Raw genomic sequence first — 70,056 nt, forward strand, 5'->3', positions numbered from 1 at the left:
TGAGCCACCGCGCCCGGCCAATTTTGTATTTTTAATAGAGATGGGGCTTCACCGTGTTGACCAGGCTGGTCTCAAACTCCTGACCGTAGGTGATCTGCCCGCCTCAGCTTCCCAAAGTGCTGGCATGAGCCACCGCACCCGGCCTGATGTCCTCATGGTTATTAGCTAAGGGTCAACCATCTTTGTCCTGAGGGCTGCAGAAGCCTGTGGTGTTTGTGTCTGCTTCTGCTGCATCACGCCAGGCTGTCCAGCTGGCCTGTCGCTGGGGCCCAGTTCAGTCATTTGGTGAAGGTGGTGCCCATGAGATCTTTCCATTGTAAAGGCACCCACCTTTGTTCCTGTGTTAAATTTATCTGTAACCTGCAGGGTGATAATTTGAGACTCTGTCTCTTCTGAACCCCTTTCATTAGCGTTCATTGATGATCCTTGTCTGAATCAGTTATTGTACTTTGGTGGCTAGAAAATGGTGATTTCCTAATTGGCACTCCTTCTGTGTTTATTAGATTTTTTTTTTCCTGTAAAATTTTCTCCCCTGTTGAGTATCACTGTATGGTTTATAATGCTTTGCCACCATTTTTCTTTCTGGTGTTCAAATTATCCCACACTTGGTGAGTGGAGCCCCTTCAGGCTGGTTCCTCTGTCCCTTAGACGTATCCCCATCTGTCACTGGGCATTCCCTCGCCTCCCCACTATCTGTCACTGGGCACTCCCTCGCCTCCTGGTGGGAAAAGTTTCTACCTCATCCTGACCTTCCCGTGCTCCAGACGCGTAATCAACCATTTCTCCAAGCAGCATGGATTCCTTTGTCATAGGGAATGTTATTTGGAAATCAAGATCTGGTTGCCAAGTGTGCTCATCAGGAACTCAGATGTCATTGCTTTTCGCCCCTTCCAGTGGAAGGAGCTAGGAGCTAGGACATAGATTGATGTTTTTAATCAAATTAGAATGCTTCTGTTTTTCAGGGCCTGCTTACACACTTAGTAGAAACTTGAGTGGCTTGTAGCTCATGCTGAAAAACTCTGGTTCTGGTACCTAAGCCACCCCAGAGGTGAAAGTTGCATCTACTTTTTGCAGTCTTTTCATTTCCAGAACCCTCCACAGTTAGAATTGTATATGCTGACAGTATGCAGAATTCACTGACCTTAACATATCTCTGAAAGACGGGTCAGGGTAAGAGAGTGCAGAAACAAAAGGCGGGACTTACCTTTTTATTGAGTAAGCTTGTATTCTATGCTTCAAAACATGTTTATTGAACAATGACTTTGTTTTAGGCATTGAAGTCCTCATTCTGCTGAGGATAAAAAGTCTCTGCCCTGTAGCCTAGCACCCTGGTGGCAGAGTGACAGGCTGGGAAGAGAATGTGGAGAGAGTGAGGGAGGCGCTTGCTAACTGCCCCTGACACTGACAGAGCTCTGGAGAGGTCAGCGCAGCTTCTGAGTTAGCTGCTCTTTAGCCTGGATACCTTAAATGCCATCTGGTTGGTCATGCCAAGGTAGAGTGAATGTCTATGCAAATATGAGTCTACATAGATGGATAATTTTACAGGGAAGGGAACGTTTTTAGTGTGGTTAAAATTCAAGGTGAGGCTGCGTGGGTGACACCTTATGCTGACCACTCTATTTCAAGAATTGGAAGGATGGTGTGTGTATTTTGAAAATGGCCTAGTTCACGTGCTTAAATAGGAGAGACCCTAGCTAAGGCTACCTCTTAGTAAGTGCTTACTCTGCCCTTTATGTCACTTACAAAGATTCATTTTGTTTGAAACCTTTGTAAGTCTCAGTTTCTTGATATGTCATAGTACTGGAATGTACAAAGCCAGTTTGGTATTTTTTTAAGTAGAGTTTAGATGGTTTTCAGTGTCTGTGTAGAACAAATGGTAGCCAACCTGTTTTCCTGGATTGTTCGTGTGTTCGGTACTTAATAAATTCTTAGGCCTTTGAATGGGACTTATCTGTGGTGGGATCTGAGCAGGTGATTAAACTTCCTAAGTGTTATTTACATAAAGTGCATGAAGAGACAGATACTGAGTGATTTTTCAAGATTCTGGCAGTAACAGGATTCAGAATACGTTTGAGTAGAAGAGGAGAGTAGATAAATGTAAAGAATATATTTTTAACTTCCAAAGTAAGAACACTTAAGAAACACATATAATTGGCTACCACATGTGGGTTTTGCATCCTTCCCAGGCCATCCTGCACCTGACTCTCATACTAATTTTCTGAAAATGTGACCCTGGCCACCTGTTCACGCTCCCTCCGTCCCAGCTCCTGGAGAGGAAGGCCAGGGCCTTCTGTCTGTGCCCGGCAAGGCGTGGTCTATGCCTCATCGTCATGCACCACAGCGACCCCGGCCTCACCTCCCACCACTTCCCTCCCCTGGGGGCTTTGGGTCCCTGCCCCCACTGGAGGTCGCCTTGCAGTCGCACTCCTGAGTTCTTTCCTGGAAACGCTCTCCGCCTCATTCACTGTGAACAGACCCTGGCACGCTTCGAGGCCCAGCATGCATGCCTCCTCTCTTTCGAAGGCTTTCCCCACGCTGCCCCTCCATGCAGAGCATGTTCTCCCTCTTCTACCTCCTGGCAGCTGCTTTTCCTTCTGACCATCATGGATGCTATTGACTACCTTCCCTCCCTCCTGTACTGCCTAGCTTGGTCCCTTGTACTAGACAGCTGGAGTGTAGCGTGTGCTTTTCACATTGATTTAACCTCGTAACGTTGTGGAGAGAAAGTGAGATACACACAAGAAAACTGAGGGTGACTTTGAAGGAATTGTAGTCAAAACCCAGGCGGAGGAATTCCTGTGATTCTCTAGTCCTTCTGGGATCTTGCTGGCAATGTTTGTGATCTGTGTATTACTTCTACTCAGAAGGGCAGTCCTGTTGAAGGTAAACATCAGGGAATTGCTGCCAGAAAGGGAGTGTTTTTAGTATGATAATGCTCTGAAGCTACTTGTACCTTGTCAGAAGTAAAATCAAAACCGTCTGTGCCATTTTCGTTAATATTTTTTAACACCAGAGGTTTCTTCCTTAACTTGTTCTTGGTTGTGATTAATTTAAGATGGGAATTCACAGTTTTTACCCCGCCTCATTTTTTAGTACAGGTTGAGCATCTCAAATCTGAAAGTCCGAAGTCCGAAATGCTCCAGATGAGAAACTTTTTGAACACTGACGTGATGCTCAAAGGAAATTCCCATTGGAGCATTTTGGATTTCGGATCTGTGGATTTGAAATGCTCGACCAGTAAATATAATAGAGCTATTCCCAAGATCCGAAAAAAATCTGAAATCAGAAGCCCTTTCTGGTCCCAGGCATCTTGGAGACGGGATGCTCAACCCATACAACCTTACAGAGGGGTGACATCTGTCAGTCAAGCGAGAGCCATCCTGCAGCACCTTCCTTTATAATGAGGCCGACCATAGGGGCAGGCACTGGGTTTCCTTTTTCAGGTTCCTTCTTACAGCCTAGATTCTTACTACCCTATGCCCCCCTCACCCCTTTTTTTTGAGACGGAGTCTTGCTCTGCCGCCCAGGCTGGAGTGCAGTGGCACCATTTTGACTCACTGCAGCCTCTGCCTCCCAGGTTCTAGTGATTTTCCCACCTCAGCATCCCAGGTAGCTGGGATTACGGGTGTGTGCCACCATGCCCTGCTAATTTTTGTATTTTTGGTAGAAATGGGGTTTTGATACGTTGGTCAGGCTGGTCTCAAACTCCTGGCATCAAATGATCTGCCTGCCTTGGCCTCCCTAAGTGCTAGGATTACAGGCGTGAGCCACCGCACCCAGCCTTATTACCCTATATCCTATGGTTTTCTGTTCACATGCACCATGAGCTACTGGATTTCTTTTTTTTTTTTTTTTTTTTTTTTTTTTTTTTTTTTTGAGACAGGGTCTTACTCTTACTCTGTTGCCCAGGCTGGAGAGTACAGTGGTGCAGTCACAGGTCACTGCCGCCCGCACCTCCTGAGCTCAGGTGGTCCTCCCATGTCAGCCTCCTGAGTAGCTGGAACTCCAGGTATGTACCACCACACCTGGCTAATTTTTATATTTTTTGTAGAGATGGGGTTATGCTATGTTGCCTAGGCTGGTCTCAAACTCCCGGGCTCAAGTGATCTGCACACCTGGGCCTCTGGATCGATTAGGTTTTAATATGAATTCTGCAACATCTTTAGTTTGGTAATCTTTGTGGATTGCTACAGAGTAAATTATTCACAAGGAATAATATTGAATAATTTAATTATTCACAAGGAATAATCTTGAAAGATCTCATGTGTTCTTTACTCATCTTCCCCTGGTGATAACATCTCGCAGAACTGCGTGCGCTGTCAGGATGCTGCCGTGCGTACAGTCGAGGCGCAGAGTGTTTCCCAGGCGTCTCTCTTGTGGCCCTTTTACAGCCACACCTGCTTCCCTCCTGCCTCCACCCCTTCCTTAGCCCCTGGCAACCATTCATCTGTTTTCGGTTTCTAAAGTTTTGTCTTTTGAAGAATGTTATGGAATCATACAGTACGTAACTGCCGAGGCTTTTTTTTTTAGCTTAGCGTGATTCTCCCATGATCCATCCAGTTCCTCGCATGTGTCAATAGTTCATTCTTTTTTTTGCTGAGTAGTGTTCTGTGGTGTGGCTGCAGGGCAGTTCATTTAGCCTCGCTCAGGAAGGACGTCTCTGAGTTGTTCCCAGTTTCTATTATGAGGAACGCTGCTGTGAATGTTTCTGTGTAGGGTTTTGTGTGAACATAAGCTCTCATTTCTCTGGGATTAATGCCCAGGAGCGCAGTTGTTGGGTTGTATACCGTTGCATGTTTAGGTTTTAAGAAGATTCCTGTTTTCTGGAGTGGTTGCACCATTTTACATTCCTGCCAGTGATGTGTAAGGGATTCAGTTCTTCCACATCCTAACCAGCATTTGGTGTTGTCACTGTGTTTTATTTTAGCCGTTCTGATAGTCGTATAGTGATACTCCTTTGTGATTTTAATTTGCATTTCCCTAATGGCCCTTTTCTCTAGTGAACATCTCTCATGTGCTTATTTGCCATCTGTGTATCCTCTCAGGTGAGATATCACTTTCTGTCTCTTACCCATTTTCTAATTGGACTTTTTTAAACTCTTGAGTTTTTTTTTTTTTTTTTTTTTGATCATGGTAAAAGCACATGAAATTTACCATCTTAACCATTTTTAAATTTCAATTGTGTATCAAAAGACAAAATTATAGCAAATTTAGTGTATGTTAGTGTATGGATCTTAATTGGCTTTTTTGGTTCCAGAATTAGGCAGCACCTCGTTCTATAAAATAGAATTCTGTAAAATAGAGTGAGGGTTCTCATGAGCCCAGCAGAGGAAGTTGGCTTTGTAGACAGAAAAGGGGTGAGGGAAACAGGCACAGAGAACAGCGAGCAGATGGGTGGTTTCAGAGTGGCTTTCCTTGCAAAGGTTAACGCAGAGGGGACTTCCTTATCACGCTGGCCCAGACTGGCCCATTTGGGGGATTTGCTGTTCTCTCTCTCCTGATTTCTTGGAAAGTCAGATAAACAGCTTACTTTTGGCTTGGTAGTGTGGAGGTTACCAAGAGGGACTCCATTTTGGTTTGGTCTGCTGGGCCTGGTGCAGGAGGTCAGTCCAAACCAGTATTCTCCTGGTTCACTATACTTATGTTGAGTTTTGAGAATTTTGTATGTATTCTAGGCACTAGTCCTTTGTCAGATGCGTGGTTTATAATACCCCCTCCCATTTTGTACTTTGTTTTTTCATCCTCTTAACGAGTTTTGTTTTGTTTTGTTTTGAGACGGAGTCTCACTCTGTCGCCCAGGCTGGAGTGCAGTGGCACCATCTTGGCTGACTACAAGCTCCGCCTCCTGGGTTCACGCCATTCTCCTGCCTCAGCCTCCCGAGTAGCTGGGACTACAGGTGCCCGCCACCTCGCCCAGTTTATGTTTTTGTGTTTTTAGTAGAGACAGGGTTTCACCGTGTCTGTAGCCAGGATGGTCTCGATCTCCTGACCTTGTGATCTGCCCGCCTCAGCTTCCCAAAGTGCTGGGATTACAAGCGTGAGCCACTGCCCCCGGCCTTAACAGGGTCTTTTAGCTGGTCAAAGGTTTTTAACTTTGGTGAAGTTCATTTTATTTATTTTTTCTCCTACGGATTGTGATTTTGGTGTCACATCCAAGAATTCTTTGCCTAGCCCAGGATCCCAAATATTTTCTATCTTTTTTCCTAAAAGTTTTAGTTTTGTGTTTTACATTTAAGTCCCTGATCTTTGAGTTACTTTTTATACAAGGTGTGAGGTTTAGGTCAAGATTCATTGTTGTTATTGCTTTTGCCTATGGATGTGTAATTGCTCCAGTAACGTGTTGAAAAGACCGGCCTCCTTTCTTTCCCTCATTGCTTTTGCATCTCTGTTGAAAATCAATCGGTGTTTCCTGACAAAGGTGCAGATACTAAAAAATAAATCAGTTGGGTGTATTTGTTTGAGTCTGTTTCTGGGTTCTGTATTTTGTCCCATTGATCTGTATGTCAATTATCCCTCTCCTAATACTAGACGGTCTTGGTTACTGTAGTTGTATGGTAAGCCTTAATACCAGGGTGACTGATTCCTCCCAATTTATTCATCTTCTTCAAAGTGGTTTCAGTTGTTCTAGTTCCTTTGTCTTTCTGTATAAATTTTAAAACAATCTCGTCTATAGTTACCAAAACATCTTGCTGCGGTTTTGTTAGGAATGATTTATTTATGGGGAGAATTGAGATCTTTACTACGTTGAATCTTCCAATCCATGGACATCGAGTGTCTTTTTCTTCTTTAATGAAAGCTTCAGATGTGAAGACAGACAGTTGTGGCGCTGCCTGTTGCCGTGCACCGAGAGATGCTGTTCCAGGGAGAACGCGTTCAGCGGCAGGACATCAGGATGTGTCTTTTGCTCACTTCTGCTTTTTTTGTTTTTAAATTTATAGGCCTATGAAAGGAGGTTCCCTACGTGTCCTTTGATTCCGATGTTCGTGGGCAGTGACACTGTGAATGAATTCAAGAGTGAAGATGGGGCTATTCATGTCATTGAAAGGCGCTGCAAGCTGGATGTCGATGCACCCAGACTGCTGAAGAAGGTAGCGGGCGGAACGGGCGTCTTGGAGGGCACCCCCCGAATACAACGCAAAGTTACACTACAGCTTCTGTGCAATTGGATGTTACTAGTTAACACTTTTTCTCTATATTTCTTCTTCTTTTTTTCTAAAGATCGCAGGAGTTGATTATGTTTATTTTGTCCAGAAAAACTCACTGAATTCTCGGGAACGTACTTTGCACATTGAGGCTCATAATGAAACATTTTCTAATCGGGTCATCATTAACGAGCATTGCTGCTACACCGTGAGTAATCTGTCACTCCGTGGAAGACGTTCTGCTGACTTACGGCTTCTGAGGATTGTTTGATCACCATTTTAAACAGTGCATCTTTTTGTCTTAGAGGGTAGTTCTTCATTAGATGTTGTCACTTATTTCTCATGTGTAGGAGGAAGGGTACCAGGTATGGTCTCCTGCAGAGTGGATTATGTTGTTGTGGCAGTTAAGGCAGCTAAGTGATGCCTTGATGTGGTTTTGCTTTTGTTTTTTTTTTTGTTTTCTGGTTTTTTTTTTTTGAGACACAGTCTCCCTCTGTCGCCCAGGCTGGAGTGCAGTGGCATGATCTTGGCTCACTGCAACCTCCGCCTCCCAGGTTCAAGGGATTCTCCTGTCTCAGCCTCCCTAGTAGCTGGGATTACAGGCACACGCCACCACGCCAGGCTGATTTTTGTATTTTTAGCAGAGATGGGGTTTCACCGTGTTGGCCAGGCTGGTCTGGAACTTCTGACCTCACACGATCCACCCCTTGTCCTACTTTCTTTCTTTTCTTTCCTTTCTTTTCTTTTCTTTTCTTTCTTTTCTTTCTTCTCTTTCTTTCCTTTCTTTTTTTTTTTTTTAGATGGAGTTTCACTCTTGTCACCCAGGCTGAAATGCAGTGGCACAGTCTCAGCTCACTTTAACCTCCGCCTCCCAGGTTCAAGTGATTCTCATTCATCAGCCTCCCAAGTAGCTGGAATTACAGGTGCTTGCCACCACGCCTGGCTAATTTTTGTATTTTTAGTAGAGACAGGGTTTCACCTGTTGGCCAGGTTGGTCTCCAACTCCTGACCTTGTGATCCGTCTGCCTCAGCCTCCCAAAGTGCTGGGATTACAGGCGTGAGCCACCGCGCCCAGCCTTAGATATTACTTTCATATGCCACTTCTTTTCTAGTCTCACTGTAATATGTTAGAAATATCTAATGAAGTACTAAGATGTGTGCCTTTAGGATTAGTGCCGCGAGTGTTTATCTGTCTTAGTATCTTCACTGCTTACCACCCTGTTTTGATAAAAGTCAAGAACTTTTACCAGATTTTTAGAATACTCTCCTGCCAGATTGCTGTATTTCTGCCCTTCTCCCCTGCCGTGTATCCTTAACACTGAATTCAAAGTGATCTATTTAAAGTATGTCAGATCAAGTCACTTCTCTGGGCTCAAAACCCTGAAGCATCTCCGCAGTTCACCCAGGGGAAGAGCCCAGAGTCCTTATGGTGGCTTGCAAGGGCCTGAGTTCTCTCCTGGTCACACCTTTCCTGTCCTCCTTGCCATGCAGTGGGCATCCCTCAGGGGCTTTGGCTCCAAGGTGCTCACCGCCGTGCTGTACTATTCCTCCCTACGTCTCTAGTCTCACCTCCTTCCATCTCAGCTCAGATTACCCCTTCTTGGCCAGCCCCAGCCACCCATTTAATTCTGCAGCCCGACACCCCAACCCCCAGTCTTTATTTTTTTTCTTCAGAGATGGGATCTTGCCCTGTCATTCAGGCTGGAGTACAGTGGCACAATCACAGTTCAGTGCAGCCTCCACCTCCCAGACTCAAGTGATCCTTCCTACCTCAGCCTCCCAAGTAGCTGGGACTATAGGCACATGCCACCACACCTGGCTAATTTTTAAATTTCTTTGTCGAGATGAGGTCTTGCCCTGTTGCCCAGGCTGGGCTCAAACCCTGGACTGAAGCCATCCTCCCACCTTGGCCTCCCAAAGTGTTGGGATTACAGGTGTGAGCCATCATGCCTGACTCCTATCCCTGGTTCTTTCAGCCTGCTTCAAGGTTTCTTTTTTCCATAGCACTTACTTATCTTTAATTTTCTTACTGTGTTTCTGGCTGATTGTCTCCTCTGTTAGACTCTGTTGAAAGCTTCCAAGGCCAGTACCTTTTTGTTCATGATGGAGAAGACTGTTGAGTGAGTATGTTGAATGAATGAAGCAAGAATGAAAATGAAGCTCCCTTTTTTTTTTGAGACGGAGTCTCGCTCTGTCACCCAGGCTGGAGTGCAGTGACACAATCTCGGTTCACTGCAAGCTCTGCCTCCTGGGTTCACAGCATTCTCCTGCCTCAGCCTCCCGAGTAGCTGGGATTACAGGCGTCCACCACCATGCCTGGCTAATTTTTTGTATTTTTAGTAGAGATGGGATTTCACTGTGTTAGCCAGGATGGTCTCGATCTCCTGACCTCGTGATCCACCCTCCTCGGCCTCCCAAAGTGCTGGGATTATAGGCGTGAGCCACCGCACCTGGCCAAAGCTCTCCTTTTGTAGTCATCTTTGAAATGTTTTTGAACAATTATTTGCATCTCTTCGTGATTTAGAATGTGATTTTGGTCCTGATTTTGAACATGATTTTGGCATTTTTTCCATCTGCTATCTTTATGATAGTGGCATTATTAGTAAAGTAAGTGTTTCTTCTGGTTCCTGGTTAAACTGAGGAGCAGACAAATGATGTTCTGTTGTCAGTTCAGTCAGTGAGAATGCTTTCTCTTTATCTGCAGGTTCACCCTGAAAATGAAGATTGGACCTGTTTTGAACAGTCTGCAAGTTTAGATATTAAATCTTTCTTTGGTTTTGAAAGTACTGTGGAAAAAATTGCAATGAAACAGTATACCAGCAACATTAAAAAAGTGAGTGTATCTTGGGATTTTATGGCAGAGGGTGGGCAGGAGTCTCTGAGATGACCTGTCTTTTTGGAAGGCTGGAGATGGGTTAGCGAAGGATTTGCAGCATTTCTTGGGTGGAAGACGCTGTGATCCCAACCCCCGCCTCATCTTTAGATATAGGGGTTGAGGTTGTGCTGGTTGCTGATGGGGGAAGGAGGTGCCTGTCGCTCCCGCTATGACACTGTCTGCCTGGAGTTGCTGAGAGAGGTGGAAGTTGGGGAGAGGCAGCAGCAGCTGGCACACAGCACCCAGGCCTTGCAGCAGGATCGGGAGGAGGCCTGGGGAGGTGCTTGCCAGGCAGGCTGCCCCCCTTGGATTGTCAGTTCTTCCACGGAAGACCTTCCTTTCTCGTTTTTGTGCTGTTGCTCATCAGTTGTTATGGAATTGTGGTTTTGAAATCTATCCATGTGGGATTATGGAGTGGTTTTTGAAGGCTCTTTTTCAGGGTACTGTGTTGGAAAGAATTGAAATTGAGACAGAAATCATATATTGAATACAAGTACTATAAATCAGCATTTTAAAATAGTCATATAAAAATTCCATCTCTTTAGATATTAGTTCCTAAACCTTGGAAAAGAACAAGTAAAATAAACAAAAACACAAAACCATTTAGCCCCTTCTTTTTTTTTTTTTTTTTTTGAGACGGAGTCCCGCTGTCAAACCCAGGCTGAGTACAGTGGCCGATCCAGCTCACTGCAAGCTCCCCTCCCCCGGTTCACGCCATTCTCCTGCCTCAGCCTCCCAAGTAGCTGGGACTACCAGGCGCCGGCCACCCACGCCCGCTAGTTTTTTGTATTTTTAGTAAGAGACGGAGTTTCAACCTGTTGCAGATGTCTCGATCTCCCTGACCTCGGGATCCGCCGTCCGGCTCCCAAAAGTGCGGGTTACAGGCTTGAGCCACCGCGCCCGGCCTTTTTTTTCTATTTATTTTGTAGCAGTTCCGTTTTATTGGTGTTTAAAAAGCTTGTGAGGTACTGGGCGCACTGGCTCATGCCTGTAGTCCCAGCACTTTGGGAGGCTGAGGTGGGCAGATTACTTGAGCCCAGGAGTTCGAGACCAGCCTGGACAACATTGCGAAACCCCATATATACAAAGAACACAAAAATTAGCCAGATGTGGTGGCACGTACCTGTAGTCCCAGCTACTGGGGAGGCTGAGGTAGGAGGATGGCTTGAGTCCAGGAGGTCAAGAGTACAGTGAGCTGTGATCATGCCACTGCGCTCCAGTCTGGGCCACAAACCATCTTCTGTTGGCTAGAAAAAAAGGAAAATCTTGGGAGGGATGAATGATTCGAATGTTGAATATATACTCACCTTTAAATTGCTTTTGTTTTAAAGGGAAAGGAAATCATTGAATACTACCTTCGCCAGTTAGAAGAAGAAGGCATAACCTTTGTGCCCCGTTGGACTCCGCCTTCCATCACGCCCTGTTCAGAGACACCTTTGTCATCCTGCAAGAAGCAAGCAGCGTCCATGGCCGTCGTCATCCCAGATGCTGCCCTCAAGGAGGGGCTGAGTGGTGATGCCCTCAGCAGCCCCAGTGCACCTGAGCCCGTGGTGGGCACACCTGACGGTGGGTCTGGCAGGGACTTCATCCCGAGAGCAAGGCTAGGGAAGTCAGCATTGCCATTTTCTCCCTGTTTGCTCTGCCTGTTCCTGCTTCCTTGGAACATGAGATAACTCATAAAGAAAAGACCCATTTCTCATTTCTGGCCCTTGTCCTCTAACTTATGTAACACATTCATTTTACTTTTCATTAGATTTTTTGTTAATGGGTCGGAAGGGTTATATCAAGTTATTTTTATTCTTTTATAGATACCGGAAGGTGTTTGTTTGTTTGTTTAAGAAATGGACTCTCACTGTGTTGCCCAGAATGGTCTTGAACTCCTGGGCTCGATCAGTCCTTCTGCCTCGGCCTCACAAAGTGCTGGAATTATAGGTGTGAGCCACCACGCCTGGCCTAAGGAAGGAATTTGTTTGTTTGTTTATTAATTAATTTATTTATTTTTGAGATGGAGTCTTGCTCTGTTGCTCAGGCTGGAGTGCAGTGGTGTGATCTTGGCTCACTGCAACCTCCACCTCCCAGGTTCAAGTGATTCTCCTGCCTCAGCCTCCCGAGTAGCTGAGACCACAGGCATGTGCCACCATGCCCAACTAATTTTTGTTTTTTGTGGGTTTTTTTGAGATGGAGTCTTGCTCTGTCACCCAGGCTGGACTGCAGTGGTACGATCTGAGCTCAGTGCAACCTTCGCCTCCCAGGTTCAAGTGATCCGCCTGCCTCAGCCTCTTGAGTAGCTGGCATTTTAGGCATGCACCACCACGCCTGGCTAATTTTTATATTCCTAGTAGAGATGGCGTTTCACCATGTTGGCCAGGCTGGTCTTGAACTCCTGATCTCAGGTGATCTGCCCACCTCAGCCTCCTGAGTAGCTGGGATTACAGGCGTGAGCCACCAGATTTCTTACATTCGTGAACACAGTAGCTCTATTCAAAATAGATTTAGATTTCCTGGATTTTTTTTTTATAAATTTTATATCTTGTGAGTCCTTTTTGTGTTACGTTCCTCTTGAAATTAAAACAGTCATTAATATCTCTTATAGTCACGAATAGTATTGTGGTTTGGCAATAGAGGTAACTCAGTGGTAATCAGGGAAAGATAATTGAGTCAGAAAGTTGACCTGTGGTTTAGTCAGTGATTGATCTGAGAGCCTGTCGCTAGAGTCCTCTAGGGTATCTGGTTTACATCTGCCATCTCTGCGGTTTCATTTGCCTGTAAGACTCTAGGACCACACGTTAACTCCACTGAGCAGGAAGATTTTGGGAGCCTAAAGCTCCAGTGTTTTTGTTGTAAATAAATGTCACTTACATTCCAGACAAACTAGATGCTGACTACATCAAGAGATACCTGGGCGATTTGACTCCGCTGCAGGAGAGCTGCCTCATTAGACTTCGCCAGTGGCTCCAGGAGACCCACAAGGGCAAAGTGAGTGTCGGCACCATGGCCAGCGTGCAGGGCCAGAACTGTGTGAAATCATGGAATCTCTTCCTGCTCATGTTCACCAAGAGTAATATTCCCAACTTCCACAGCTGGGAAGGTTTCTTCCAGTTTAGAAGTCATTGAATTTGTGTCTGTGGAATCTAAGTCCTTCATAGCAAGTTAATAATACATGACTGACTACATTTTTCTAGACTTTACAGAGCGAGGTCTGGCTGCAAACAGTGTCACATCACAAAGTAGCATGTATTCCAAGTATTCATACGTTCAAATTTTCAGAAGGTGTAAAAAGAGTTCAGGGATTTATCAGAGATTAGAAATGTTTGAGCTTTAATATTCAGGTTTTTGGTGAAATTTTGGCCTCATAAAGGTGTAGATTTTTATGGTAAGCCTTTTGTAGTGAGCAGAGCCTGGTATGTATCTAGCAAGTTATTGGCATTATTTAGTAAAAGGAAACTAGGCGTGACTTATAGTCAGCCTGATCTCTAATTCTGTCAGCCTGGTTACTACAGAACAAATAACTGAGTGCCGTTGAATACCAGTCATCAAGAAAGCCACTGCAGTAATGATGGCCACCATTTGTTGTCTACTTACTGTGTATTAGACACTGTTTTCAGGCCTTTATTCTGTCCTTCCAGCAGCTCTCTGTGGTGGTGGTTTTTCACTGGTTTTACACGTGAGGAAACTGGGGCAGAGAAGTAACCTGCCTGAGGTCTCACAGCCAGCGAGTGGTGGGGTCAGGATTTGAGCCCAGGCCATTTTGTTCCAGAACCTACATTCTTAACCACTTCCACTTAACTGTGGTCCTTTCTGAGTGAAGATGATGCCACATCAGTAGGCCACATGCTTTTGAGTTATTTCCCAGTAGTTGGGGTCGTGAGTAGCTCATGTTCCCACCCCCTTCTTGTTCTCCTGATGGGCCAGCCTCTGAGTTGGTGAGCACATGGCCACGGAGGAAGACACTTAGTCCACGCAACACTCAGAATACGGCCTTGGTCTTGTCTTCATTCAGGGAGGCCAACCTGTTGATTGACAGTAATGGGATCTGGAGAAGATTCCTGTATGTTAGTCAGCAATACCGCCACATCGTGAAAACCCAACATGCTTTTTTGTATTCTTTTCTGTGGTTTTAATTAAGTCTTATGATCAGTCATAAAATTTAACTTTGTGTATATCTCCTCTACTTTAATCTTTCTAATAAGTTGGCGGAAGCACCATTGCCAATCACATAGACACATGGTAGTTCTACAGTTTTATGTTTTTGAATTTTTTTTTTTTTTTTTTTTTTAATACAGAGTCTTGCTCCATCACCCAGGCTGGTGCAGTCTTGGGTCACTACAACCTCTGCCTCTCAGGTTCAGGCTATTCTCCTGCCTCAGCCTCTTAAGAGCTGGGATTAGCTCTGCCACCCATTCCTGGCTAAGTTTTGTGTTTTTAGTAGAGAACAGGGTTTCACCATCTTGGCCAGGCTGGTCCCGAACTCCTGACCTCAAGTGATCCACCTGCCTTAACCTTCCAACGTGCTGGGATTACAGGTGTGAGCCACTGGGCCCAGCCTCGAAGGACTTTTTAAAGACAATGCTAAATTATGACTTAGTCTGACTTAAGTAGTAAAGAATTCAAAAGTAAAGTTTAACTTGCTACTATTTCTTGTCATACTGACTTTTAAAAGCATCTGACCTTATAGATTATCTATAAAATGTGTGAAGTGTTAAATATTCCTTATTTGATAATTACACATAAACTATACTAAAATGCCTTTTAATAAGTAAAGGGAACCATTTTGGATACAGGAAATTCTAATTAGATTGGCATAGTTAAGGCCAGAAATATAAAGGAAATATTGCTGCTTTATCTTCAGCCTTTGCCTTTAAGAGGCAAATAAATACAAAATACAGGTGAGTCTTGCTTGATTCTGAGACAGTGAAGGGATTTCCTCGGTATTTAAATAGTCATATAGCCAGTTGTGTCACCCATATATAAAACCGATCTCCAGTAGGTTTTAAGATGGCATTTATGATCTTTGTGAAAGCTGAGCATTACTAGTGAAGTCTAATCACGTCTTTAGAAGGGAAAGCAGCGTAGCATTACTGAATCCGAATTATTAAAATTCAAAAAACCGAACATAATCCTTTAACCACAAGCCAGCGTTAGTTAAATCAGGATTGCCCAACAAAAATATTCTGATGATTGTTCATGATCTGAATTCTGGTGTATGAGATCTATTAAATTATGATACACATTAAAAAGTCATGACATTTCTGTTTTCTAATAAGGCAGTGACCAATTACTACTCATTAGTAGCTTTTTTGAGATAAACTTTCAAGTCTGCCCTTTCTGTCTTCTTCTTTTTTTTTTTTTTTTTTTTGAGATGGAGTTTCACTCTTGTTCCCCAGGCTGAAGTGCAATAGTGCGATCTCATCTCACTGCATCCTCTGCCTCCCGGGTTCAAACGATTCTCCTGCTCTAGCCTCCCAAGTAGCTGGGACTACAGGTGTGCACCACCACACCCGGCTAATTTTGTTCTTTTAGTAGAGACAGGGTTTCTCCATGTTGGTCAGGCTGGTCTTGAACTCCTGACCTCAAGTGATCCGCCTGCCTCGGCCTCCCAAAGTGCTGGGATTATAGGCATGAGCCACCACACCCGGCCAGTGAAGACCATTTTTGTTCCAGGGATTCTCCAAATACCCCATCAGTGTGTCCTCACTCCAGGTGATGCCTTTGTTCTTATTGGCATCTGTATATAAGAGAATCCAGCAATGTGACCTGTATTCTGCCCAGAGAGACTGTGGAGATGTGGCCCAGTCTCGTGCTTGCTTCCCTTTTCCGTGGTGTGGCACTGGCCACCCTTCGGAACAAAAATCTTGCCTTTCTCAACATCATCCATGTTTAATTCTCTTTTGTCGCTGGCACTATGAAGGTTTCCATTCAGAAGCCAGGTGTCCTGCTCTCTCTTTATTCTGACTTTTTATTTAAATGCAGTATGTGTACAGAAAAGTGCACAGATGATAGTCATTCGTAGAGCTGTTCATAGAATTGAAGCATTTGATGTTTAGGGAGTTATTTATGCCTTCGCTCTACTTTGCAGAAACTAAAATGAAATACCATAACGATTATTCAAACTGATAATGCTGATTTTCTCTAGAGCAGTAAGGGAGATTTTTCTGGTACCAGCTTATTTTAAATAGTATAATAATGCAGCTCACTGTTGATTAAAAGTGGGAGTTTTAGACCTGGTGGCTCATGCCTGTAATCCCAACACTTTGGGAGGCCAAGGCAGGAGGATCGCTTGAGCTCAGAAGTTTGAGACCAGCCTGGGCAACGTGGGGAAACCACATCTCTACAAATACAAAACTTAGCTGGGTATGGTGGCATGTGCCTGTGGTCCCAGCTACTCAGGAGGCTGAGGTGGGAGGATTGCCTAAGCCCAGGAGTTGGGGGCTGCAGTGAGCTGAGATCATGCCACAACACTCCAGTCTGGGGGACAGAATGAGAGACCCTGTCTGCAAAAGAAAAGTGGAAATTTTAGGGTCTTACTCCCTTAGCACCTTTTTTTAGTGCAGTTAATGTGATCTTGGCTCACTGCAGCCTCTACCTCCCAGATTCAAGTGATCCTCCTGCCTCAGCCTCTGAGTAGCTGGGATTACAGGCATGCACCACCATGCCTGGTTGATTTTTGTAGTTTTAGTAGAGATGGGGTTTCACCATATTGGCCAGGCTGGTCTCGAACTCCTGAGCTCAAGTGATCCACCCACCTCGGCCTCCTGAAGTTCCTTTGGCAACTGTTAACATTGCTTAGAAACGTCTTTTTCTCTTAACAGATTCCAAAAGATGAGCATATTCTTCGGTTTCTCCGTGCGCGGGATTTTAATATTGACAAAGCCAGAGAGATCATGTGTCAGTCTTTGACGTGGAGAAAGCAGCACCAGGTAGACTACATTCTTGAAACCTGGACCCCTCCTCAGGTCCTTCAGGATTACTACGCGGGAGGCTGGCATCATCATGACAAAGGTACCGGATGGAGTTGAAACTGTGTTTCTGTCATTGTCTTGATGTGTGGTTGAAGATATCTTCCAAGGCCTCCTGCGCTGAAGTTGAATGGGGCCCCTTGAGTGCATCGGTTCTCCTCACTCTGAGAATTTGGCACCTTCCCCAAGTTGAACAGACTGATACGCTTCCCCGCGGGCACACTCCTATCCCGCCCTGGGCAGGCAGGAAGGGCCTGGGACTGCCCTTTCCTCTTGGACGCTCATCATCCTTGGGCAAATGACTTGACTTCCTCGGTGCAGTACGGTTTGTTTTGACCTATTAAAAAGGCAGCAGTGTTTTCAGTAGCGCAGTGTTAACAAAGGGACTTTTCAATGACCTAAACCCTATGAGAGCTTAGAAAGGTTCAGCCAGGTTTTCTACATCACAGCCGTGAGCACTTCAGTTCTGCTTTGGGAGTAAGGCCTGGATGAAGGGTGGTGATGCACCTAAAATGAAGAGTGGTTTAAATGAGAACCGTGAAACACAGTTCCCTGAATGCCTTCCATACCCTGCCTTGCAGGAAGACCTCACTGTCAAAACTATGCTCTCTTTCCTGAGCCACAGTTTGAGAGCTGGGCAGGGTGGAATTGGAAGCATCAGTGGGAGGGAAGCACCGTAGAACTGGCTTTTTCCCTCTAAGCAAGTCCTTTCGGAGGACTTGCTCAAAGCTCTGCTTTGTCTGAAATTACCAATTCATGTTTTGTATTTCTCCAGGTTAATTGTAACTTTATTAATTTTTACTGGAAACATAATATGTATATTTATATTATTCCACTTTGTTATAGGCCTGCCGGTAAAAGGTTAAAAAGTTTGTAGTCATTAACAAATGTGTCTTTTTTTTTTTTTTTTTGAAACAGAGTCTGGCTCTGTCGCCCAGGCTGGAGTCCAGTGGCAAGATCTCAGCTCACTGCAAGCTCCACCTTCCAGGTTCAAGCAATTCTCCCGCCTCAGCCTCCTGAGTAACTGGGACTACAGGCATGCGCCACCATGCCCGGCTACTTTTTGTATTTTTAGTAGAGATGGGGTTTCACCGTATTGGCCAGGCTGGTCTTGAACTCCTGACCTCATGATCTGCCTGCTTGCCTTGGCCTCCCAAAGTGCAGCCACTGTGCCTGGCCTCGACAAATGTGTCTTATTAAACACATTTTGGGAGAAACTTTCTGTAAATAGACCTTTCCACAAGATTTTGGAGCACATAAAAATGTTTTGCTTTAAGTAGACCAGGTCTAGAGCTAGATTCTCCTGGGAGATGAAGTTCACTAGGTGACAAATACGAGATAAATGTTACCCTCCAACTCTCCGTCCCATGTCAGCATGTCACTGCTGGTCCTCTGTTAACCACAGAAGACAAGTCTTGGTTCCTTTTCAGGAGCACGATCCGTCTGCATTCCTTCTGCTGCCCCTTTTGGGACAGTGCAGCAGGAGGCTGGGTAGTGCTGACTCCAGGGATACACTGTGGCCACCAAGATCTGTTTCCCTTTGTGTGGATGGCCCATGATGATAAGGCAGTATGGGATGAGTTAGGCTCCTCTCAGGCGGCACCCATTAGACCTCCAGGCTATAAAGAAATAGAGCCAGGCCAGGTGCAATAGCTCACGCCTGTAATCCCAGCATTTTGGGAGGCCAAGGCAGGAGGATGACTTGGGCCCAGGACCTCCAGACCAGTCTGGGCAACACAGTGAGATATTGTCTCTACTTAAAAAAAAAGGAGATATTGTCTCTACTTAAAAAAGAGGGTGTGGTGGCTCACACCTGTAATCCCAGCACTTTGGGAGGCCGAAGCGGGTGGATCACCTGAGGTCAGGAGTTTAAGACCATCCTGGCCAGCACGGTGAAACCCCGTCTGTACTAAAAATGCAAAAATTAGCTGGGCGTGGTGGCACATGCCTGTAGTCCCAGCTACTCGGGAGGCTGAGGCAGGATAATTGCTTGAACCTGGGAGGCGGAGGTTGCAGTGAGCTGAGATCGTGCCAATGCACTCCAGTCTGGCAACAGAGCAAGACTTCGTCTCAAAAAAAAAGAAAAAAAAGGAGGCCCAGCACAGTGGCTCATGGCTGTAATCCTAGCACTTTGGGAGGCCAAGGCGGGTGGATTGCCCGAACTCAGGAGTTCGCGATCAGCCTGAGCAACACGGTGAAACCCCATCTCTAGTAAAATGCAAAAAATTAGCCGGGTGTGGCAGCGTGCACCTGTAGTTCCAGCTACTTGGGAGGCTGAGGCAGGAGAATCACTTGAACCTGGAGGTAGAGGTTGCAGTGAGCCGAGATCATGCCACTGCCCTCCAGCTTGAGCAACAGAGAGAGACTCCGTCTCCAAAAAAAAAAAAAAAAAAAAGTAGAGCCAACACAGGCTGTCTGGTGGGGTTTTAAGGATTTTTAGAATGTTCTCATTTATCTTGGTCCTTAGAGTGGGAATTGAGGGAAGCTGGCTTTTAAAATCTTGCATTCAGTTTTACTAATCTGTGACATGAAAAAAATGATTTTCTAAAAAAGAAAATTTTAAAAGTACTCTCTAGTCATAGAAGAAGTGTCTAGATAGTTTGATGTTCCCTTGCTGTTGAAAATCAGAGCTCTTGGGCAGCCCCAGTTGTTCAAGGTGAACCCAGCTTGTGGGCAGTTGTTCAGACTGAGCCCAGCCTATAGGCAGCTCGAGCTGAGCTCCAGCCGGATTCCCCTCATCCCAGCACAGCCTTCTATTTCCAGGACCCTGCACAGCTACTCTGTCAGTTGGTTTTGTTTTCTCATTTACAACTTTTGGGGTAAATATTGGACACACACCCCATCACACACATGAATCAGTTGCTGCTGCTTTTTTTTTTTTTTTTTGAGACGGAGTCTGGCTCTGTCGCCCAGGCTGGAGTGCGGTGGCCGGATCTCAGCTCACTGCAAGCTCCCCTCCCAGGTTCACGCCATTCTCCTGCCTCCGCCTCCCAAGTAGCTGGGACTACAGGCGCCCGCCTCGTCGCCCGGCTAGTTTTTTGTATTCTTTAGTAGAGACGGGGTTTCACCGTATTAGCCAGGATGGTCTGGATCTCCTGACCTTGTGATCCGCCCGTCTCGGCCTCCCAAAGTGCTGGGATTACAGGCTTGAGCCACCGCGCCCGGCCCAGTTGCTGCTTCTAAGAGTCAGAAAGGTCTTCAAGTACTCGTAGAACACAGGCGAACACATTTCCCTGGTAAGGGTCGTAGAGTTGTATCCTCAGTTTCAACTGGGATGGTGCCAATAACTCATTCCTCCCCTCCTCTGCAGATGGGCGGCCCCTCTACGTGCTCAGGCTGGGGCAGATGGACACCAAAGGCTTGGTGAGAGCGCTCGGGGAGGAAGCCCTGCTGAGATACGTAAGTGCGCGGCTGTGAGACTCCAGGCTCCACTGTGGCGTCACTTTCTTTCTCTGCCAGTAGGATTGGGGTGTTAACCAGCCTGTTAAAACAAACATGAATTGCTTTTGTAGTTAGAACTGAAAATACATTAATATCATCTTAAAATTTCAAAAGAAGACAAGAAGTTATAAAAGTGTCTCTCACAGTGGAAGCATCAGTGTGGCAGTCAGGTCTCCCCCGAGATGCCTGTGTAGCAGCGGTTCTCAGTCTTTTCATTCACTGCCACATGGAGTTGCCCTCTCCTGGGACGCCGCTCACAGCAGAACTCTTGATAGCTTTCTTTCCACTGGCCCTTAACGCGAGCTCTTGGCATCTTTCTCTAGACCGTCCTGAATGCCTGCCGACTCCAGCCAGGCCCCACTCCGCTGCTGCCGCCATTGGCAGCGGTGCGTCCGCCTCGCAGAGAAGAAGATGGTCCTTCAATTTGAAAACAAACAGAAACTAAAAAGGCACATTTATAACCCCATTGTCCTGAAATACGCACTTCTGACTTTATTTTTTATGTTGAGATGGAGTTTCACTCTTGTTTCCCAGGGTGGAGTGCAATGGTGTGATCTTGGCTCACTGCAACCTCCGCCTCCCGGGTTCAAGTGATTCTCCTGTCTCAGCCTGCTGAGTAGCTGGGATTTCAGGTGCCCGCCACCATGCCCAGCTAATTTTTTTTGTATTTTTAGTGGAGACAGGGTGTCACCATGTTGGCCAGGCTGGTCTCGAACTCCTGACCTCAAGTGATCCTCCCGCCTCGGCCTCCCAAAGTGCTGGGATTACAGGCATGAGCTCCCCCTGCCTGGCCGGCCCTTTTTTTTTTTTTTTTTTTTAAAGAGACATGATCTGACTCTGTTGCCGAGGCTGGGGTGCAGTGTCTATTCCTGGGTGTGATCACGACTCACTGCAGCTTCAAACTCCTGTCCTCAAGCGGTCCTCCCACCTCGGCCTCCTGAGTAGCTGGGACTGCAAACACCACCACTGAGCCTGGCTCACTGTTGGTGTTCCCTTGTGTATTGTGTTAGTCTGCCCCCACCGCCGTGTATGTTTATATATCCCCACATGCACACGGTCACACATAGAAATGGGGATGGTCTTTATCTACAGGGGAAGGGTTTGTTAACCTAAAGCAAAGGATCGCTTGAGCCATGCCTTATGTCTGTTCTAAGGCTGCCTTTTCTCTTGGCTGCCACATGTGGTATCAGAGTGTTCCCACACTCACAGACGCTCATCTGCTGTTCCCCTGCACTTGTTCTGAAGACAGAGCCCCAGAGCCAGGCCCCTGCTCATCTGGGGATTCCTCTACGCTTCACTTCGGATAGCCGTTACCTTTGATTTGCCGCACACGACAGTGTTTGTTCTCTGTCAAGAGTAAAACTTTTTTTTTTTTTTTTTTTTTTTTTTTTTTTTCTTTTTTTTTTGTGAGACAGAGTCTCGCTCTGTCGCCCAGGCTGGAGTGCAGTGGCCGGATCTCAGCTCACTGCAAGCTCCGCCTCCCGGGTTCACGCCATTCTCCTGCCTCAGCCTCCTGAGTAGCTGGGACTACAGGCGCCCGCCACCACGCCCGGCTAGTTTTTTGTATTTATTAGTAGAGACGGGGTTTCACCGTGTTAGCCAGGATGGTCTTGATCTCCTGACCTCATGATCCGCCCGTCTCGGCCTCCCAAAGTGCTGGGATTACAGGCTTGAGCCACCGCGCCCGGCCAAGAGTAAAATATTTTTGTTGGTGGTGATGTGTTTAGTTAGCGCATGTGAATGTGTAAGAAAATCTGCATAGGTCACTTTTTTGGTTTACACACTTATCTGTAATACGCTGTTAGTGTCCCTCTTCCATAGCTGGACGGGGTAGTTTTAGCCTTAGACTAATCATGGACAATTTTCATGCCCTTTTGTATGTAGGTTCTCTCCATAAATGAAGAAGGGCTGAGGCGATGCGAAGAGAATACAAAAGTCTTCGGTCGGCCTATCAGGTAGATGTGGGATTTTGTTTTTCCTTTCAACTTACTGAGAAAACACATTAAATATTTCTAGTTGATGTTTGGAATTAAAATCTGCTTCTTATTTTCCAGGGTGCTCTAAAAGGTAGAAAAGAGGTGAACATGTAATATGCCAGTGACAAGGGACAGAACAGTTAGGGTTTTTTGACCCCAGGCGTTGCTGTCACGTCAGCCTGAGTGGGTTGGCCTGTCTGCTTAGTCTGCGCGGGCTGTGGGAGCCCAAGGCTGCGGGTCGTTTGCTTGTTTTTGCCTCCCCTCCCCACTCAGATGACTCTGTGTTCTTAGACCAAGCTTTAAGTTATAGTAATAAGAGTTCTGAAAATGTTCAGTGATTCAAAGGTTGACATTGATAAGGGTGTAGATGGTTCACTGGGATGTAAGTTCCATGAGAACAGGGATTTTGAGGGCCTTTTGCTGATTGCTGTATTCTCAGCGCTCTCTCTCTCTCTCTCTCTCTCTCTGTCTCTCGCCCACTGCAGTTCAGACACAATATGTGTTATGTGTTAAAATACTAGCTGTGTGCCCTGTTGATGGCAGGTTAGGGGGCGGTTTAGCATGTCAAGGACAGCACACTGTGGCTTTGCTTGCCGGCTCACTGAGCATATCTGAGAGAGCTTTTCATGCATCATCAATCAGCCTTAATTGCAGTTTCAGGCCTTGGTCCTACCACACTGATCCTGTGTGTTTTGTGCAAGTAGATATAAACAGAGTTCATAGCACTGTCATTTTAAAAAACTGATTATGATGTATTTGGAAATAGCTATAAATGACCAAAAAGGAAAAAACATAAGAAGACGTAGTTTGCTAAGTGTGCTGTCTGTCGAATGAAACACATCTCTGCACCACCGCAGCTCGTGGACCTGCCTGGTGGACTTGGAAGGGCTGAACATGCGCCACCTCTGGAGGCCTGGCGTGAAAGCCCTGCTGCGGATCATCGAGGTGGTGGAGGCCAACTACCCGGAGACGCTGGGCCGCCTTCTCATCCTGCGGGCGCCCAGGGTGTTTCCCGTGCTCTGGACGCTGGTGCGTTGAGATGCTTTTTGCAGTAACTGTGAGCCATTTGGAAAGCAGACACGCATGCATTCATGGATGTGTGTCTGTGACCTAAAGTCTTAACTACTTAGGAAAAAAGCATGCAAAGCTGTAAGATTTCTCAAATTGTTTAAGAAAGGGGAAAAAAACAAAATTTGAGTGTCCTAATGCCATGCAACTATTGACAGAAGAAGTATATAAACTTGAATTTCCTCCCCCCAGCCTCCCACTCAGAATACCACATTGTCATTTTAATCTTGGACACTCAGGCAGCAGAGAAATGTGACTGCGTGGTCTTCTCCTCCTCACAGGTTAGTCCGTTCATTGATGACAACACCAGAAGGAAATTCCTCATTTATGCAGGAAATGACTACCAGGGTCCTGGAGGCCTGCTGGATTACATCGACAAAGAGATTATTCCAGATTTCCTGAGTGGAGAGTGCATGGTATGTCTTGAGGCGAGAAACGGCACATTTGGCCCCTTTTGCAGGTGGGAGAGGTCGGTGTTGATTTGCACAGATGATTTGCAGAACTTCCGGTCATTTGGATGTTTTGTTTCTTTTGGCCGCCATTTCTCTGATCCAGGGTTAAGTTAAAGAGAACCATTTAATCAATTGTTGATACTGTACATTCCTTCATTGTTAAATAAAAATGAGAATTTGTTGTAGAATATAATACAGTTGTAGCTTGCTTTATTCACACGGCTTTGTGTGAATCAGATCTTTAAACCATTTTAGAGGAGCTATCATATGTTTTAAAATACTATTAAAAAATTGAATGTTCTCAAAATGTCCCACCTGTCCCTCCCCCTCCTTGTTTTTTTATGGAGACGGGGTCTGGCTCTGTCACCCAGGCTGGAGTGCAGTGGCACGATCACAGCTCACTGCAGCCTGACTTCGTGGGCTCAGGTGATCCTCCCACCTCAGCCACCCAAGTAGCTGGGACTATAGGCTGCACCACCATACCTAGCTAATTTTTTGTAGAGACAGAGTCTCACTATATTGCCCCAGGCTGGATGACATTTTTTGGTTTGGTTTTGTTTTTTTTTTTGTTTTTTTTTTTTTTGAGATGGGGTCTCGCTCTGTTGCATAGGCTGGAGTGCAGTGGCACGATCTCAGCTCACTGCAGCCTCTGCCTCCCAGATTCAAGCGATTCTTCGGCCTCAGCCTCTGGAGTAGCTGGGATTACAGACGTGTGCCACTACCCACAGCTAATTTTTTAATTTTTAGTAGAGACGGGGTTTCACCATGTTGGCCAGGCTGGTCTCAAACTGCTGACCTCAAGTAATCCGCCCACCTCGACCTCCCAAAGTGCTGGGATTACAGGCATGAGCCACCACGCCTGGCTTGGATAACATCTTTAAAGTAAAAAAACGAAGGGAAGTGGTTCTCAACATATGTTTGGGGTTTTTAATACCCTGAGTGGCTGGGTAACGAAACAGAGGCCTCCTCTTCTTTACCTTGTATTCAGAGAAGCTCAGAACCTTGGGGTCCTTGTAGGCTTCTAGCCTGTGGCGCACAGTTGTGGCATGGGAGCATTGCGGAAGCCAAAGCCTGTGGAAGTCCCAGTGACTTGTTCCATGGCACACTGTGGCGGCTGAACTCACGGGGGGTGAAGCTTCCTATCAGAAGGGCTCTCTAGTCATCCTTCATATCAAGTTACCCGTTAGAGATGTGTACCCACTGGGTTTGACTCAGGTATTTAGCTAATGAATTGGACATTCAAGGGACTTTGGACTTTCTGAATGGTTAGAGAAATTTAGAAAACGAATTTAGCTTTCACTTCATCAGTTCCACTTTAAGGAAATTACGGGCATCATCACAGTGCAATGCAAAGAGCAAGTAAGTTACAGTAAAAGTTACAGGACCAGAATTTAGCAAGTGCCTGTGAGGTTAAACTGGAGGCTCAGATTTGTGGAAACCTCTGAACTCCTTTCATATGAGCTAGCCGTCCCATGTTGTTGCTGTTTCCAATTATGACGCAAAGAATTGAGCCGGAGCACAAGGAGACCTGCCTCACCACCAGTCGCACCTGTTTGTCACATGCCGAGCTCCGTAGTGTGTTTGTAATGCTGAGCGTCTTTGTGGTTAATTGAGCTGTCCAAAAACTCCGGCCTTCTAAGACTTCTTCACCACTCTCCTGAGCTGCTGCTGTTCAGGCTGGTAGTTGAAAGGAGGTTGTTCACTTCTGCTCTCTGGTGGCTAGAGGTTACTAACCAGGGGTCAGTCTGGTATTTTTCCAACACGACATCGCTGCTTTGACACTTTGCAGGCTGAAGACTGAAGTGTTTCTTTTCTATGTAGTTGCTTCCCAAGGCTAATAGAAAGGAGGACTTCGATTTTATGAACTTTACTGTGGAGTCATTGTATAAAGGTCAATTAGGAGATTTATGATATGTACAAATTCTCATTCAACTTGTTTCAGGCAAATTCAAAAGAAGTTCTTCATTAGTTTTTGGCTGGTGTTATAGACCAGTCATTTGACTTCAGACACAAAACAGTATTCATTGATTCTACATCTTGACTATAATTTCCTATCATAAAAATGATGCCTGTGGCTATTGAGAGCAAAACTCTTTTCTTAGAGTAATACTCTTCCTTTACAGGGCATTATAAAGACGCTAGTGCTTCTGTTGTGAGCCAGTTTAGTAACTGGGGGCAGTGCCTCACGCGTGTTAGTAGGAATTCTGTGCTACTTCAGCTTCAGCTTGTTCCTGTTGATGCAAAGTAAAACACATGTATTTAAGTGGTTTTTAAAAACATATTGCTCAGCAGTGCAGAGTATTTTACGACCCTGCCAGTGTTTTCCATTTTCTCAGCAACTTCCGGGAGTTAAGCACAGGGGGATGGTGCTGGCTGGCGTGTCTGGGTTTCGTGGGGTTGGTTTGTGTTTGCACAGGTTTCGCCACTGTGTTTCTGCTTCCAGTGCGAAGTGCCAGAGGGCGGACTGGTCCCCAAATCTCTGTACCGGACTGCGGAGGAGCTGGAGAACGAAGACCTCAAGCTCTGGACTGAGACCATCTACCAGTCTGCAAGTGTCTTCAAAGGAGCCCCGCACGAGGTAAGTCCTCCGCCTTCCTGCACCTGGGCGGGCCCTTCCTCAGCAGAGAGCCGGGGCCCTCACAGGGCTTCCTGGCAGCCTTTCTTTCAGAAAAGTCCACTTGTTTTCTGCTTTTTGTCTTGAGGCTTTTGTTGATACTCGATACTTAGTTGCAGTAAATGTCAACATCGAAGAGCCATCTCTCTCAGAATAGAAACTAGCAGTGCTTGATCAGAGTGCCTGGAAAGGAAATTGGATCTCTTGACCTCCATTTTACTAAAGCCACCAAACACAGAGATAGGAATAGCTAATCTTTCCTTGTTGGAGCACTTAACTCCTGAAATTAGTTTATTTCATGGTTTTATTGAACAGGCTTCATTTGCCACTTTTTCTTTTCTTTCTTTTTTTTTTTCTTAAGACAGAGTTTCACTCTGTTGTCCAGTCTGAAGTGCAGTGGTGCTATCTTGGCTCACTGCAAGCTCCGCCTCCCGGGTTCAAGCCATTCTCCTGCCTCAGCCTCCCAAGTAGCTGGGATTACAGGCACCTGCCACCACGCCCAGCTAATTTTTGTATTTTTAGTAGAGGAGAGGTTTCACCATGTTGGCCAGGCTGGTCTCGAACGCCTGACCTCAGGTAATCCACCCACTTCAGCCTCCCAAAGTGCTGGGATTACAGGTGTGAGCCACCGTGCCTGGCCCATTTGCTACTTTTTCTTGACAGGGTTGTGGTTATTTACAGATATTTTGGGAATTTTCCTGTTTCTGTAAGTCTAATGGAGCAAGGAGCATGTTCCTGTGTTCCTTTCTTGCTGTCACTTTTGGTAGAGAAGCAGGGGCATTCCGCGTTCCTGTGCACGCCATATGTTTGTCCTGTAGCATCACGAGTGACCTAAAGCAGGAGGGGCCTGCACCGGAATCTCCCTTCTCAGCCAAGTCAAGGTTCGTGGCCCAGAGTTGTTGGAGAGGACGGTGACGCACTGTGCAGAGCAGGTGTTCGGTGAGGATGTGGTGCTGGCTTGGGCAATGGTGCTGGCCAGGAGCTGACTGCGGCCTGCTTCCTGCCGTGGTGGCACCTGGGTCAGCCATCTGCCAGTGGCTTCTGCTGGGGTGTCTTCCTGAGCAGCTCACCTGGTGCTTGCAGGGCAGGTGGATAAGGGAATGCTGTTGCCATGGTTTGAACAAGCAGAGACAGATTTGTTGTGCCTTACTTGGAGATACATACGTAGGGGAGTCTCAGATTTCATAACGTCTTGAGGATTATCTGTATTCATTTCTTACCAGGAGGGCAGGCTGCAGGGCCCGAGTCCTTGTTCCTTGTTTGTTAGGCACTATTGCTCTTGTCCATGTTTCAAGAACTTGGGATGCAGTGTGTTTCGTGTGAATCGGGGGCATCGTAAACATCCACATGGTGAAAACCTCACTTCTGCTTTGGCTATTAAATAAAGCACAGATCCGAGATGGCAACAAACCTAACGGAAGGCTGAAGCAGAGGCCCCACTGTGAATGCAGGAAAGAGGTGCCGTCAGCATGGGGGGTCAGGGCCTCGGGATGGAGCTGCCTGGGGAGCCGCTTTGCTGAAGAGCAGGCCATGCCACATAGTGCCACCTGCTGTTCTTAGACAGGACTCAGGGACCGCACTGACTCTGCTGTGGAAGGACATTCCGAAGTGATTTCAGTGGTGAGGTGGCAGTGGCAGGATTGAAAGGGAGCCCAGCTTGTGGAGCAGCCACTTACCGAAGGGCACGGCAGGCGGCGTGCAGTGGACTGACGAGAGGGGCTGCGGCCTGACTCTGCTGCTTCCTTAGGTGGAGTGTTCAGTGAGTGCAGAACTCTGCACAGCTGATTTTAATTCTCACGTCCCTCCCTCACTAATCTTTGAAACTAACTTTGATCACTCCCTGTGGGGAAGCTCTGTCGGTGCTGTGTCTAAGTTCAGTTTCCGATTGGTTCTCAGCACCCAGGGGGTTGACCGCCTCAACCCCACCTCTGCCATGCCAGGGGCTCATCCCACTCACCCAGCCTCGCCACTGTTCTCCCGTGCGAGCCTCACATGGGAGGCCTGGTTCCGTGCCCCTGCTTCCCGCTCGCTGGGAACGCTGTCCTCAGGCTCCCCCGCCTGCTGTTTCTTTAGCTCTCACCTTCTCCAGGGCCTTCTGTTCTCTCCAGCCCAGGGCAGTCCTCTGAACCACTCATGTATGAGCTCACAGTGTTTGGTGTTACTAAGACCTGGCCTCTTAGAGTGTGTCTGAAGATGGTGTACGGGAGATCTTGGGCCTGTAGGTGCAGGTCACAAAGAGCACCGAGCTTGGTGCATGACACGTAGCAGGATCCAGCGGTTGAATGGATGGTGGCGTGTGACTCTGGGGAAAGAGATCCGCCCATACACATTCAGCATTTTCCTCCCCAGCTTCAGCACCTGCACCCTGGAGCCCCTGGAGGGGACGGTGCACTGGCAGCATGTGGGCCTGGTGCTCGTGGATCGTGGCCGCCTGACGCTGCGTCTTTTTCAGATTCTCATTCAGATCGTGGATGCCTCGTCGGTTATCACTTGGGATTTCGACGTGTGCAAAGGGGACATTGTCTTTAACATCTATCACTCCAAGAGGTCGCCACAGCCAGCCAAAAAGGACTCCCTGGGAGCCCACAGCATCACCTCTCCAGGTGGGAACAACGTGCAGCTCATAGACAAAGTCTGGCAGCTGGGCCGCGACTACAGCATGGTGGAGTCGCCGCTAATCTGCAAAGAAGGAGAAAGCGTGCAGGTAAAACCTCACACGGGCAGATCGCGCATCTGTGACTCCGTGCGGCTGGTGATTCTGTCTCGAGTAGGAGTCTTTGCTTCGCTCCTTGAGCAGCCCTGTGTAGCTTTTGAGGCACTGCCTGTGGAGGAGCAGCTCGCCTGGAGGAGCAGAGGGACTCAGGAAGCCAAGTGGGTCTCACAGGAAAGAGTTCAGGCCTCGCAGTGGTTTTGGACAGAATCTGTGACTTTTCCCGAAAGCAGCATGTGACAGGAAGGGAAGGCATCGCACACACAGGCCCAGCTGGGCTTCAGAGGATTCTCCCCCCAGCCTCATTTCACTGGGTGGCATTTGTCTTTTTCAAAGGAAAATCACCCTAAATAGAAGTAAGAGGGACAAGTATTTAGAGAACTATTAACTCTCATTACCAAACCTCCTAATTTGTTTCAAATGCTTTCAGTTCCCTTTTCACATTGTGGCTGGTTATTTTGGGTGCCTGTGCTCACAGTAGCCTTGGGGCGGGGCGGGGTTACTTCTGGCCTTCATAATAGATGCCTCATTTTGCTGCCTTTACAGTTTTCAGGGGTAAGCCTTGTCAGTGTTTCAGTAGTCTTAGAGGCAGAGTAAAAGAATCCTTTGTCCATTTTAAAAACAATCCACAGCTAAGCTGTGTTACCACAGTCACGAATTTCAGAGAGAATGGAGAAAGAGCTTTCTGCGGATTGACGTCTCTCTCTAGGGTGACGCACCTTCAGCCCCGAACATGCTGGATGATTGGCAGCATGTCAGAGAAAGTGAGGCCAGGTCCAGGGAGGCTGTGCTGAGCCCTCCCTCCAGCATGAGCGCCACCAGCTCACCAGGCTCCTGCCTCCATATGTGGGGTGGGCTGGGGTGGCCTCGTGAGGGCCACAGACGCGGAGCTTGTCCCTCTGGGCTTCCCAACACCCGGGAGTGACTACACTCAGAAGAGGGAAGGACATTGTCAAACCTGCCGGTGAAGCAAAATAGGTTCTGAATCCCGTTGAGATAGTTCCTGTAGCTACATGGAACCCTAAAGACAGTTCCCCTTGGCGCTTGTCACAGCCTGTGGTGGGCCACGGGTCGGAAGCGAGTTGCCCTCAGCTGCCACTGCTCTACTTGTTCTAGGGTTCCCATGTGACCAGGTGGCCGGGCTTCTACATCCTGCAGTGGAAATTCCACAGCATGCCCGCGTGCGCTGCCAGCAGCCTGCCCCGGGTGGACGACGTGCTCGCATCCCTGCAGGTCTCTTCACACAAGTGTAAAGTGATGTACTACACTGAGGTGATCGGCTCGGAGGATTTCAGGTGCGGCCGCTCTCCCCACAGCAGGTGCTGTGGACGGCTGGGCGTGGTTGGAGGGAGGCTGCAGTCCCACGCCATGTGCAGGATCAGCAGTGGCGTCGGGTTTCAGGGATGCTCGGGGGACCAGGAGGGAGTGGCTTGGGGGTCATTTGTTGGCACTGTGACTCCCTGCATGTCTGCAGAGGGAGAGTGTCAGAGACAGAGCTGACTTTGCCTTTGCTTTCGCTCACGCTGCTGTCTGCGTGCAGGCTGTGGGAAGCCGGCCCCCCTGGGTGGGTTACTCAGGTCCATCCCCCGTTGGCAAGCACTGATGGGGTTGAGAAGTGAGCAGAGAGCAGGGTGGGCCACGAAGTCCAGCAGGCAGTGTGGGCAGGCGGGTGGTTGGCAGGGTGGTCCTCACGCCTCACCCCTCCCTGTGCCATTACAGAGGTTCCATGACGAGCCTGGAGTCCAGCCACAGCGGCTTTTCCCAGCTGAGTGCCGCCACCACCTCCTCCAGCCAGTCCCACTCCAGCTCCATGATCTCCAGGTAGTGCACGCTGCCTGCACCTAGTGTGTGACGGCCGCCCCTCCTCGGACAGCCAGCTGCGCCCGCCCGCCCAGGGCGACATTGTACAGACTCCTCTCACCTCTAGATAGCAGATAGCTCTCAGATGGTAAATGTAGTCATTTGATCCCAAAACTACCTTGGCAGGTAGTTTTAACTCTGATCCTAACTTAACTCAATAGCCATAGATTTTGTATACGTTGTGCACAAAATCAAACCAGAGCACAAGGGCTCTCTTGAAAGAAGAGTAGTAGTTTCTATACCAATTAAAGGATTGACGTAGTCTCAGATGTTGATGCAAAAAATTTTTCCAACGAACTCCGCATTGTCCATTAGTGAATGAATTCCGGTGACACCCTCCAGAGATGGCCCCTCCTCGCCTGGGACGGAAGCTGCCAGCTCGCTTCCCCCAAGCTGCCTTGCCGCCCCCACACCTCCCACCACAGTCGAGATGGTCTGTGGACTTAGGGCCAGCCCTTGAGGCCCTTTTCCTCTGCGGACTCAGAGGCCACCTGCGGAGCACCCTGTCCCAGGGCCAGACCCACCCACACCACCCACTGTCCTGAAGTGGGGCCGGGGGCTCAGGAGGGGCTCTCGGGGACTCCTGGTGACTCGAGGAAAATGCTGCCATCGTTAAACGTTACTTTCTCTTTCGTCCTTTTCGAATCTCTTTGATACTTTTTAGAGCAGGATTTTTCTGTATATGAACGTGCGTGGGGGGGTTCGTTCCCTGCTTCCTTCCGCGCGTCGCCCTTCTCACCTGCAGTCAGTTCCCAGCCCAGTGTAGCCCATCTCCTCAGTGCCCTCTGGTGGCTCGTTGTCCTCAGAGCCCAGACAGTTCCAGCCGCTAGGAGGCCGTCTTGGAACCAGCAAGTCGCATTTGCCGCTTGACACTGTCCACGGGGTTTTATTAACAGCTAAGCAGCATCTCCCGCATCCACTTCAGGGTGGCTTGTGGCGTGTAGGAGCCCTGCTTCTGTGTACATGGGAATTGCGGACTCATGCGTGTGTGTGCGTGCATGTACTGTGTGTGTGCATGTGTGCATGACGGGGTGCTGGAGGGACGGGATGAGTAGAAAGTTTGAGTCATGAAGGAGTCTTCATAGAAGCAAATCAGAATATGGGATTTGTTTGCCTTTGACATTTTCTGTTGAATTCCTGATTTTAAAGCCTGCTCTATGTAGTGCAGGCCCTTATTTTTTCAGCTTTTTATGGGAAAAGCAGGTTATTTGAGAATCTGTCCGGAAGTTGCATAGGGGATGGCATCCACAATAAGGACATGGAATGTGTGTTTCTGTGTGCAGCAGAGGACGTGTTTGTCATGCCAAACCCCACGCGGCTGTCACCTGTGTGCGTGGTAGGCATGGAAATCCTGGTTGTGCCATCTCAGCTCCGCTCTGAAGGCACTGGGTGGGTGCTGCGTGACTGGAGAGCTATGTGGAGGCTGTGTGCGCCCCGTGCAGGGATCAGGAGGGCGGGGGAGGGACCAAGCAGCCCTCTGGCCCGGCCAGGTCTGCCCTAGTGGCTGCCTGCACACTGTAGATGTCCTGGGGCCTCTGCTGTGGTCACCTGCGTTTGGACCACATTTGTGTGTTTGTTCTTAGAGATCGAGCTCCTCAGTGGCACCCGAAGCCTTGCTTCCAGAAAGCGCGGTAGGGTTAGTAGGTAGGGTTAGTAGTGCGTCTGTGCTGCTTCCACCCGGTGCTTCCTGTTCCCAAATCACAAGGACCTGAAGATGGTCCCTGCTTTCTCTTTCTTTCTCTCTTTCTCTGTGTCTCAGATGGCGATTTTGCTGACAGCTGCCAAGAAAATGCTTCACTGAACAGTCCTCATGTGCCCAGAGATGTTTATAGAACTCTTTGAATTGCAGCCATCCCCTGCCCCCTCCCAGGCTGAAGATCTGTTCTTTTTAAGTTGATTCGGGAGTGGCATTCTTTTCTCCCCAAAGAGTTTAGTGCATCGTGAAGAGCTCAAAGCACATACCGGCACAAATGCTTACAGGGTTTCCTCCCGAGTAATCCAGTCTCACTCCCCTTGTAAGGGAATTCTGGGGCAGCTATGGTTTGAGTATGCAGTTTGCATCATGTCTCTACTTTTAGGACCTTGCCACTCTTTTAAAACGTTGCTGTCATTTCCCGTTTCTTAGTACTAATGATTCTTTGATTTTCCCTCTATTACTTATGTCTTAATTCACTTTCTTTCCTAAATTTGTTATTTGCATATCAAATTCTGTAAATGTTTTGTAAACATATTACCTCACTTGGTAATACAATACTGATAGTCTTTAAAAGATTTTTTTATTGTTATCAATAATAAATGTGAACTGTTTAAAGAAAAGAATGTCTTTTTCTTATTGTGAAACACCAGTTTCCCTTGAATAGTTTGAAATTCTTAGGAGAATGTTAGAGATTGAAGAAAGCAGAGAGCTTCTGAAGCCAGAGCTTGTGTGGGATTGTCTCACAGGTGAGTGGTCCGTCCTCAGGTCACAGCCGTATGTTTGCTGATGCAGAAGCGAACCCAGTGTTTGTAATCCTCACTTCTCTAAGAAGACATGACGTGGTTTTTCTTAAACGCAGCCAGATAAGACATCACTGTGATGGGGCGATCCCTGCTGTGATGTTACTGTCATGATGAAAAGGATTGCTTTCATCAGGCACCTCCAAGAAAATAAAATAGGTAGGTGTGGACCTTTAGAAGCCTGGGTTACCTTATTTCCACTCCCCTGCCAGTCAGTGGGTCTTCCGGTCATAACTCAGTGGGCAGAGCAGGCTGCTGGCTTGGTGAAGCGCAGGGCAGCGTGCCAGGGTGCAGAAGCCAGTTCCTCCCCAACTGGGAACCGCAGGATCATTGACTTTCCTAGTAGTCAGTCTGTCCTTGGTAGGACACAGCCAAGGGGTCTGGCTGGCACCTGGGTGGGAAGCGGGGGAGACCGAGGGTGCCCTGCACGCCCATACTGGGCCTGGGCTGTGAGTGTGTCCACAGACAGTCAGGACCTTAGCTGTGCTGAAATTTGATGACTTAGCCAACCTGCGATGGAAGGAAGAAAGAGGCTTTTTACCTGGATTCCCTTTATGTCCTCATATTTCTGTGTCTGTTGTCAAGTTGGACCTGCTGTTACCAAGCTTTTGGCTTGGCCATCCAGTTCTCAGGGTGGAAGCCAGAGGCAGCTTGGAAAGTCAGTGAGGGTCGTAGGATGATAGCCTGCATCCCGTCTCCTGACCACCTTCAGAAAGGGCCACGCTGAAGTGGAGCATCTTGAACAGCAGTGTGTGTATATTGGGCCACCAAACCATTAGTAATGCGTTTGTTCTTTTTTGTTGTTGTGTTTTTTTTTTTTTTTTTTTTTTTTTTTTTTTTTTTTGAAGCAGAGTCTTGCTGTCACCCAGGATGGAGTGCAGTGGTACAGTCTCGGCTCACTGTAACCTCCATCTCTCAGGTTCAAGTGATTCTGCTGCCTCAGCCTCCTGAGTAGCTGGGGCTACAGGCATCCACCACCATGCCTGGCTAATTTTTGTATTTTTAGTAGAGATGGGTTTTTGCCATGTTGGCCAGGCTGGTCTCGAACTCCTGACCTCAAATGATCCACCTGCCTCGGCCTCCTAAAGTGCTGGGATTTCAGGCGTGAGCCACTGCAGCCGGCCAATGTGATGATTCTTAAATATATCATGTTTCCTTTAATACTCCATCTCTGCAGAACTTTGGCAGAGCCCAAACCGTAGGTTGTCTTCCAGTTCTTAAGTTGTGGTGGAGGCGTTCTTATTAATGTCATCATGAAACAAACCAGTTGGAATCAGTTTTGCTTGAAAAGTGAAGGCCTTGGAAAGCCAGGGATTCTGGGAAGATGGTAGTACAACTAGACTGCAAAACCCAAAACCTGTAGACAAGTGAATTGTCACTAAAATGGTCGAAATGGCAGCGTTTGTTACATGTTTTGTAGCCAATAATAGAGAAACCTATGGACATCATTTACAGCAAAACTAGGTGATAAAGTATCCCCATAAACCCAAAACTAGAGGCGTGTTGGGGTAAACCACCAATAGTTGCCAGACCTACCAGACCCATAGGTTATCTGTGTCTGGAGGAGAACGCAGAGGATACACGCACAATGTCTGATGGATGGGAGAGCAAGAGAAACCACGAGGCCCCATGAACCCCAGTAAGAGGCACATGAACCCCAGGGGAAGGCCAGTGTGTGCTCAGCAGGTGACATGGACCAACTGGGCTGCACCTGGAGCCTGGGGACATGGAGGCCGTTGGGGAGAGGATAGGGTTGAGGGGAGCAGACCAGGCCCTGCCTCTGGACTCCCTGGACTGATGTGCCAGGTCTCACTTCTGGAAGGAACCTCACAGTGAGGAAATAAAGCGTATTCCACCACTTGGAGTGAATCAAGTCAAGCAGGATGGGGACCAAGTCTGTCCAAGTACCTGGGAGGGTCATGAGGGCAGCCATGAAAGCAGATGGGACGCGGTGTTTTAAACGTTTCACAAACCAACAGAGAGGGAGCACTGCAAAATGCAAAATACAAAATTAGAGCAGTTTTCTTGAAGCATACTTCATTCTGAATGTTTATGAAATACTTTTCCATCAAAATGAGCATTAGGAAAGTAGCAGTCAAACCTATAGAAGGCTCCGAGTGGGGAGTAGAGTAATACTCCCACCAACAATGAAAGCAAGCTAGAAAGGCATGCCTGCAAAACAGACCAAAGAAAACACATTTAAAACTATTTTATTTTATTTTGTATTTTATTTTATTTTTTATTTTTTGAGACGGAGTCTTGCTGTGTCGCCCACGCTGGATGCAGTGGCGTGATCTCCACTCACTACAACCACCGCCTCCTGGGTTCAAGCAGTTCTCCTGCCTCAGCCTCCCTAGTACCTGGGACTACAGGCATGCACCCCCACTCCTGGCTAATTTTTGTATTTTTAGTACAGATGGCGTTTCACCATGTTGGCCAGGCTTGTCTCGAACTCCTGGCTTCACGTAATCACCCACCTCAGCCTCCCAAAGTGCTGGGATTACAGGCGTGAGCCACTGTGCTGGCCCATTTTTTATTTTGTTTTAAACACAAGGATTGCTATGTTGCCCAGACTGGTCTCAAACTCGGCTCAAGCAATCCTCTTGCCATGGCCTCCCAGTGTGCTGAGATTAAAGGCGTGATCCAACACACCCAGCCCAAAATAATTTTAAAATGAACTAAAAGCATAAAGAAAATGATACGAAATATAAAAAGCATAATCAGAGTCAGAAAAACTCAGAAATGAAGTGACAACTCAAGAAAGATTAGAAATGCAGGAATCCTTTCAGAAATTGAGACAAATTAGAGGGAACACAAAGTGAAAAAATGATGCCAAGTGAAAAATGAGGATGGTTTTATAAATCAAAATAAAAGGATGGAAAGCCTTCAAAAGGGATGCTGTTGAAAATAAGCAAACACATAGGTGCCATTGAAAGAGAGAGAGCCTGAGAAGGACCAACACCAAGAATATTTTAGGAAAAGTGCTGGACTTAAAAAAAAAAAAAATCCTTGGGGCATCCTGGGAATCAAGTTTTTTGAGGACTGAGCTTTCTGCCAGAAGAAAATGGATTAAGACTTTTCAAGGAAAGAGTAAGCCAAAAATTTTATATCCAGCAAGACTGACTTCCAGGTATAAAGGGCACTGATATAGGTCAGGCATGTTGACTCACGCCTGTAATCCCAGCACTTTGGGAGGCCAAGGCAGGCGCATCACCTGAGGTCAGGAGTTTGAGACCAGCCTGGCCAATGTGGTGAAACCGCATCTCTACTAAAAATACAAAAATTAGCCCAGAGTGGTGGTGGGTAGCTGGCCTGTAATCCCAGCTACTCAGGAGGCTGAGGCAGGAGAATTGCTTGAACCCGGGAGGGCGGAGGTTGTGGTGAGCCGAGGTTGCGCCATTGCACTCCAACCTGGGCGGCAAGAACGAAACTCCATCTCAAAAAAAAAAAAAAAAAAAAGCACTGATAAAGCTATCAGTGTGCAGCAGCTTGGGCCTGCCACCTTTCCTTCCCGAGCGATCCAGCAACTGGTCTTCAGGTAGTGTTGGAGAGAGCCATGATGAGATCTGGCGGCGGGCTCAGGGTCCTGCTCATCTGTGCAGCCAAGACTAATGAGGGCAAGGGGACAGTGTGTAGTGGCTCCAACAATGTATTGATCACACAAAAGTTTTTGTTTGTTTGTTTTGAGACAGGGTCTTGCTCTCGCCCAAGCTGGAGTGCCATAGCCCGATCATGGCTCACTGTGATCTCAACATCCTAAGCTCCAGCAATCCTCCAGCCTTAGCCTCCTGAGTAACGGGGACTACAGGCATGCACCACTGCACCCAGCTGATTATGGTATTTTTGATAGAGATGGGATTTCACCATGTTGCCCAAGTTGATCTCAAACTCCTGGCTCAAGCAATCCATCTGCCTTGGCCTCCCAAAGTGTTAGGATTACAGGTGAGCCACAATGCCTGGCCTGTTTTTTTTTTGTTGTTGTTGTTTTTGAGACGGTCTTGCTCTGTCACCCAGACTGTGCAGTGGCACAATCACGGCTCTCTACAGCTTCCAACTCGACCTCCTGGGCTCCCGTGATCCTTCTGCCTCAGCTGCCCAAGTAGGACTGCAGGCATGTGCAACTACACTCAGCTAATTTATTTTTATTTTTGTAGAGATGAGGTCTTGCTGTGTTGCCTACGTTGGTCTTGAACTCCTGGCCTTAAGCAATCCTGCCATGTTGGCCTCCCGAAGTGCTGGGATTACAGATTTAAGCCACCACACTTGGCCCACAAAATTGTGTTTTAAAATGGGAGGAGAATAGGGGGAACATTTGCAAACATCTGTTGTTTTAGTGGTTATATTAGTGGCAACATTAACATTGTTATGCTGAGTTTTTGTATGGTAACAAGTGAGTAATTAGGGGCTGTCCTCAGCCAGCTTTCCCCGGGGTCCTGTGTTGAAGGTTCTGTGTGTGGAGCAGTTAAGTAGAAGCCCTATAGTCGCCTGCTCAGTGGCTCACGCCTGTAATCCCATCGCTGGGAGGCCAAGGTGGGCAGATCACCTGAGGTCAGGAGTTAGAGACCAGCCTGGCCAGGTGAAACCCCATCTCTACTAAAAATACAAAAATTAACCGGGCATGGTGGTGCACGCCTGTAATCCCAGCTACTCGGGAGGCTGAGGCAGGAGAATCACTTGAACCCGGGAGGTGGAGGTTTCTGTGAGCTGAGATTGTGCCATTGCACTTCAGCCTGGGCAACAAAGCAAGACTCCGTCTCAAAAAAATAAATAAATAAAAAGAAGCCCTGTAGTCTCAGATTTGAATTGGAAGGTTAATATGAACTCATGAGGTATTTTTATCTTTAAATGTGTGTGGGCGTGTAAGTGAATTTACTTAGAAACAATGACCAGCCCATTACAAAGAGAATCTCTAGCATCCAGATTGAACCCAGGCGTTCCTGTTAAAATGGCTCATTCCAGGTCTGGGACAGGAAATGTACCAGATGAGCCTGGGACGTCTTGTCATATATCAGTTGGGAAAGAAGCGATCAAAGACTATCAGGGGGTGGGCACAGTGGCTTACGGAGGCAAATGTGGCAGATTGCTTGAGCCCAGAAGTTCGAAACCAGCCTGGCCAACATGGTGAAACCCCGTCTCTACTAAAAATACAAAATTAGCCAGGCGTGGTGGCAGGCACCTGTAATCCCAGCTACACGGGAGGCTGAGGCAGAAGAATCACTTGAACCTGGGAGGTGGAGGTTGCAGTGAGCTGAGATTGTGCCACTGCACTCCAGCCTGGGTGAAAGAGTGAGACCATCTCAAAAAATAAAAAATAAAAAAAATAGGTTCATGTCAAAAGGACTCAGCAGATTCAAAGAGGCTTTCACTGGCCAGAAACGAGACGAGTTCAACTTGTCCCAATTATTATTGTCCTATAATAATAATTGCAGGACTCCATTGAATGTTAAGATTCATGAGTTCATAATTTTAATATATAACGTAATTCTGGATGATAGGGAACCAGTTATTTTGAAAACTGGTAAATAAGAAGCAAGCATCTATCCCAGCCTTTCCTAAATGCACAATAGATGAAGATTAGTATCTGTGAAAGTATTCCAACTTTCTCTAACTATAGAAATGATAGAATAACATCGCTCCGTAATCCCGATGAATAAATAGATAGAGGTATTAAGCGTCAGCTGCTAAGATCACACACACAAAAGACAAGCAGATGTCCTGTGTCTCCTAGAGATCTACAGTCTTGCCAGAGTTTTGTTATCCAACCTTGAGTAGATCCAGTCTGTGAATCCAGCTGCCAATTTGCAAGAAATAGAGACCAAGGAACCCATTGAACTGCACTGTGGGAAACTGAAGTCAGAAGGCTCGGGCTTTTTATCTTTATCTTTTTTTTTTTTTTTTTTTTTAGATGAAATCTGGCTCTGTGGCCCAGGCTGGAGTGCAGTGGTGCGATCTCGGCTCACTGCAACTTCCGCCTTCTGGGTTCAAGCAATTCTCCTGCCTCAGCCTCCTGAGTAGCTGGGACTACAGGCGTATGCCACCACGTCCAGCTATTTTTTTGTGTGTTTTTAGTAAAGACGGGGCTTCACCATATTGGCCAGGCTTGTCTCGAACCCCTGAGATGATCCACCCGCCTCGGCTTCCCAAAGTGTTGGGATTACAGGCGTGAGCCACCCTGCCCGGTCAGAAGGCTGTGTCTTTAATTTGTAGGAAATGTCCCACCCAATTCCTTTGTTTTTCTTACAGCAGATCTATTGTAAGTTTTAAAACGCGAGGAAGTGATCATCACAGCAGCCAGAAGGCGGCTCCTCCCTGGGCAGAGGCTGTGTGTGGTGTGGGGTCTGGGCAGTCCGGGCTCCTGGGGTCCTCTGTGCAGCTTGTGCATTTCTGTGTTTTATATTCTGTGTTTTGTTTTACAATAAAAAGGTTTGTTATTCTTTGTTTTTTTGTTTTTGTTTTTGGTTAACGGCTTTAGACAGGTTAGCTTGTCTTGAAGAAAAGTAACACTGGTTATTTACTTAGGAACTCAGGTTTTCTTCTTCTATCCAAATCACGGGGCTGCTGTGACCTGTGGCACAGGTGCCGTTGGGGATGTGCCCTGCACTAGCTCATGTCTGGTCCGGTGTGCGTGCTGGCTCTGCTGAGGGCGGCAGCTTCCATGTTCGTGGTCGCTTCTGTTCCCCACAAGAGAATCTGAGGTTGTTCCAATTAAAGCTGTGTCCCCTGCGGTGTGCGGTCTGTGACCTGTCCTGCCGTCATATAGAAGCAACCAGACTATTTCCCACTCCGACCTTGCCTTTGGGCTTAAGAAACTGTCACCAGGACAGGACCCAGTTTTGACAGTGACAAATCATCATGAGCCCTCACCGAGTCTCTGCACTGGCCCCAGCCACTTTATGTCTGATTAGAGACACGAGGGAGAGGAAAACCTGCTGCCTGCCCTCTCTGAGCTCTGAGAACCAGTGAGGGGCAAGAGGCCTGGTGCAACTCCTGATGGAGAGAACAGGGGCTTCAGAGAGAAGGGAGACCCTTCCGGCTCCATCTGCAGAGCCATCTCATGTCTGCTGAGTACATGCTTAGTCCCAAGTTGAAAGTTAAGTCCTTGTCTGGCTGCCAAGCCCTGCCCTTTCCACTTTGCCAGGCCGGTGTATTAGTCTGCTCTCGCATTGCTATAAAGAAATACCTGAGCCTGGGTAATTTATAAAGAAAACGGATTTCATTGGCTCATGGTTCTGCAGGCTACTGGAAGCATGGCGGTGGCATCTGTTTCTGGGGAGGCCTCGGAGCTTTCACTCATGGTGGAAGACAGAGCAGTAGCGGGCGTCTTACATGGCAGGAGCAGGAGCAAGAGAGAGCCAGAGGGAGGCTGCCACACACTTTTTTTTTTTCCTTCTTTTTTATGGAGATGGAGTCTGGCTCTGTGGCCCAGGCTGGAGTGCAGTGGTGCAATCTCGGCTCACTGCAACCTCCGCCTCCTGGGTTTAAGCAATTCTCCTGCCTCAGCCACCCGAGTAGCTGGGACTACAGACGGGCGCCACCACCCCCAGCTAATTTTTTGTATTTTTAGTAGAGATGGGATTTCACCATATTAGCCATGATGGTCTCGATCTCGTGACCTCATGATCTGCCCGCCTCGGCCTCCCAAAGTGCTGGGATTACAGGCATGAGCCACCGCGCCCGGCCCACCACACACTTTTTAACAACCAGATCTCTTGGTAACTCACTCACTATACAGCACCAAGGGGGAATGGTGTATTAGTCCATCCTCATTCTGCTAGGGACATACCCGAGACTGGGTAACTTATAAACAGAAAAGGTTTAATTGAGTCACAGTTCAGCATGGCTTGGGAGGCCTCAGGAAACTTACAACCATGGCGGAAGGGGAAGCAAACACAGGCCCTCCACATGGCAGCAGGAAGAAGTACAGCGTGAAGGTGGGGAAAGCCCCTTAGAAAACCGTCAGATCTCATGAGAACTAACTCAATATCATGAGAACAGCATGGAGGAACTGCCCACATGATCCCGTTGCCTCCCACTGGGTCCCACTCACCACGGGTGGGGATTGTGAGATTTGGGTGGGGACTCAGCCAAACCATATTAGATGGTGCTGAGCCATTCACGAGAATACCACCTTCATCATCCAGTCACCTCCCACCAGGCCCTGCCTTCAACACTGGGGATTACAATTCAAAATGAGATTTGGGTGGGGACATGGATCCAAACCATATCAGCCCGTTTACACCCAAGAGTGAAGTCAAGCAACAGCCCCCTAAGACAGAGCCCTCTGGAGGTGGTCCTGGCTCTGCCAAGAGCCACTCCTCCCCTGGCACTATCCTGTGTCTCTTGTAACCTGGCTGAAGCTCTCAGAGCTGGGGGCAGTGACAGCCTTTGCCCTTTTAGCTCTGCCCTTGGAGTCAGAGCCACAAGGGGGGAGTCCTCCAGCCCTCATGTCCACTGGAGTCTTACCTGGGTCCCTTTTTTTGTGTGTGGATTTTTTGTTTGTTTATTTTTTATTGATATGGAGTTTCACTCTTGGCACCCAGGCTGGAGTGAAATGGCATGATCTTATCTCACTGCAACCTCTGTCTTCCGGGTTCAAGTGATTCTCCTGCCTCAGCCTCTTTAGTATTTGGGATTACAGTCACCTGCCACCACTCCCAGCTAATTTTTTATATTTTTAGTAGAGACAGGGTTTCACCATGTTGGCCAGGCTGGTTTCAAACTCCTGAGCTCAGGCGATCCATCTGCCTCGGCCTCCCAAAGTGGTGGGATTACAGGCTTGAGCCACCATGCCCAGCCTTACCTGGGTACTTTTCTGTGTCAACTTGACTGGGCCACGGGGTTCCCAGATGTGTAGTCAGACATTATTCTGGGTGTTTGTGGGCGAGTTTAACATTTAAACCAGTGGAGTAGAGTAGAGTACCAGTGAGAAGAGTAGAGTGTGTTCCCTAGTGTGGGCCTCATCCAGTCAGTTGAAGGCCCGCATAGAACAGAAAGGCTCACCCTCGCCCGAGGAAGAGAATTCGCCGGCCTGCCTGTCTTCAGACTGGGACGTGGGCTTTTTCCTGCCTTTGAACTTGAACGCTGGCTCTTCTTGGGTCTCAAGCCTCAGACGAGCCCCGTGGCCCACCCTCCTGGGCTTCCAGCTTGCCGACTGCGGCAGATCTTGGGACTTAACCTCTGCAATCACATGAGCCGAATCCTTATCATCTGTGTGTGTGTGATTCTCTGTCTCTCTCTATACATATGTACATACATCCTGTTGTTCTGTTTCTATAGGAAGTGTGCTCCAAAATCCTGGAACTGCAAAACCTTTGACTTCTACAAAAAATGGGTTAATCTGGAATCATCTCTCCTTGGTTTGTGTCTATGCGCATGTGCATGCGTGTGTGTGTGTGTATGGAGTTTTTCTCCCCATCAATAGGCTTATCCCAACCAGTTGTGGTGGCTCACTCCTGTAATCCTAGCACTGTGGGAGACTGAGGCAGGCAGATCGCTTGAGCCCAGGAGTTTGTGACCAGCCTGGCCAACATGGTGAAACCCCATCTCTACTAAAAACACAAAAATTATCCGGGTGTGGTAGCGGGTGCCTGTAATACCAGCTACTTGGGAGGCTGAGGCACAAGAATCACTTGAATCTGGGAGGCAGAGGTTGCGGTGAGACGAGATCACACCACTGCGCTTGAGCCTGGGGGACAGAGCAAAGCTCTGTCTCAAAAAAAAGAAAAGAAAAGAAAAGAAAATTACAGCATTTTTGTGGACCCCTAAAGGATCATGGGCCCAGTGGAGAAGGTGGCCCTCCTCCCTTTCTCAGAGCCCCCGAGCCCTGCTCTATGGAGCTGGAGGGAAGAGAACCTACCCAGTGTCACGGTCAGTGGCTGAGCTGGACGACAGGTAGTCCCTGAGTCCTGCCCCAGCCAGCCCTGCCCTCTGCGCTCCCAGAACCTAGAATCTGGGGAAAGATTGAACAAGCTCTTCCTTGAAGGGAGGGCACTGCCTCCTCTCACCCTGTGCCACGGGCGTCGGTGTGGGGCTGTGCTGGGTCTGTGCTCACCCTCTGCGTCCCGATGGGGCAGCATCTGGCAGCTGTGGCGTTCCCGGGAGAATCTGCCCAGATTGCCACTGTGAGGTGTGCCGGGGAGGCTCTGGAGGAGAGGAGGAGAGGTGAGCCAGCTGTTGGGCGTGGGCCGGGCTGGTCATGGGGCTCAGCTTCCTGGAGGGCTGCCACTTTCTTAGGCCTGGTACCCGCCCCTCCGGCCGCATGCTGTGTGATTGCTCCCCTGCGGGAGGTGCCAGCCCTAGTTCTGGCGGCATCAGAGGAGCACATGGACCAAATGCTTCCAGAAGGCTCCGTGGCTGGTCGGGAGATGCCTCTGGAGACCTTCAGTGAGTCGTGGCCTGTTCCCTGCTTCTCTCCGCGCCGTTCGATGAGCCTCCTGTGGCATAGCTGGAAGGGCTGGGTGCTGAGGGTGTAGGCATCAGGACAGGTCTGCCTGGGCTGCCCACATTCTCTGCCCTGGGGGGACAGGGATGGCTAGCGAAGCCCTCGTGTGATGTCTCAGTGAGGTGCCCAGTGATGGGCTGGGGCCACCCCTGTCCTGAGCCTCCCCATGGCCCTCCAGGTCTTCCCTCCCTCCCACCTGCTCCTTTCTCCTTCGTTTTCCGTTTCTGCCCGGGTTGACTCATGACATACCTGAGAGCCTCCTGGCTTCAGCCTTCCTGCCGTCCCCAGAGTAAGGAGGGCTCGGGGGCACACAGTGCTGGAAGAGGCTGGACGGGAAGGCCAGAGGGTCATGATGGATGGCGGCCATCCTCCCTGCTGCCCCGTCTCACCCAGCTCCCAGAGTCACTCATTCGGGATCACTCTGGGTCCTCAGCTGCTCCATCTGATCTCAGCCTCAAAGGTGCAGCCGGTGCGAACGGTTACACATGTGTTCTCCGAAAGAGTAGAGAGTGATGCATTCATTTATCCTTTGTTGACTCTGAAGTCTAAAGCTCCCAGGGAATCTGGACTAATCTCTCTCCTAGAAGCAGCTGGTTATTTGTAAAAGGATCTGAGCTTGCTGAGTGTCACCTGGCTGTGGGAGCTCCATGCAGGTCCCTGGCTGACCGTGCTGCTCTCCTCCCCTCCCCTCCCCACCCAGGCCACCAGCGCTGTGCTCCTGCTGTTTCCTCTGCCTGGGACGCTCCCGGCCCTCGAGAAGGAGAACTCAGGAAGCTCTTCTCTGAAGACATTTGTGGGGGCTTGGCCAGCCTCCCTTTGTGTCCCCCTTGTCCCTTGCACAGACTTTTGTGCAACGCTGTGATGATTTTTTATCTTTTATAGTGAAAGGGTCTCACCATGTTGCCCAGGCTGGTCTCAAATTCCTAGGCTCAAGCGATCCTCCCACCTCGGCCTCCCAAAAGGCACAAGCACAAGCCACAGTGCCCGGTCCTGTGATGTTCACGGAACTGACTTGTCCCAAGTCTGTCTCCTTCTGCTTCCTATCTCTGTGTGACTGGGTCCTCAAGGTGCGCTGGACACAGAGCAGGTGCTGGTGCATGGCGGGTGGAGGTCAGAAGGGCCTCCCTTCCCCAGTGAGAAGGACAGGTCCTGCCACAGCATGGGTGGGCCCTGGGATGTGGAAGGAAGCTGAACTGCTTCTGGTCCAGGCTTCTCAGTCCGCATTCGCAGGCCAGAGCATTTCTTTTTTCTTTTCTTTTCTTTTCTTTTCTTTTTTTTTTTAGACAGAGTCTCTACCTGTCTCACCCAGGCTGGAGTGAAATGGTGAGATCTTGGCTCACTGCAGCCTCCGCCTCCTGGGTTCAAGCAATTCTCCTATCTCCTTCCTGAGTAGCTGGGACTGCAGGCATGCGCCACCACGCCTGGCTAATTTTGTATTTTTAGTAGAGACGGGGTTTCACCATGTTGGCCAGGCTGGTCTCGAACTCCTGACCTCAGGTGATCCACTCGCCTTGGCCTCCCAAAGTGCTGGGATTATAGGCGTGAGCCACCACACCCGGCCCTCTCTGAATGAACAACCCAACCCAGGAGTGCCCCGGAGCCCTCCCTCTGGCCATATGCTGAGCTCAGTGCCTCACCCCCACCATTTTAGTCCCCACCCATCCCTGCAGAATCAGTCCTACTGTCCCCACTGCACAGATGGGAAAACTGAGGCTCAGAGGGGTTGGGGAAATTTACCCACAGTTTCAGCCAACAAAATGGAGAACAGGATCCAGTCTGGCCCCACGCCCTGCTCTGCTGACCTCTATTTTATCTTCCCACCCAGGGCCCAGAGGATGGGGCGCTCCTCAGGGCCCACCACAGAGCCCGACCGGAGGACTAGGAATGTGCCTACAGCTGGGACAGGGAACCAGCCGGCAGCCTTCCTGGCAGGCCCATCCCAGCCAGGCGAGGCCCCGGCTCCTCTCAGCTTCTCCCACTGCGGGTACGGGGACATGACAGCAAATAGACCGTCCAATTTCCCTGGCCTCAATGGAGTAAGATGGACAGGAACGTTCTGGAGCAGACAGTGACGGCTGCTCCTGGGAGACACAGTAGGGAAGCGGTGAGCCGTGCAGGGGAGTCGGGGAATTGGCGTCGGCCTCTCCCCTGCATGCCCCTGCCCGCCCCAAGGCCCTCAGTGTCTCAATGCTAGTCTGGACTTTCCCTCCCTTCCTGGGACTCAGGGAGAGATTCTTCCGTGCTGGCCAGAGCAGAAACAGCAGATGCTGCCCGGGCCGGCCTGTGGGGACGGCACCCTGCCTCTGGAAGGCTCGGTGGTGCTGTGGCCAGCTGGTGTTCACCAGGCCTCTGCCAGGTGAGATGGGCCTTCATGGTGGTCTGGCCCCACCAGGTACAGGTGGGGCCCCTGAGGATGCACCCCTCCCCCAGCAGGCAGTGGATTGGAAAGTAGCCCTAGGAGCACAAGGGACCCCAACTCGGGGGACTTCAGAGGTGCCTGCCTGGGAGGGGGCAAGTGCAAGAAAGGTACTTCCAGGACCCCGAGGGAGGAGACAGCCCCGGACTCTGAGGCACATAGCCAGAAGGCTGGGAGCTCTGTGAAGGTGAGCACAGGGGACCCAGAAGACAGCAGCAGGCAGGGGCCATGCATGGGGGTCTTGGGGCCAACCACCAGGTGAAGGCTTGATGGAAAGAGGCAGGGAGCCACCAACGGTCCTTTAGGGTCCTTGGATGCCTGTGTATGGAGGAGTAGCCTGACACTGAGAAGTCAGGGGGCATCCAGGTCCCAGGTCTGGGTGAGCCAGGTGATCTGGTTTGGCTCTGTGTCCCCACCTAAATCTCATCTTGAATTGTAATCCCCACGTGTGAAGGGAGGGAGGTGATTGGATCATGGAGGCAGCTTCCCTAGTGCTGTTCTCGTGATAGTGAGTGAGTTCTCACAAGGTCTGATGGTTTTATAAGGGGCTCTTCTCCCTTCCTTTTCCTTCTCTCGCTCCTGCTGCCTTGCGAAGAAGGCTCCTGCTTCCCCTTCTGCCGTGAGTGTAAGTTTCCTGAGGTCTCCCCAGCCACGTAGAACCGTGAGTCAGTTAAACCTCCCGTGTTGATAAATTACCTAGTCTCGGGTAGTATCTTTATAGCAGTGTGGAAATGGGCTAATACCGCCGGTGACCTGGGAATGGAGAGGAAATGCTTCTGGGAATGTCACTCATCTGAAACCCGCCTGTAGGGGGGTGGATGATGAGCCACGCTGGTGAACCAATTTCCTGATCCTCAGGGATTCCTGCAGCAGTGGCCCAGGTTCCTGCTCTAGGACATGGGGGTGCAGGGACCGCTTGTCTGGTTCCAAAGCTGGTTCCAGCCTTTGGGGCGCTGCTGAGATTTGCTGGGGCCACAGGAAGAGGAGCCGTTGGCTTCTTGCTTAAGACATTTTCAAGAACATTTTCAGGGTGTAGATGAGTGAAGGACCCACATGCTACTGTGCTCCTGGTTTAGGAACTGCTGATCTTTGCTGACTCTACGGAGAGTTCAGTGGATGGAAGGGGTGGAAGGCCCTTTGCTTTTGAAAGCAAAATAGAGAACATCTGAGCTCTGCAAGAAGAGCAAGGGCAGGGACATACTGTAATTCCGTGCACGGCACCCTCTTGATACTCTCCACTCCTGTGGAGTTTGGTTTTGCTACCATAGGACTAAGCTAATTAGGACTTAGCTGAGGAGATGCGCCGCGTTTCCCTGTGCTCAGATGCTGATGGTGTTGTGCACCTTCTGTTGCCACAAGACCCAGAGTCAGTGAAGACGGGGACTCCAGAGTCTTTGCACAGAAGCCAGGTCTTCCAGCCAAAGTAGATTCTGTGTGATTACAAGTTTGCTAATAATGCCACCCTGTTTTTTATTTTATTTTATTTTTTTATTTTTTTAAAACAGCAAAAACAAAATGAAGCCATTGAATCGAGTTTCACAATAATGAAGGAAAAGCTTTGTGTCTATTTTTTAATTAAAATTTTGATTGAGATAATTGTAGATCCACATGCCATTGCAAGAAATCATACTGATAAATTCCTTTGACCCTTTACTCATTTTCCGCCAATGGCAACATCTTGCACAATTATAATTCACTGCCACAACAGGCTGTCAACGTTGGGACAATCCACCAGACTTATTATTTATTTATTTATTGAGACGGAGTCTTGCTCTGTCACCCAGGCTGGAGTGCAGGGACGTGATCTCAGCTCACTGCAACCTCTGCTTCCCAGGTTCAAGTGATTCTCCTGCTTCAGCCACCTGAGTAGCTGGGATTACAGGTGTGCAGCACCACGCCTGGCTAATTTTTGTATTTTTAGTAGAGACTGGGTTTCGCCATGTTGGCCAAACTGGTCTTAAACTCCTGACCTCAAGTGATCCACCCGCCTGGGCCTCCCAAAGTGCTGGGATCACAGGCGTGAGCCACAGCACCCGGCCCACCAGTCTTATTCCGATTTCCCCAGTTTACTTGTACTCATTCGTGTGGGTGTGTATTTGGTTCTATAAAATTTTATCCACTGCCACCACAGTCAAATCACAGAACGTTTTCAGTACCATGGGGGTCCCTCATTGTTACCCTTTTATAGCTGCACCCTCCTCCCTCCGGCCCCTCGTCATCCCGAACCCCTGGCAACCACTGTTCTCCACTTCTAGCATTTTGTCATTTCAAAAAATGTTCTGGAAATGGAATCACACAGTATTCATGATGGTTAATTGTATGTGCCCAGAGAGCTGGGAAAGCATGATTTCTGGCTGTTTCCAGAAGAGATTAGCATTTGAATCTGTAGAGTGAGTAAAGAAGACAGACCCCACCAATATAGATGGGTGTCATCTATATTGAACAGAACAAAAGGCAGAGGAAAGGGGAATTTGCTCTCTATGCTTGAGCTGGGACGTGCATCTTCTCCAGCCCTTGAACATCAGTGCTCCCTGAGCCTTTGGACTCAGACCAGGACTTACACTGTCAGCCTCCCAGTTCTCAGGCCTGTGGACTCAGCGTGGGAGTGACACGGTTGGCTCCCCTGGCTTTCGGGGCTGAAACTACACCACTAGCTTTCCGGAGCCGCCAGCCTGCAGATGGCAGATCATGGGAGCTTTCAGCCTCCATAACCACATGGGCAAATCTTCCTAATAAATCTCTTTATCTATATCCTGTTGGTTCTGTTTCTCTGGAGAACCCTGGCTAATGCAGCTTGTAACCTTTTGAAGTTGGCTGTTTTTACTCAGCAGAGTTCCCTGGAGATTCATCCAGCAGTTGTGTGTACCGAGGGTTCGCTGTTGTCATTGCTGAGCAGTGCCCCACAGCGTGGATGCACCACAGTTTAACTGTTCTTCATGAAGGACAGTCACTGAAGCAATTTCCAGTTTTTGTTTATTACAAATAAACCTGCTCTGAGCATTTGTCTACCGAGTTTTATTTTTCATGTAACGGAGTCTCCCTCGCTCTGCCGCCCAGGCTGGAGTGCAATGGCACGATCTCAGCTCACTACAATCTCCACCTCCCAGATTCAAGCAATTCTCTTGCCTCAGCCTCCTGAATAGCTGGGATTACAGGTGTGAGCCACCACACCCGGCCAATTTTTGTATTTTTAGTAGAGACTGGGTTTCACCACGTTGGCCAGGCTGGCCTCAAACAGGCATGAACCACTACACTCAGTCCCAATTTTTTTTTAATGCCTGCTCCTTCTTCTGAGGCAGGTGTACTGATTTGTATGTGAATGTAAACTTTCGTTTCTCCAGGTAGTGCAACAGTCACCATGTCAGGTGGTAGTTAGTTGCGTGTTTTGTTTGATAAGAAACTGCTGTCCTGACGCAGTGGCTCACACCTGTAATCCCAGCACTTTAGGAGGCCAAGGCAGGAGGGTCACTTGAGCTCAGGAGTTTGAGACCAGCCTGGGCAACATGGTGAAATCCTGTCTCTACTAAAAATACAAAAAATTAGCCAGGCATGGTGACATGTGCCTCTGGTCCCAGCTACTTAGGAGGCTGAGGTGGGAGGATCACTTGAGCCCAGGAGGTCAAGGCTGCAATGAGCCGACATCACACCACTGCACTCCAGCATGGGTAACAAAGTGGGATCCTGTCTCAAAAAAAGAAAAGAAACTGCCAGACTGTTTTCCAGAGTAACTGTACCATTCCCACCAGCAGTGTGTGCATGATCTCATTTCTCTGCATCCTCATTAGCATTTGGTTTTGCCACCATTTTTTGTTTTAGCCCTTCTGATAGTTACGCAGCGATACCTCACTATAGCTGTAATGTGAATTTCCCTAATGGCTCATGATATTGAACATCTTTTCATGTGCTTATTTGCCATCCGTATATCATTTTTGGTAAAATATTTGTTCATGTCTTTTGCCCATGTTCTAATTCGATTCTTTGATGCTTTTCTGTTGAATTACACTGAGGGAGGTAAGGGAACCACCCAAATAGATTCCCGTGAGAACAACATTCCAGAAAGAGAGAAGAGCTAATTCAAAGGCCATGAGACGGGAGTTCCGTGTGTTCAAGATAAAGCACCGGAGTCGGCGTAGCCAGGCGAGTGAGCTGCGGGAGAGAAAGGCACATTCACCAAATAATTCATGCCCACCCCCATAACCAGCCCCCCTACAGACAGGCAGCACTGCACAGATGGCCCAGGCCCCCACAAGGGGAAGGAACATGGGCCACTCCTGGGCAGAGGCATTGAGGAACAGGTGAGCAATGCTTGGCATTCCTTCTGCGTCTTGATGATCGCTGGAGGCCACGCGTTGAGTTTGTTGAAGCACGAGATTGTGGCAGCCTGGAGGGGTGAGTCACCACGTGGAGCCACTGCTGCTCTGGGGAGCTGCCTGGCTCGCTCGGGACTCAGCATCAGCGAGAAGTAAATCTGTAGCACATCATGTCTTGGAGACATCAGGGCTTATTTGTCACCACTGCAAAAATGAGTTCATTCTGACAAATACAGGGATGAGGTCAGCAAAAATGAGTTCATTCTGACAAATACAGGAATGAGGTCAGAGGGACGTGGCGGGTGTAGGCGGCCGGTCAGGTCCTGCAAGGCCTTATGGGTCTCGGTAAGGACACCAGCTTTTTGGCTTGAGTTCTGAGTGAGATGGGAAACAGCTGCCTTTTGTCATTTGACTTTGACTTCATCCCCTCACCCCACCCCCTGCAGTGAAAGTTGTAATTTTTATGAGGTCAAATGTATTCTCTTACTCAGTAGCCTCTGGGTTTTGTATCAGCTTGGAAAGGACTTTTGCATGTTTAATTTTCCTACCTTTTCTTCTGGTTCTTTCATGACTTTTTAAAATTTTATTTTTATTTTTTTTGGAGGCAGAGTCTCACTCCATTCTGGAGTGCAGTGGTGCTATCTCGGCTCACTGCAACCTTCCCCTCCTAGTTCAAGCGATTCTCCTGCCTCAGCCTCCCAAGTAGCTGGGATTACAGGCACGTGCCATGATGCCCAGCTAATTTTTGTATCTTTAGTAGAGATGGGGTTTCACCGCGTTGGCCAGGCTGGTCTCAAACTCAAGTGATCCTCCTGCTTTGGCCTCCCAAAGTGCTGGGATTACAGGCGTGAGCCACCACACCTGGCCTTCATGGCTTTATTTTTTTACATTGAAATCTCTGATGCATCTGGTGGGTTTTGTGTAAGGAGTGAGGTCGAGCTTTTAATGAGTCCTAAATGGTCCTCTAGATTCAGTGCATGCGTGACAAAGCTTATGGCCAGCTCTTTGAAACCCTCTGGAGAAACCCTTTAGGGAACTGATGCTGGGTCTGGGGTGGGAAGGGCATCAGAGGTGGTGAGAGGAGCCCCAGCAGATCACCAGGGAGGGCCAGGGCCGGCTGGTGGCTGCCTGGGACAATTAGACAATTATAAGGAGTGTGGTGGTCGGGCGTGGTGGCTCATGCCTGTAATCCCAGCACTTTGGGAGGCCAAAGTGGGTGTATCACCTGAGGTCAGGAATTCTAGACCAGCCTGGCCAACATGGCAAAACTCCATCTCTACTAAAAATACAAAAATTAGCTGGGCGTGGTGGCAGGTGCCTGTAATCCCAGCTACCCAGGAGGCTGAGGCAGGAGAAATCGCTTGAATCTGGGAGGCAGAGGTTGCAGTGAGCTCAGATCATGCCACTGCACCCACTGCACTCCAGCCTGGGTGACAAGAGCGAAATGGTGTCTCAAAAAAACAAAAAAACAAAAAACAAACTGAAGAATATTGGTTTCTCTGTCTCTCTCAAAATACGTACTGAACATCTCTCAATCTAAGGGGCATTGTAGTGTTAGCCAGCTGAGATAAAAAAGACGAGACCCATCCATCTTCAAGTGTCCTGGCTGAGACTCTCAAAGACTCAACAAGGCCAGGTGCGGCGGCTCACGCCTGTAATCACAGCACTTTGGAAGGCCAAGGTGGGAGGCTCCTTTGAGCCCAGGAGTTCAAGACCAGACTGGACAACATAGGAAGACTTGGTCTCTACAAAAAAACTACAAAAAATTTAGCCGGGCATGGTGGCATACGCCTGTAGTCCCAGCTATTTGGAAGGCTGAGGTGGGAGGATTGCTTGAGCATGGGAGGTCAAGGCTGCAGGGAGCTGTGATGGCACCACTGCACTCCAGAGAGAGACCCTGTATCAAAAAAGAGAGAGAGAAAGAAGGAAGGAAGGAAAAGGAAGGAAGGAAGAAAGGGAGGGAGGGAGAGAGGGAGAGAAGAAGGAAGGGAAGGGAAGGGAGGAAAGAAGGAAATGAGACAGAAAGAAAAGAGAGAGAAAGAAAAGAGAGAAGAAAAGAAGCTGGGTGCAGTGGTTCACACCTGTAATCCCAACACTTTGGGAGACTGATGCGGGCAGATCACCTGAGGTCAGGAGTTCAAGACCAGCCTGGCCAACATGCAAAGCCCCATCTTTACTAAAAATACAAAAATTGGCTAGGCATGGTGGCAGGCGCCTGTAATCCCAGCTACTAGGGAGGCTAAGGCAGAATTGCTTAAACCCAGGAGGCAGAGTTTGCAGTGAACTGAGATCACACCACTGCATTCCAGCCTGGGTGACAGAGCAAGACTCCGTCTCAAAAAAAAAAAAAAAAAAAGGAAAGGAAAGAAAGACACTGAATTAGTTTGGCTCTGTGTCCCCACCCCAATCTCATCTCCAGTTGTAATCCCCATAGTTCCCATGTGTTGAAGGGGGGACTTGGTGGGAAGTGATTGGGTCATGGTGGCATTTCCCCTATACTGTTCCTGAGATAGTGAGTGAGTTCTCAGGTGATCTGATGGTTTCATAAGGGCCTCTTCCCCCTTCGCTCATTCACTCTCTCTTGCCTGCTACCATGTAAGACGTGCCTTCACTTCTCTCTTGCTTTCTGCCATGATTGTAAGTCTCCTGAGGCCTCTCCAGCCATGTGGAACTGTGAGTCAATTAAACCTCCTTCCTTTATAAATTACCCAGTGTCAGGTATTTCTTTAGAGCAGTGTGAGAATGGACTCATACAGAAACCCAAAAGAAGGCAGAATGGAGGAAAGACAGCAGGTCCAGGACTTGGTCACCTTGATGCCCCAGTGTGACATTTTGTCCCACTGAGTTCCCACCGCTGGCTCAGGGCTCAGCCAACTGCTCCTCATGCAATCTCCAGTGTTTGCAGAGCAGAAGGATGTTTCCAAGGGAATCCTACTGGAATATCACCAGAGTTCCCTGGAAGGCATCAGGGACAGTGGTGAGCGTGGCAGTGAGCCTTCTCCACCTCCCTGGTTCAAGTCCTGCCCACTGAGAGTTAGGGACGGTCTTGGTGCTATTGGGCTGTCCTGACCACGGTGGCAGCCGGCAATGGGCTGGGTTTGTTCATGGCACATTTCTCAGCAGGCACTGCTGATGTGCTACACAGGGTCATTATCTGTGGGAGGAGCTGTCCTGTGCACTGCAGGATGTTTAGCAGCATCTCTGGCCTCTACCGACCAGATGCCACTAGCACCCACCCATCAATGTCTCCACTGTTTTTTTTTTTTTTCTTCTTCTTCTTTTGAGACGGAGTCTCGCTCTGTTACCCAGGTTGGAGTGCAGTGATGCGATCTCGGCTCTACAGCGACCTTTGCCTCCTGGGTTGGGTTCAAGGGATTCTCCTGCCTCAGTCTCCCGAGTAGCTGGGATTACAGGTGCCCGCCATGATGTCTGGCTACTTTTTGTATTTTTAGTAGAGACAGTTTTGCCGTGTTGGCTGGTCTGGTCTTGAACTCCTGACCTCAAGCGATCCGGCTGCCTCGGCCTCCCAAAGTACTGGGATTGCAGGCGTGAGCCACCACGCCCAGCCAGACACTGTTTAATGTTCCCTGTGTGAGCAAAACTGCCCCTAGTTAGGAATCATTGATCTAATCTAGCACTTTTATAGCACTGAGAGGAAGAAACTGAGGCCCAGGGAGGTTAAGACACTTGCCCGAAGTCATACAGTGAGCCCTGGGGATGGAGCTGGGGCTGGGCCTCTAGAGCAGGCTCACAGATTGGGGCTCCATCTCTGGAAATGAGGCAGCAGGTGTGGTGTGCATGATTTTGATGAAATATGAGACTGGAATCCACCTAAGGTTGAATTCTCCCATAGACGACTTGAGGTCACAATGCTCAGACAGGACAGACATTAATCTCCTTGGTCATACAAACAGCCAAGCATGATTCAATTCCAGGCCCCCTCGGAAGCTTTTTCCAAGGGCTTGGCAGATGTTAGACACTCTCCCACCAGATCCTGTCCTTGTTGGCATGATCTGAGCAGCTTCTCCTAAGATGGAAGGCCCACGTCCCGACGGGGCAGAGAACATAGCCTTCCAGATCAGGAACTGGTACGCTGGGGACAGATGGCAAAGGGTTCACTTCTGAATAATGCCAGGGTTCTTCCTATTTCTCTCGCTTAGCTTCATGGTGGTGTCTTCGTCATTATAAAAAAGCACTTCAGGCTGGGCACGGTGGCTCACGCCTGTAATCCCAGCACTTTGGGAGGCCAAGGTGGGCGGATTGCAATGTCAGGAGCTCGAGGCCACCCTGGCCAATATGGTGAAACCCTGTCTCTACTAAAATACAAAATTAGCCGCAGATGGTGGTGTGCGCCTGTAGTCCCAGCTACTCGGGAGGCTGAGGCAGTAGAATCAGTTGAACCTGGGAGGCTGCGGTGAGCTGAGATTGCGCCATTGCACTCCAGCCTGGGTGACAGAGCGCAAAAAAAAAAAAAAGGCACTTCAACCCCATGCAGGTGCATACCATGTTGCTCTCGTGAGGCAGGCAGACCGCAGTCTCTTCAATAAACACCTTTCCAGTGCGTGAACTCATGTTTTAAAATGTGTTCTGGGAAAAGGCTGCTGAAAGAACCCCCAGTAAGAACCCTTCTGTAATGCCAGACTTCTCGTGTGATCGCTTCCTGGTTTTCTGTTTAATACATGAAATTACACATGGTATGGAATTTTCTAAACGCACACATTTATTTAAGAGTTCTGGAGAGAGGGGGTGTGTGTGCACTGGGGGATCAGACATACCCTAAGAATTGAGTCTGTACTAGGACAGGATCCATGAATTCACGCATGCATTCGATTTTAGAATCCTATAGTTAGTGACTCTGGCACAAAACATGGAGATTGGAGAGCACGGAGCAGCGGAGGTTCTACTCCCAGGCTGGGCTCACCAGCCTCCCCGGCGGGCATGCAACAGAGCCCATGGGAGTTTCTTTTTTTTTTTTTTTTGAGCTGGAGTCTAGCTCTGTCTCCAGCCTGGAGTGCAGTGGCGCGATCTCAGCTCACTGCAACCTCCGCCTCCTGAGTTAAAGCGGTTCTCCTGCCTCAGGCTCCCGATTCCAGCCTCCCTCAGCTGGAATTACAGGCATGTGACACCACGCCTGGCTAATTTTTGTAGAGACGGTGTTTCACCATGTTGGCCAGGCTGGTCTTGAACTCCTGACCTCAACTGATCCGCCCACCTCGGCCTCCCAAAGTGCTGGGATTATAGGCGTGAGCCATTGCACCCAGTCGAAATGTCCTTTTTTTTTTTTTTTGAGACGGAGTCTCGCTCTGTCCTCCAGGCTCTATTTTTAGTACAGACGGGGTTTCACCATGTTGGCCAGGCTGGTCTCCATCTCCTGACCTCGTGATCTACCCACCTCGGCCTCCCAAAGTGCTGGGATTACAGGCGTGAGCCACCGCGCCCGGCTGGGAGTTTCTTAGCTTCCCCCAGCTCCTCCTAGAGTGCTGGGTCAGTGCTGAGTCCTGCCTCCTGACTGTAGATTGCTGCACGGGGCTGGACCAAGACAGGGCAGCCCCGGTGTGGGCGTTTTTCCTGCTGGGAGTGGTTGCAGGGCAGTGTGGCTCCAGTCCGCAGCTCTGCCATCAGCCAGAGGCACGACCCTGGAAAGCTCCAGACCTCCTTAAACCTCCAGAGGGTATTCACCGGTGAAAGCCAGCTCACACACTCACACGCCCAGTGTGCCTCACTTCTGGCCTGGCACACACACGCGCAGTGTGCCTCACTTCCGGCCTGGCAATGGGTGTTCTGTGAACATCAGCTGCTGTGACAGGAGGAGGATGAGGATTCAGGCCTGACGCCCTTCCCATCCCACGCTCAGGTTTCAGTCCCTTACCAGAGGGGAACCACGGATCTGGATCTTCTGCAGGCTCAGCTGCAGCTGGGACCCCCGAGTCTCTCCCACAGCCGGCTGTGTGTGTGTGCTGGCGCTGTCACAGGCTGTCTGCGGGGCTGTTCCTCTCGCTCTGGCTTTTCACAGCCAGCAGGAAGCCCATTTGGTCTCAGAGGAATGAGGTGGGTGGAGGAGCAGAAAATGAGATGAGGTTTTCGGCCTCGCTGGTTATCCTGGCGCCAGCCGGCCTGGGGCCGGGACACAGGAGGCTTTGTGTCCTGGACAGGCCAGGGGAAGGGAAAGTGACCCAGGGCCCACTGCCTGCAGCCACATGGACCCCCCAGGCCAGCTGAGGGACCTCCTCCAGCTAAGGGGTTGAGGCAGCCTCGAGGGGGGCCAGGCCCACCCCACCTCATTCTGAGGGAAGCGCCCTGGGCCTGGCCACCCCGACAGCCGGGCAGTCCCCCCGCCCCACCTGCCTGCTTCCTCTCTCCACATCCCACGCTGACCACCACACCTAGCAGGGCTGAGCACACAGGCCGACCTGCGGGAGCCTCAAGGGCTTCAGTCTTCTGCGTCCTCTCTCCCCACCTCTGTGCTCCCAGGAACTCAGCCCCGTGTCCTGCCACACCTTCCGCTTCCCTCTTTACTGAAACTGCGGAGGGCAGGGGCCGTTCTTTACCATCGGCGGCTTTTCACCCTGGAGACGTGTTCGTGTTTAGTTGTCACAACTTGTGGGAACTGTGTGGCCTGTGTCTAAGGGTGTGTATGTGGTGTCTGAATGCCAGGGGAGTGTGGCTGTGTGTAGCATGTATGTGGCTGTGTGTGTCTATGTGTGTGTGATGTGCCTGTGTCTGTGTCTAGGTGTGTGTTTGTGTATATATGGGGGAGTGTGTGTGTGTCTGTGTGTCTGCATGTGTATATGGGGGAGTGTGTGCACATGTGTGTGTGTGTGAGTGCCTGTGTCTGTGTCCTAGGGGTGTGTGTGTATATGGGGGGAGTGTGTGTGCAAGTTGTGTGTTGTGTGTGTGTGTGTGTCTGCATGTGTATATGGGGGAGTGTGTGGCACATGTTGTGTTGTGTGATGTGCTGTGTCTAGGTGTGTGTTTGTTATATGGGGGAGTGTGTGTGGCAAGTAGTGTTGTGTGTGTGTGTGTGTCTGCATGTGTATAATGGGGGAGTGTTCACATGTGTGTGCTGTGGATGTGCCTGTGTCTGTGTCTAGGTGGGTGTATGCGTTCGTATGTATAGGGAGTGTGTGTGGCACGGTGTGTGTTTGTGTGTGTGTCTATGTGTGTCTCGTGTGTACATGGGAGTGTGTGAACAATGTGTCTGTGTTGTGTATGTGTGAGTCTGGCGTGTGTATACTGGAGTGTGTTTCACGTGTGTGTGGTGAGGGGGAGTGTTTCTAATGGCATCGTATGGGGGGGGGCCAGGAGGCTCCTGAAATACACTGATAATGCACAGCAGCAGGGACCTTGTGACAAAGAATGATTGGGCCCCAAACTCAATTGCACTGTGTTGGAAAGCCCGGTTCACACTCAGCCGCAGGAGCCAGTGAGGCTCTGTGTTCAGGCGCATGTTTGTGGTGGGCGTGCCGGTGCCCACTGGAGGGCTGAGAGGCCAGGGAAACAAGTCTCGCCAGCTCGCGGATTTCGCAGAGAGAGGCCAGCCTGGCCAAACCTAGACTTCAGCCAGGGAGCCGGTTTTGACTCTACGGGCGCTCTAAGAAATACAACAGATCACTGGTCTGTGTATTAAAGCCAACTTAAAGTTTGTTATAATTTGCTTCAGTAGCAATGAGAAACTAATGCCACTCACTTGAAGAAAAGAAAAGGCGATGTCAGCGGGACGGGGGATATTTATTATATGGTGATGAATTGAAGATCTTTGGGGGCCCAGGGTGGGAATAAGTCAGGCCTTCCAAGAAGGACCTTAGAATCTGGAGAAGCCAGAAGCTGCTGCAACTGCGGCTCCATTTCAAAAAGGCCTTGCTCCTGAATGCATCTTGGCAGGTTTCCCCTCCTCCTTGCAGCCGGGCCAACTTCTGCTGTTTCCACCCCACACAGAGTAGCAATGATTACAGCGTCCCAGCTTTAGAGCAAAAGGCTGTGGGTTGGGCCTGCGCTACTCCTTGTGCTTTCTCTGTTCCCAAGTTTCCAAAGTTCCAGGCTGGCGGATTCTTGGAACCGGACTCAGAACATCAGGGACATCCAGTCACACCCAGGGGCAGGACCAAGGCGACAGGCCTGACTGCAGGTCCACTGCCACAGGACAGCCTTTGGAGAGGCTGAGGGTGTGAAAGCTGGCGCGGGAACTCCCTGAAGCTTAGGCCTGCTTGTAAGAAACAAGGGCAGTTTGGCAAATCGCGAATGCAGTGGCCAGTGCGCCGGTGGCGCACACACTGGAAATCCAGCCACTTTGGGGAGCCAAGGCGGGTGAAATCAACTGAGGATCAATGAAGTCGAGACCAGCCTGGTCAAGCGAGGCAGACCCTGTCTCTACTAAATCAAAAATTAACTGGGTTGTGGTGGCGGGTTGCCTGTAGTTACCCAGCTACTCCGGGGAGGACTTGAGGCAGGAGAATAGCTAGAACCCGGGAGCCAGAAGGTTTGCAGTGAACTGAAGAATTCGTGCCACACTTGCACTCCAGTTCTGGGGACGCGAGCGAGACTCCATTCTCAAAAAAAAAAAAAAAAAAAAACATCTGAATGCGCCATTGCCTCCAGGCAGTCCATCACTGAACACACTCCATGGCTGCCTACGCTGGGACGTGCTTTGTGCTAACTCGTCTACTGTGTCCCTTAGAAACTCTTCTACTGTGTTCTGCAGTGATGGAAGGTCTACCACATTTTCCCCTTCCCTCCCTCCCTCCTCCCTCCCTCTCTTTCCTCCTTTCCTCCCTCCCTTCCTTCCTTCCTTCTTCCCTCCCTCTTTCCTTCCCCTTCCCCCTTCCTTCCTTTCTCTCTCTCTATTTCTTTTTTTTTTAAAAGGGATCTCACTCTGTCACCCAGGCTGGAGTACAGTGGTAGAATCAGGGCTCACTGCAGCCACGATCTCCTGGGCTCAAGCGCTCCTTCTGCCTCAGCCTCCCGAGTAGCTGGGAATACAGGTGTGCACCACCACGCCTTAAGTAGAGGTGGGTTTCACCATGTTGCCCAGGCTGGTCTTGAACTCCTGGGATCAAGCAACCTTCCTGCCTTGGCCTTCCAAAGTGCTGGGATTACCAGCGTGAGCCACTGCACCGTGCCTGCATACTATCATTTTAAAAGTCAGATCATCTCTTCCATGAGGAAGGGAGTAGAACATGGAGCCTCGACCATGTGCATGGTAAGAATCCATGTTTCCCCCTGGGGAAATAGCCCCTATGGGCTTAGGTGCTCAAGCAAGAGGGACTTCAGCCTGGATGAAAGCATGAGCCTCATTTTTGCATTTTCCTAAGGAGCATCATCTGCGCCTCTAGGAGTTTACTATCTGAGCCTCCGGGTTGTTCTCCAGCTGCTGCTGAGGGCGTGAAGCCATCTGGGGGGTGGCCATCTGGGCACAGGTGTGGAAGGAACAAGTATATCCAGTCCCTTGGATGTGGCAGGCTCCCAGTGTGCATGGTGGCGCCCGCAGCGGGCAGTCCCTCTCAGCGGCATCCGCCTTGAGGTTATTCTCAGTTCTGATGTGGCCCCAAAGAGAACCAGTTCCATTATGGATTAGTGAGAATTTATTTTGAACACACTGTGGGAAGATGGTGGCTGCAGCGGGTGCAGCAGGGGGAGGAAGCCCATTAGAGGACACCAGGTTTCCCTCCAGTGAACCCCCTTGGACGTTGCTTCTCCCCAACCCAGCACCTCGATAGACCCCTTTGTTGGCCTGTCCACCCTGCTCAGCAAACCCAAACCTGGGGGTCAGCCGAACAGTGCCCCCACTCTGGCGTTCCCAAGTGGGCCCGGCGTGGGGTGACTCAGCTTGTTCCACTCCGTCTGTTAGAAAAGGCACTGGACCGTCCAGGGCTGAAGTGGGGTGGGATTTTAGGGGTCCCTCCCTGCAAACAAACATAAATCAACTTCTATCCTGCCATACGTTCTGCTGATAATTGAGAGGCAAGCTAATGACCACAACAGTTTAAAATTCACTCTCCAGTATCTATCGATTTGCACTGGATCATTAAAAATCAAAAGAGTCTAGCCCCCTAGACCAGCCTTCTTCCTGGGGACGCTGCCCCCGAGTTAGGATTTCACATGACACCTCTGGCGTTTCAAAAGGGCCAGCCCTAGAATCGCTCACTCCCCAGCATGTCTGGGCTGCGAGCGGCACCTCAGGTAAACACAGCGGCCCCGCACTAGCACGCTGCTGAGAGACGCTGCCACGACACTTCTGTCCTTGACTCTGGTTTTGGGGATGTTGACATGTGGACAGATGAGCAAGTGTGGCTCCTTTTGTGGACCAGCCTGCTCTGCACGCTGTGGGGAGCTAGCCTTGGAGGACCCTTTGGCCACCATCACCAGAAAGCCTCCAGTCCAGAGACCTTTCTTAGGCGCTGACAGTTTATCCACACTTTTCCTAACAAGACTCCAACACCTCCAGTCTCTTGGGAACTAATTGGGAGGGCAAGTAAACACCTTTTCAACAGAAATGGCTCGGCGGGGGGCCCTGTCGTATACCCCACTGTCTCCCAACAAACCTCTGCCAGCCTCAAACAACAGGACAAAATCCTCCCAAGGGCCCTGGAAGTGAGCTGGGGTGACTGGTGCCCCCTGGCAGGGCACAGGGCTGGTCTACAGGGTCATGTGATTGGAGGAACAGCTTGAAGTGGGTTAGAAGCCTGGCAGGTAGATGGGCACCTGGCCCCGCAGCAGGTGCCATAAGTGATGAAGTGGGTGGAGGGGTCTTGGGGAGTGGCACTGCTGTCCCAGGAGCTCACTAGGCTCCACTGGTGGTGGCTTCCCCATGGTTCCAGAATTCTCTGGGCTGCTCGGAGCCTGGGCACCTCCTTGTGCCATTTCTGGGCCATTTCCCTGTGTCCGTCCCCCTCGCAGCACTCACAGTGGGGCGTGTGAACCATGGCTGCTGAGTGAACACAGGAGCATCGAGGGCTTTTGTCCTCTGACAAGTGCACGCTCCCCCGGGCACCCACGTGGAATTTCAGACACAGTCACTTCTTCCGGAGAGCCAGTAGTTTGCTTTCTATTGTTGTGTGACTTTAAATGTGTTCTAAACATCGTCCTTTCACGCCTGCGTCCTCCCCTGTGATGTGCACATTTTATTAAACGTTGACAACAACTCTTTATTATGGAAAATCTCAACCTCGGGAGAGTGCAGACAGCAGCCTTACGAACGCCTCCAGATCCAGCTTCTATATTTAACGGTTGCTAACATTTTGCCATATTTGCTTCATCTGGTTTTCTTTTCTAAACTAAAGTCAGTTACTGTCTGTGTGACATTTCCCCCTAAATCTTTTTTAGACATTTTCTTTTAAAAATGACATTTTCTTTTACTGAACCACAATACCATTATCACAGCTAACAAAATTAACCCTGATTTTCTAATGTCATGTCCTGCCCAGTCCATGTTTGTCTGGTTGTCTCCCAAATGGCTTTTCCCGCTAGGCTTGTTCAAAACAGGATCCCAGGCTGGGTGCTGTGGCTCATGCCTGTAATCCCCGCACTTTGGGAGGCCGAGGCGGGTGGATTATCTGAGGTCAGGAGTTTGAGACCAGTCTGATCAATATGGTAAAACCCCATCTCTACTAAAAATACAAAAAAAAAAAAAAAAAAAAAAAAATTAGCCGGGACTGGTGGCGCATGCCTGTAATCCCAGCTACTGGGGAGGCTGAGACAGGAGAATCTCTTGAACCTGGGAGGAGGAGCTTGCAGTGAGCTGAGATCACGCCACTGCACTCCAGCCTGGGCGACAGAGCAAGACTCTGTCTCAAAAAATAAAAATAAAATAAACAAAACCCAGGATCCTGATAGGCGCATGTGATACATTTGGTGGTTTCATTTCTTAGTCACCTTTAATATGCTGCCACTTTTTTTTTAAATTTTTTTTGAGACAGAGTCTCACTCTGTTTCCCAGGCTGGAGTGCAGTGGTACAACCTTGGCTCACTGCAGCTTCCGTCTCCCGGGTTCAAGCGATTCTCCTGCCTCAGCCTCCTGAGTAGCTGGGATTATAGGTGCCTGCCAGCACGCCCAGCTAATTTTTGTATTTTTAGTAGAGATGAGGTTTCACCATGTTGGCCAGGCTGGTCTCGAACCCCTGACCTCAGGCGATCCGCCCGTCTTGGCCTTCTAAAGTGCTGGGATTACAGGTATGAGTCACCACGGCCGGCCGTCCTGTTTTCATAGCTGACTGAGGAAGAGACTGGGTTGGGGGTGCTGTGGGCTTGCAAGGCATCCAACTTCGGGGTCAGCCTGGCTGCTTCCTCTGGCTGCGGTATACATACTCTGTTGCTTGATGTGGCCTATGAAGTCGAAGTTAGAGCTAAACTAGGTCTGATAAGATTAAGGTTGGACTTTCAGGCCAGAGGGTCTTACAGGTCATCAGAAGCACATTATGGGCCAGATGTGGTGGCTCACACCTATAATCCCAGCACTTTAAAGGCCGAGGCAGGAGGACCACTTAAGCCTAGGAGTTCTGAGACCAGCCTGGGCAACACAGCAAGATCCTGTTGCTACAAAAAACTTACAAAAAGTAATTAGGTGTGTTGGCATGTGCCTGTAATCCCAGTTACTTGGGAGGCAGAGGTGGGAGAATCTCCTGAGCTCAAGAGGTTGAGGCTGCAGTGAGCTGTGATTGCACCACTGCACTCAGCCTGGGCGACAGAGTGAGACTCTGTCTCCAAAAAAAAATGAAGGCACATTATGACTCTCGGGATTCTAAGGTTAGTCCCTAGTTTTGAGGTGAGAGCTGGTCCTCTCCATTGTTAGAGCTACCTCTTCCCTATTGGGGGCACCAAGTAAACCCGGGAGGACACATTGGCCAGGGTGAACGCCCAGCTCCCTGTCAGTCTGTCACCAATATCCCCTCACCCCAAAACAATCAATGGCAACACATGGCTGGGCTTCCACAGTCTCTCCTTGCACGCTCATCATGCCAGGGGCTGAACTCCATGTGGCCTCAGAGCATTCACCCCACTACATAATAAACCAGAGCATTCACCCCACTACATAATAAATGTTCCTCCAGCATTCAAAGCATTTCTTAACGGAAGGAGGTCCCCAGATGCATTTACAGCCTTGGTTCCAAACCTCAGGGCCACCTGTGTATAGTATTCTATAAAACTGGTTCCTTAAGAATCCACTTTGAAGGCCGGATGCAGTGGTTCAACCCTGTGATCCCAGCACTTTGGGAGGCTGAGGTGGTCAGATTGCTTGAGGCCAGGAGTTCTAGAACAGCCTGGGCAACACAGTGAGACTCTGTCTCTACAAAAAGTAATAATAATCATAACTAAAAATAAGTTACTTTTAAAAAATCCCCATAATGATGTTAGTATGAAACAAAAATTAAAAAAAAAATCCACTTTGAAACCTTGTGGCCTAGTGGGGTTTAACATGATCAGAGCAGTGAGGCATGGAGGGTGGGCTGGGCTGGGCTGGGGGGCTCAGTCAGAAGCCTGGAGCAGAGTGACAAGAATCAGAGCAGGGTGCTACAGGGGATGTGGAGGGGAGGGCAGAGGTGATCAACATTGTAGATGACAGAGGAGGGTGGAGAGAAAAAGAGGGAGCGGAGGGAGTTGGGGAAAGGAGAGGGGGTGTGGTCAGAGCTTTGGGAAGGAAATGTGGAGGGCCCAGCCAGACTCAGAGTTCGTGCAGGCGAGGGACAAGTGTCACAGTTCATCTCTGCAAAGGTCAGGTGCATGGTGAGGAGGTGATGTGACTGAGAGACAGCAGAGTGCGTGGAAGAGAGAAGGGTTTCAAGTCATTTTGGAAGGACACAGCGCACGCACAGCCCCACCAGACCCAGACCCCTCAGTATCCTCCACAGAGCCCCAGGGAGCAGCCCTGGACTTCCCTGTGGCTGAGACCAGCCTTTGGCCTGGTGTGTGTGTCTGTGTGTGTGCATATGTTTATATGAGTATGTATGTATGTCAGGTATGATGTATGTATCGGCAGCATGTGCTGCGTGCATATATGTGTATTCTGGTGTACTCCACTATGTGCATATTGTGTGCACGGAGTATATGGTTCTGCTATGTGTGTGCATGTGTACTCTATGTGTGTATGGATGGTGCCATATGAGCATGTGTGTATCTGCCCACATTGGCATGTATGGTGTACTGTGTGTATGAATGTGTGCTTGAGCCATGTGTATGTCGTGCATGTGTGTTTACGTTCTGGTGCTGCATATGGCATGTGTATGTGTCTGCAGTGTGTATGTTTATGTGTCCACGTGTGTATGCTGTACATAGTGTGTAATGAATGTGTGCATATGAGCATGTGTCTGTATTTGCCGATGTGGTGTCTATTATGTATATGAATGATATAACATTGTAGTGGCAGGTATTTAAGTCTGTGCATGTGTTTATATGTGTACATGAATGTGTGCATATGTGTGTGTGCGCATGTATGTGTGTGAATGTGTTTACATGTATATGAATGTGTGCATATGAGCGTCTGTGTATGTGTGTCTGTGTGTGTTTATATGTATATAAATGTGTGCATATGAGCGTCTGTGTGTGTGCATGTATGTGTGTGCATGTGTGTTTATATGTGTGTATATGAATGTGTGCATACGAGCGTGTGTGTGCATGTGTCTGTGCATGTGTGTTTATATATGTGTGAATGTGTGCATATGAGCATGTGTATGTGTGTCTCTATGCATATGTGTATACGTTTGTATGTGTGCATATTTGTGGCTTGTGGCTCTGGGGACACAGGGCCATAGGTAGTCCCATGACTCTTTTCCATCTCATCCCTGTGACAACTGCCCCTACCGAGTCCTGTGGTCCCTCTTACCTCTTCCCTGGGATGACAATGGTCAGTCTCCCCACGTTTTGGATGAGGCCCGCTTGTCCCCAAAGTCCTTCAGCACGAAGGCGACAGGTGTCCGTGGACTACTCCTGTGAACGGCCAGTTACCTTCCAGGTGCGTTACAGCTGCTCCTCTAACCAGCCCTGCAGGGATCTTATTACAGGGGGGAAAGTGAGGGGCCGCAGGACTGTGGAGGGGTCCAGGTGTCACGGCCAGGACTTGAACCCGAGCCCGACAGGAGCGCCCACCCTCAGCGCGGCCAGACCCAGGTGTGCGGACATCCAGCCCAGCTGTGCGGATGGCGCCCGCCCCCACGGAACCGCCTGGCCCGCTCGGGGACCGGGGTGCGCTGAGAAGCAGGTACTGGGGTTGGCCCGGCGCAAAAGGTCACCCTGTGCCCCAGCACCCAGGTGAGGGGGACGCAGGACCCCGGTTGGCACAGGCATCGGAGCGGCCGGGAGTTGGGGCAGGGGGTGGCAATGAGAACTCCCGGGGAGGGGCTCGCAGGGACCGCACCGGGCGCCTGGGCCAGCGGGGCGGAGGGAGGCGCCCAGCTCTCCCATCCTTCCCTTCCCCGCCCTCCCGCCCCGAGCACCGCCTGCGGGACACGCCTCGTTCCAGGGGCGGCAGCGCCACCTGCTGGAGTGTGTGCATCTGCGCACTGGGCCGAGTTCCGCAGGTCCTGGGACTGCGCCCGAGACCCCGGACCCGGTCTCCGGAGCCTCCACCGCTTCCCCGGCGCTTGGGGCGGTAAGGGGCCCTTTCCGCAGGGCGACGTTTTAGCACTTCTGGAAGGAAGGGCCCACTGCTGTTGCCCTCTGAGGACTGAGGCCGGGAACCTGGAGGGCGTGGAGAAGGGTCTGACCGCCGGTTCTGGTCCTCGGGCTCTTGGCGACAGCGACCTCCCTCCTCCTCCAGGCGATGGTGACGGGCGCTCTCAGAGTGGCTGCCACAGTAGACGCAGGGCTGTCTTCCAAGTATGCGGTCCTCTCAGACTTATGGAGTTGGTGCTGTTCTGGCGCCCTCTTAAAGAGGGGGAAACCGAGGCACAGAGCAGTCCCACCACCGGGGGTCGGGGTGGAAAGGGCCTGGGATTGGAACCTAAGCGTGTTGGCTCCCGTCACCTGTGGTTCTCTCTGCCTGAAGATTCTTTCACCAGCCTAACTCATGAGCTGCTACTTACCCTTTGGGTGGCATTGGATGTTGCCTTCTCCAGGAAGCCCTCCCTCCCCCTCCACGAGGGTGGGCGCTCCTGCTGTGTGCGGGCCTACCCGCCCTCTGCAGGCTGGATCATCACAGTCTGTTCACTTGTCCGCCTTCGCCCCCTTGTTGTGGGCTCCCAAGGATCATTTGTGCCTGTCTTGTTCACCCGCCCTTTGTAGTGAACCAAACCTTTAATTGCACAATTTTAAATTGATTTCCAAGGGGGCTGAGAGCTATGGAGGAGGAGCCAGGTCAGAGGATCATCTTTTACTGAATGTAGCTGGGGGCCCTCTGGGGGTGTCCCTCCAAGGAAGATGCTGAGCTAGGCCTGGAGCACCATGGAGGCAGGACTATGTCTGCCATACTCAGAGATGGGTGCTGGGGCGCTGGCTTGTCACTCAAGACTCCCCACTCCATCTGCCCTCCCCCACTCTCCCATTAACCAGGGGGGACCCACGTGCCCCTCTGGTCGCCACTCATGCTCACAGGTGCTAGGCACCCCAGGGACAGGAAGAATGCTGGGTGTTCCTGGCTCCTGCACTGCTTCTCAGGCCTGATCCCCATCTTTCTGCACCTGCCTCCTACTCATGAGCCTCTGCTAGACTGGAAGCCTCCAGAAGGCAGGTGCTGCCCCTTTCCCCTGTGCCTGGATTCCACTGGCATCTAATCACAGACGAGGGACTGTGTCCCCTTCTCCACCTCTGTGGAAGCTGCGTCCCCCTCTCTATTCCAGTCCGAGCTGTCTGTCCTCTGCTGGAAGCCTTGTGCTGTCACCCCTCACTTCCCACTTCAAGCCTAGACATTCTCTCTCCTGGCATAAATATGTTCTCAAGGCTCTTTGCTCTAAAAGCAAGGAGTTGTCTCCTCTCCCAGATCTACCTCCTCTCTCTCATGAACTCCCTGCCCCTCCACTCCATCCCTCCTCCATGACCTCCCCCTACTCACCATCTGCCCCTTCTGCCAACCCAGCAATCTGCAGGTCTCCCTGGCATGTCACTCTCTAAACCTTCTGTCCCTTGGCTACTAGTGCGGTTCTCGCCTGGATTTCTTCCCGGCTCTTTGACTTCTCCCCAACTCTTCTTTTTCTGTTTTCCCCTTAAAGGTGGACATCCCCAGGTCCAGGACCTGATTTCCGTCCCTTCTCCTCTGAATCATCTCAGTGGCGTTTCTCCCAGATCCCCAACTGCAGCCACAGTCACATGTCAATTAGGTCACCTCCATGTCCCAGCTAAGATGTGCCTCCTGGCCCCTGATGTGCCATCTCCCAGATGGAAGTGCCATCGTTGCATTTCTGCTCTGTCCCCACCAAAGGCCACACAAAGCATCTCCATCTGTCCCTTCATGTTGCCTACTCAGTGAATGACCCCTTATTTACCCACCGGCCCAGGCTCAGCGTGGATGTCCCCAGGCCCTCATGTCCAGATCTCATCTTCAAATCCTGGCAATCTTCACCCAGGAGCTGTGGACCCCTCTTCTCTGCCCGCCGCCCCTGCCCTGTCCAGCATCCACCTCTCCCAAATGGCCCCCCTGCATCTAGGACCGGCCCTCCTCCAACAGTTGGAAAGGGCTTCTCAAAACACAGATGAGACCTTGTCGTCTTGAAACTCGTCAATGGCTCTGAATTGTCTTAGGATCAAGCCCAAACTCCTTCAGAGTCTGGGAAGGGGCCCTTCGTTCTGGGCCTGGCTCTGCCTCCCAGGGTCTCCCCGGCCTTGCCTGCTCTGTCTGGCCACGCTGACAGTGCCTTGATGGGCCGTGTCCTCTTCCCCTCAGCACCCTTGAGTGTCCCAGCTTCCTGAGCCCAGACAGCCCTCTCCCCATTTTGGGGGTCCCACCTCACCTGTCAGGGTGCAGCTTCTCCTCTGAGAAGACTTCTTTGCTCCCCAAGCCTGGATTTGATGCCATCTACCTATATTGACCTGGCTAAGCCAACACCCTAGGCCTAGGCTACCCTCGACCAATGCCCTGACCACACTGTGTGTGAATTCCTTCTTTCCTTGTTTCTGCGCCCATTCAAGCTGCAGGCCCCTTTGGAAGAGACTGGGCCTTCGCAATTATCATCTCAGCACCAAGCACAGAACCCACCTCAATAAATAGTTCATTTGAGACTTCGATCTCTCTCTCTTTTTTTTTCTTTTTTTTTTTTTGAGACAGATTTTTGCTCTTATCCCCCATGCTGAAGTGCAATGGCACAGAGCTCGGCTCACTGCAACCTCCGCCTCCCGGGTTCAAGCGATTCTCCTGCCTCAGCCCCGCAAGTAGCTGGGATTACAGGCATGCACCACCATGCCCGGCTAATTTTTTATTTTTTTTTTAAGATTGATCTAACTCTGTTGCCCAGGCTGGAATGTAGTGGCGCAATCCTGGCTCACTGCAACCGCCACCTCCCGGGTTCAAGTGATTCTCCTGCCTCAGCCTCCCAAGTAGCTGGGATTACAGGTACGTGCCATCACACCTAGCTAATTTATGTATTTTTAGTAGATACAGTATTTCACCATGTTGGTCAGGCTGGTCTCAAACTCCTGACCTCAGGTGATCCACCCATCTTAGCCTCCCAAAGTGCTGGGATTACAGGCGTGAGCCACCACGCCCAGCCGAGACTTCTCTCTTTTAATTTGTGTTTATTTATTATTTTAAGAGTCAGGGTCTCACCACATTGCTCCGGCTGGAGTGCAGTGGCTACTTACAGGCGCCAGCACAGCACATGGCAGCCTTAAATGCCTGGTCTCAAGCGATCCTCCTGCCTCAGCCTCTCAAGTAGCTGAAACTAGAGATATCTTTCTTTTTAATGTAAATATTTAGTGCTATAAATTTCCTTCTCGACTGGGCACAGTGGTTCACGCTGGTAATCCTAGTACTTTAGGAGGCTGAGGCGGGAACATCACTTGAAGCCAGGAGGTCGAGACTAGCCTGAGCAACGAAGCGAGACCCTGTTTCTACCAAAAAAAAAAAAAAAAAAAAAAGCAAGCTAGGTGTGGGGGGCATGTTCTTGTAGTCCCAGCTAACCAGGAGGCTGAGGTGGGAGGATTGCTTGAGCCTGGGTAGTCGAGGCTGCAGTGAGCTGTAATCACACCACTATACTCCAGCCTGGGCAACAGAGCAAGATCCTGTCTCAAAAAAATAATAAAAAATAAAAATAAGAAAATTTCCTTCTCAGCATTGCCTCAGTTACATCTCACATATTTTGGTATGCTGTCCTTTAATTCTCATTCAGTTTTATAGATCTCTTAATTTTCTTTTTTTCTTTTCTTTTTTTTTTTTTTTTTTTT

General features: G+C 49.5%; 1 protein-coding gene across 1 annotated transcript; it reads left to right on the forward strand.

Moving 5' to 3' along the window:
• The first annotated feature begins 6,914 nt into the window (after positions 1 to 6,914).
• Positions 6,915 to 33,410, forward strand: SEC14L1 (SEC14 like lipid binding 1). Its single transcript, XM_017861952.1, has 15 exons — positions 6,915 to 7,088; positions 7,219 to 7,350; positions 9,847 to 9,975; positions 11,349 to 11,583; positions 12,884 to 12,993; positions 16,827 to 17,016; positions 20,284 to 20,372; positions 22,299 to 22,369; positions 23,248 to 23,419; positions 23,740 to 23,874; positions 26,354 to 26,488; positions 28,977 to 29,228; positions 30,351 to 30,529; positions 30,954 to 31,055; positions 32,854 to 33,410. The coding sequence occupies exons 1-15, from the start codon at positions 6,978 to 6,980 to the stop codon at positions 32,867 to 32,869; spliced, it is 2,058 nt and encodes a 685-aa protein (XP_017717441.1). The 5' UTR covers positions 6,915 to 6,977; the 3' UTR covers positions 32,870 to 33,410.
• Positions 33,411 to 70,056: the final 36,646 nt, after the last annotated feature.

Source organism: Rhinopithecus bieti, unplaced genomic scaffold (genome assembly GCF_001698545.2).
Source record: "Rhinopithecus bieti isolate Rb0 unplaced genomic scaffold, ASM169854v2 scaffold_63334, whole genome shotgun sequence".
Classification (NCBI taxonomy): Eukaryota; Metazoa; Chordata; class Mammalia; order Primates; family Cercopithecidae; genus Rhinopithecus; species Rhinopithecus bieti.

What these genes read in the sequence shown, in the direction of transcription:
- SEC14L1 (XM_017861952.1), top strand. Translation starts at nt 6,978, where the DNA reads ATGTTCGTGGGCAGTGACACTGTGAATGAATTCAAGAGTGAAGATGGG. An exon ending in AGGAAGCCCTGCTGAGATAC is followed by an intron (nt 20,373 to 22,298) that starts GTAAGTGCGCGG and finishes TTTTGTATGTAG; the next exon opens with GTTCTCTCCATAAATGAAGA. An exon ending in TCCTGAGTGGAGAGTGCATG is followed by an intron (nt 23,875 to 26,353) that starts GTATGTCTTGAG and finishes TTCTGCTTCCAG; the next exon opens with TGCGAAGTGCCAGAGGGCGG.